Source organism: Leptidea sinapis, chromosome 16 (genome assembly GCF_905404315.1).
Source record: "Leptidea sinapis chromosome 16, ilLepSina1.1, whole genome shotgun sequence".
Lineage (NCBI taxonomy): Eukaryota > Metazoa > Arthropoda > Insecta > Lepidoptera > Pieridae > Leptidea > Leptidea sinapis.
Window position 1 is genome coordinate 3,699,404 of NC_066280.1, and position 72,089 is coordinate 3,771,492.

Sequence of the window (72,089 nt, forward strand, 5' to 3'; positions counted from 1 at the left end):
CTATCTATCAAGTTTGACCAAACTGCACTCCATGAAATAATCCCCATTAAAATCCGTTCATTAGTTTAGGAGTACATCGCGGACAAACGACGTGTCACGTAATTTATATATATATATATTAAGATAACACAATTTTTAATTCTGTTATTATCAACCACGTTCTATACATATAGACAAAACAAGTCGTGTAAAAACAAATCGGAAATATGGGACATACCATAAATGCCACAATGAACTTCGGGTACTATATCTTTACATTGCCGCATTTATTCCAGTTGTAGATAGTATTCTTGGTGAACAAGCAGCAATGTAAAACGTTTATTAAGTTCAGGTACACTATCTTGAATTTAGAACCCCATTCGGGTAGCGACAGTTAACACACGACTAAGCAAAAAAGTGTTCGTACATTGTCTTTAAGCACACTTTTACCGTTCCGCTATCAGACTGCGAATCACAGAACAAGTAAACGACATACGAATGATATGTCCTTATATTTACATTATAGAACGTCATTGGTGAATCTCAACCTTATTTTGCTCACCGCCCATTTTGAGAATATGTTTTTTTCTAGAGTATTTAGAGTATTTTTTTAAGCTATATTTTTTAATCTACTCACGCCCCATCTGCACCTACTCAATGCCCCACTAATTTTCTCTGGGTCTTCTACTGCCCCCCCGAAAGTCACAAACGCCCACAAGGGGGCGTTATTGCCCACGTTGAGAACCTATGATCTAGATAAAAACCAACAATCACAAAATTTAAGCTGCTGTGTGAGAACGTCTTTATGCGGTGGATAAGCTTAAAGATTAATAGCTTAGCATTTATTCCAACGAAATGCAGAGAAACGTTCTGTTTACGCAAAGCCGACTTAAGTTGCCTCAGCTTGAACAAATTATTGATTCTTTATAGCTCACTGGACTCTTTGATTGAAGAAAAATGTACGATGTAACAGTAACGAAAATGGGTTTCAGAACAAATCGATGTAACATACGGACATAAATAACACGCTTAAGTGATAAGACAGGTCTTTGATACATTATCAGCTAATTGTTTTTTATTCTGTAAATGCAACTCTAAATGTGTTAAGTAAGTAAATGAGTATAGCTGACTTATAGGTAGGTTTAACTGACAACCCAATAAGCAAAATAATAAAACCAATGATGATACCCACAAAACTAAGCACAACGATGAAATTAATCTTTTACCTTTAAATTGATCTAACGAAATGAGAACAGCTAATAGAAATGTCCAATCAAATTGTGAGTCAGACTATGTGCACATTAACAAACTTACTGACAAGGCAAAAAATAGTCTCACAACACTACTTGAAAGTGATGATAAACTAATAGAAAATGTTTTAGCATACCCAAATACAAATTTTACCACACCCCGTATATCCAGACGAAATAGCCCATTATGGCTCGGGTATAAATATACGAGAAAAAAAAAGCGTTATGCAAATGATTGATAAGTTGACAACAGTACAAGATGGACGATCTGGTCAAGATCGCCGGAGTAGGTTGGATGAGGGCAGCGCAGAATCGATAGTCGTGGGGATCTTTGGGGAAGGCTTTTGTCCAGCAATGGACGTCTTCCGGCTGAAATGATGATGATGATGCAGCTGACCCCTACAAAGACAAATAAATCCAATAAAAATTTATTATGCAAAAAATACAGTATTACATGTAAATTCTGCAAATGATATAATATTAAGAGAATAATTTAATTAATTTTTTTATCTAAATCCATGCTTTAAATCCTCTATTAAAGATTCTGAAACAGTTAACTTATAGCCAACATTGAAACACCCAATGTTCTAATAACGATTACATCATCCAAACGAGTGTTGTAATGTTGGATTGAATTTCATAACAACACTCTCTTTTTTTTTTCCAATCCCTTCACGCTCAAAGAGTTTTAACAGACAGCCACATTCTTATTGCTCGATGCGTGGTATCTGTGTGAATTTAAAAAAAAATAACATTTTCGTTTACGCGCGTTCCACACTACCAGAACGCCGTAAGAAAAGTAGGTTATTCGAATCCCCGCCATTTTTCTTCGATTTTTTTATTGTTTTGTTTACAAAAAATGAGCGATTCATTTTGCTCCATAAGAACGTAATATTCAAGTGAATTGTAATTATTGCACTATACAAAATGTAAATTACACTAAAATAAATAATTCTTTCATTAATACTTAGATTATTTGTATATAAGTAATGGATGATATTAGGTTACTACTAGGACTGGTTGTTTTAATGTTAGCAGTAAACTAACTGTTTCAGAATATTTAAGAGGATGCAACTGTTTATAATTCACATTCGTGTTTTAATACCCCTTACACAATAATTGCATAAATAACTATTGGTCCATTAAAGCATACGACCATAAATATTTTATACTCTTTGTAAATACGCTGATGAATACGTTGGCTTGCTTAGTGGTATTGAAAATATTATCTAAAAGACTCTTCCAAACGAAATAATATAGAATAAAAAAGTATTGATAATAAAAATAGAATTTAACAATCGTCTAAACACAAAACAATCAATTTGTTAATCGCAAAACGCAAGCTTGGTTTCTATTTTAGTTGAGAATTGTTCAATTTACGTAATACGTCTAAGTGATATGTCTTAATCCGGTTTCTGAAGACGTTTCTGGGGCGTCGAGATGAGACTGTTTCAAATTGTACGGAATCTTACAGCACCAGTAGATTAAATTGTGAGAGCTTAGTTCAGATGTTGTCGTTATAATTATGATACGACTTAACTTTGGTAAACTACTGTTTTCTGATACAATTAACGTCTTTTAGCTATATTTGACAAGAGTATCTTCAAGAAAATTGTCGATGCCTTAAAGAACGGCAAAGATCTTGTGATTTATCTGGTGCTGCAAAAGAGGATTGGCTGCAGTGACTACAATATTGTATTGCCCTAATATATATGTCGTAAGTATATTGTCAAAGCCATGATATTACAATTTCACTAGTGATATTATAATAAAACGGCAGATTGTCAATCGACTTCATTTCTAACATTTTAACGCCCTGGTTTAGTGACATTGTAATGTCACTGCAGATTATCCTCTGTTGCAATACCAGAGAAATTCCAAGATCTTTGCCGTTCTTTAAGGTATCCACATATTGAAGTTTGAAGATACTCTTGTCAAATAAACCTAAATTTGTAATTTGACAATATAGCTGCGACACATGCAAAGTTATAGGAATCCTTCGTAGTATGTCGTTCAAAGAATCCATTGTTAGTACTGTTAACGTTGAATTTAACCATTCATTTATGTAACCGCAATTCAATTCTACCTATTACATCCCATGACTAGATGGTACTACTACCTACTGGAATGTACAATAGTTTAAAAACACGCTATTAGTATTTATTGTAAATGTGTTGGTACTTAATTAAATGCCAAATAAATTGACATTCTACTGTAAACGAACCTGTGGTGGTTTATTATTAGTGTAGTACTGCATTCCATTCCCCTTCACCCCCTCCGGCTTCCTTCAACTTCAAGTACAATAAAGCTTCAGTTAATTCGTCTTCGTGTTTATTACGAAGTAATATTCCAACTTACGATTAATTTTATGTAGTTTAGGTTTAGGTTACGATCCTTCCAATTCTGTTGCGATAATTTATTACGATCGTGGCCCTAGTCAAGATTAATACTTGAGTTAATCATCTCGGTGGCTTGACCCTATATTTTCCTTAATTGCATTACTTTAGTAGTTAGCTACGGTCGGGTTTTGTTTGTCCTAATGACGTTTTACTGACCAATTGTTCATTATTATATTTCCTTGGGAAGATGATATTTGCTCGAGTTGTAATTTACATCACTTTCAGTAGATAATGGATACAGCTTTGCTAGAGTAATGGTTTGATTGCTGTTTTTGGAGAAAGTTTTGGTTAAGCTGTCAAGACGAAATTTTGTATACATTATTATTTCTTAAGAGCGTTCTATTGGTACGGGTGCCATAGATTGAGTAGTGATTTGGACTCAATATTTTTTTTTACAAAAAACCGCCATATGGTTTAAAATTGTATATTTTCCAAAATAAATAGTCCGTTTGCTTATTGTTTAGTAAGAATATGAAACAAAGTCCATTTAGAAGTCCGCAATCTATTTGTTTGATTATGCAAGTGTGACCATTTAATCCGAGCGAAGTATAAGCAGCAGAAGTCACTTACTATATTTTTATTAATCTTGCTTTCCCCGTGTGGTTAATTGATTAACAGTAGCGTTTGCCCTTCCCTAGGCTTCAGACTGTCATCATTAAATTCCTTCACACCGACTTTATACCCCCCCTTAGAATCTTATAGTGATCTTATTAATAGTGTTCATATATAATACTGAAGGCAATAATGTAGGTATAGTTAGATTATTATTTAGATTTTCCAAAGACTTGTGTAATAATTATAAGATCGGAAATATTAGAATGGTCGGTATGGTTTGACATCCACATTCTTACTTCAGTTCACTTTTTTTAACCGACTTCAAAAAAGGAGGAGGTTCTCAATTCGTCGGTATGTTCTTTGTTTCTTTTTTTATGTTTTTTACCTCAAAACTTTCGACTGGGTGAACCGATTTTGATAATTCTTTTTTTATTTGAAAGCTGGTGCTTCCCGTGTTGAAATTTGGTCCAGATCTGCCAATGACATCCATGAGAAAACTATAAAAGTCTTAAATTTGCTATACATACGAATAGCAAAGTGGATGATAAATTTATGAATAACTCAATATCGCGCCAACGGATTTCGATGATTCTTTTTTTTATTGGAAAGGATATACTTTAAAGATACTTTGGTGAGAGTTTGTTTAGTTTCTGATTACGGAATCCATGACAAAGTAATGGAACTCTTCAATTCTTAGGAGCAAATTAACGATACTTGGCCCAATCTTTTTTATGCTATCCGGATATTTAAGTCATCTACCATAACATAGTTATGGTCAAGTAATTGTCGTAGTCGAATATGATGATCAATGGAACTCCTTAACGACTTACAGTAAGGGTGCGAACTGTGGCAGATTTTTTAACTGTCTGTTATCAAATTGCAAAGCACTTACGTTAATTGCTGCATTGAAAAATTAAGTATATCTACACATATTTAAACAAATTTTTAGTTAGTGTACTTCAAATTCACTAAAAATCATAAAAATCAAAAAAAAATTAACAAAAAACAACCGACTACAAAAATACTATTCCGAAAACAATAGATATAATGTGCACTAAAAAGTATAAAAATAATTGCGTATATGTAATTCTAGTTACGATTGATGACACATTATATCTATTGTTTTGGAATAGTGTTTTTGAAGTCGGTTGTTTTTTTGTTAAATTTTTTTTTAATTGTAATCTTTAGTGTATTGAAAATATTATACTTAGATGATCTGTTTAAAGGTCCATATGTCAAATCTTTATTTATTTTCATTTTTATTTATTTTTAAATATTTTTTTTAAATTATACAATGCGCTGCACACAATATTAAAAATAATAAATATATTTTACAAATAACGAATTTGTAAATACTCTCTGGATAGTATATTTGTTCTCCTGTTCTATAAAAAAAGGCCAGCGATTCCTCTGGAGTTGCAAGAGTATTTAAGTAGCAAAAAAACCATGAATTTAGCAAACTGAAATTAAATTGAATACGTTTTTTTTTAAGATCATAGAAATATTTTAAAAACATAAAGACATCGTGCGCGATATTAATACAAAAAGGCTACAGTTTCAAATTAAATTCATTACGAGTTCTACACTGCTCTATGCTGAAACATCCGCAGCTGTTTTTAGCACTAATCCTCATGATTACAGACTAACTAACGAACTTCAAACAAAACTCGTGATGTGAAACGTAAGAGGCGCTCGCAGTATGTTCCAAGTATCTGACGACAAAGGTAAGGCTAATTAAACACAGAATGCTGACCAATGGCCAAATATTTAACTAGAACTCGGCTTTATAAAGTTTGATATTGTCGACTCACGATTTTTAGTATTTCCTACTTATACTCAGTAATTAAATGGTGCAAATATATATCTTATATATCTATTGGTGTTTCGAAATGGTAATGTAAGTATATATTTAAATCAGGATATATATTGTGGAAGTAAGGCAAGGTACCTTATTCGATGAGCTCTCTCCAGCTGATCTGAAAGTAGCGCATAGGTAAATTGCATTACACTTGAAATATGTAATTTTTTAAACAGCTCTATTGGAAGGCAGATTTCTCAGTGAAGACCAAGCAAGAAACTTTAAGGTTGCTATTTTCATTTCTCTATAATTCTAATAATCAACACAGGTTACGATATTAATATTATTAGTTATAAAGTTAATGCGGTGAATACCTAGCTCTTTATATACAGGGTGTCCCAAAGTTATGGGACATGAAGGGAAAGTACCTTAAATATCGAGATAGGCTATTTTACTGAAAGAAGACTTTATGTTATTTTTAAAAGTTAGTAATTCTGCATTCAAAGATTTTCTAAAAATTACTTGCCTCGTCTGGGAATCGAACCGACTTAAATGGCAAAAATTAACAGGCTTTTAAATGGAGGATTGTTTATGCGGTAAACAAACTTATAGAATAATAGCTCGACATTTATTCATACGAATTATAGATGAATACATGTACATACTGTTAACTCAAAGCTGACTTTCAATCGACTGGGCTTGAAAATCTTGTTTCTAGTATGTCTTATGCTTCCATTCCGTAGAGAAGCGTTGGCAGTATACTTAATGAATAATTATAAAGCAAATCTTTATAGTGACTAAATCTTATCTTTGCGATAGCTTCTTTAACCGAATTCTTTACAAGACGAATTTCACGAAAGGCGGCTTTCAACTGCAGTCAACGAAAATAATATGGCTAATGTTAAGCGGCTAACTGAAGAAAACTCGCGGATTACCTATGAGACAATTCGAGGACTATTAGGATTGGTATGAGCGAAATTCAGAAAATTTTACGCGAAAAATTGAAAGTTCGGAAATTTAGTTGTCGTTGACAGCGGAGCAGAAGCGGGCTCACGTGGAATGGTGCTCACAGATGCTAATGAAGTACAACGACGGACATTCTAATGTTGTTAATGACATTGTCTCAGGAGATGAAACGTGGATTTATTGTTTTGAACCCGAAAAAAAAACAGCAATTTTGTGAATGGGTATATGAAAATGAGAACAGGCCAACATAAGTGAGGCAGACGAGAAACGGTGGTAAAAAAATGATCGCATTTTTTTCTCAGCCACGGGTCCCATATGCATAATTCCACTTGAAGATCAAAAGAGTGTTAATACCGAGTGGTATTCTACCATTTGTTTACCCAGGGTGTTAAAAAAAGTTCACGTAAGACTTCCAAAAAGTCGCTGTCTCCTACGTCGCTTCTTCACACACGGCCAACAATACAAAGTGATTTTTAGCTTCCGAAAAAGTACAACTCGTCATCCATCCTGCACATAGCCCCAATCTAGCACCCTTTGATTTCTGTATTATCCCCAAAATCAAAGATTTGATGAGAGGTTTCACTTTTACCAATTCCGAAGGGGCAGTGATACCGTTCAATCAGCACGTAGAAAACATGCCATCAGACCTGTGGTCTTCCTGTTTTAAAAATGGTTCGATCGCATGAAACAATGTTTAATATAAAGGAGGGTATTTTGAAAAGTAATAAACATAATATTTTGGTTATAACATGATGTTTTGTTAAGTTTTAATTTTAGTTTTAAGTTAAAACTTTTAGGGTGACCTACTTATTTTTGCAAACTTTCGCATTTATAATATTAGCAGTCGCCCTCAGGCTATTAAATAATAAGTTTAATTGTACAATTTTAATTTGTAAACATATTGTTTTGATGAAAAAAAAGCCCGCTGAGTTTCATGCGCCCATTCTACTTAGGTCTGAGGCATTCGTTTTGGAATGGGTGGTAGTTTTTGACTTTCAATAAGTGATCCACATCCACATCCTATATTGAATAAAAATATTTGAATTTAAATGTGTAAAAATAATTTGCAATTTTTTATTTTTTGACTAAACAAAATAAACGCGACGACCATGGTGTCCATTGCGTGACGTCACATAATATCAAACATCTGTTAGTACCGCATAGAAGAGTATTTTGATATTTGTTATAATGTGACGTCATGTTTGGCCATGATGCCTGGTTGACTTCTGTAAAAAAATTCGAATCAGATAATAAGTATATTTAAGAATTTGGAATTCCAGTCTTAGTATTCTAAGTGAATCAAGTTAGAAGGTACTATACTAGATAGTATGCCATGCGTACATTATCATAAACGTACAGACATCTCCTTGACACTTCGCATAGCTTCTAATTAGAGGACGGCTTTCAGTCTGACGTGAACATTGCATTAGTCGCTCGTAATTGAACCAACGAATCTAATCTCGTGTCGTCTTTCTAAATTAAATGAGACTTTATCTCGGCGAACTGATAATTAGCTAATGTGAGAGAGAAACCATTTATACAATAATCAGATAAAATAAATGTTATTGAGAAATAGCAGTTAAGTGGAGTTGATTTGATTTTAACAGTATTAATTCAATTTTTTTATGAAAATAAGGGACGAGACGAACAGTACTTTCACCTGATGGTAATTGATACGCCCTGCCCATATTACAATGCAGTGCAGTGACAGGATTATTGAAAAACCCAAAAATTCTGAGTGGCTACAACTGCGCTCGTCACCTTGAGACATAAGTTGTCAAGTCTCATTTGCCCAGTAATTTCACTAGCTATGGCTTACTTACACATTACTGCTTCACGGCAGAAATAGGCGCCGTTGGGTACCCATAATCTAGACGGCATCCGGTGCAAACGAGCCTCCCACTGGTGAGAGATTGGTGGTCAAGATTCACTTTAAATTTGTGTAATATGCTGCTTGTTGTTGAAGCACGGACACTACTTTTTAAGACTAAGGTTATATAGAATAAGCGACTCTGATTATTTTAAATTCTAACATAAACGGAAAATAACGTTCAATGGACGCGGAACACACACCCATGATCGTCCCCCGTTTATTAGTACTATTTTCCAAAAATTGTCCGAATTTTGTTCTTTGTTCCCCTGAGAACCTGAGACTTGATTCATTAGTGTACTTTAGTAGATTAAGCACAGACAGATTAAAGCCTGATATCAATCTACCTATATAGTTCCCTCATCTTCATACACATATAGCTATAGAGTTTTCAGTGACATGTATTGTTCAAATTAGTATCGCACTCCCCCTGGAACTAAAACTTTTCAGCATAATTTTTTCCCTTTAGCCTTGTGTCCTACCCTGACAATGTGTGTGCTACATTTAATGATGATCGCTTGATTGATCACAGCGTGAAAGCGTAACCAACAAAATTCTAAGTAAAATATTTTTATTCAAAATAGGATGTGACATCACTTATTGAAAGTCAAAAAACTACCACCCATTCCAAAATGAATGCCTCAGATCTGAGAAGAATGGTCGCAACAAACTCAGCACGCTTTTTTTTTCATCGAATAAATTATATGTTTACAAAGTAATATTGTACAATTAAACTTATTATTAAATAGCCTGAGGGCGGTCACTCCATTCCCAATCTGTGGTATCATTATGAAAGTCATTTATGTTATAGTAACCTTTACCACACAAACGTTTTTTAATAATCCTTTTGAATAACGTAATACTTTTGTTTTGAACATTTTCTGGGATCTTGTTGTAAAAGCATATACATCGCCCCACAAAAGACTTACTAACTCGACTTAGCCGAGTAGTAAGCATCATAAGTTTATGTCTATTCCTGGTTTATGGTTTATTATGGTTATGACAGTTTCTGGCAAATTCACTTATGTGCCTATGAAAATACATTACATTATCAAGAATATATTGAGAAGCAACAGTCAAGATGTTAATTTCTTTGAATTTTGCTCTCAATGATTCTTTAGGACCTAGGTTATAAATAGCCCGAATAGGAAAAAAATCACATTCACACTAACTATGGTATTTGAATTCAAAGTACATTCATGACAAATAGCTTGAACTCTTAGATTGTTGACGTATCTAAGCTAGTACCAATATAATATTACTAGCTGACCCGGCAAACTTTGTTTTGTCATATAAATTGTATTGATCTTTTGCTTGCTAGTTGATAAGAGATGGCGCTAGTTGTATTCATTAGTAACAATCACACTTCTTTTATATTTTGTATAATTCACACTATAGTTTAATAAACTATAGCCTATTTGTTATTCTGGTGTGTAAGCTATATTATTGTAAAGTTTCATCAAAATCTATTCAGTAGATTTTGCGTTAAAGAAGTTCAAACATACATCCAGACATACAAACTTTCACATTTATAATATTAGTAGGATGATTATTATTATTTGAGTTATGCCTTGTAGGGTTTTTTGGTACAAGTTTCGTTTTTAGATACTAAGATTAGTAAGTAAGTAATTCGTAGTAAATTCGTTATTTTTATTTTACTAAATTGTTTTTAGTTTAGTAACCTTTAATTTAGTTTAAAAAAAAGTAACATTTATTAATGTTTATCTTGTTCGTATATGTTAAATTATGTATCTAGTTCATCAGTACATACATGTCCATTACTGATGGCAATATTCAAGCTTTTTTGACACACGGTATTAGTGATTACCTTTAGGTCTACCTCGTATAGTGATGTGGTTGTTAGGAAACTGGTTTGACCTGTAAAGAGTATGATATACATAACAGTACATATTATATAGTAGGCCTTAGACAGAAACCTAGTTTTTTAGATCTCAAATCCACTTTAATCCTCGTTGAAAGATCAAGCATTTCTTTCTATTTAGATATATAAGTTGTAACACTTATAAATGTTTATGTTATTCGTATATATTATGTATCTAGCTGGTAAGTCTTAATAAATAAATAAACACGTGTGTTGTAAGATCAAGTTCCGTGTAAACATTCAAATAAAATTTGGTAAAAAACTGTTATTTTGATATGACATACAGATATATATTTATATCAATTTCATTTAAAATATATATAGACACTTATATAAAGCAAAAAATTATATAAATTAATTGATTAAATACAAATCATATCATTTGTGCGTTGATCCACGTCAGGAATGCTGTCACTCTCGTAAACACGGATGGTGTCCCAGACTGACAGCTCTCCTCCAGACCGAACGATACAATGCCAATCTGTTGACCAAAGAGAATGTAAATATTACGTAATAAGAGGCGGGACTGCCTAAGTAAAAAAATTAATTCAGTTTAGTATGAAACGTGCAGTGATTTGTCATAAGTTTGAAATAGTAGTAAACAGTAATATGGGGTATGTTCCGATATGCACTGCGAGCACTGCACAGTGCTATCACTGTAGCAAAATTCGTTCCAGCGCAGCGGAGACCAATCCTTAATCTAAGGTCTAACTACAAATAACTTCCTTTCATAAGAAACTAAGATTGTTAACTTAGTAAATTAAAAAGAGGAAGAAGAAGTACTACTGACCAAAATAGTTTTATTGTTCCACGAGACTGCAAGAGGCCCACCAGAGTCCCCGTCGCAGGTGCCAACTTTGTTAGCTCCATCAGTACATACATGTCCATTACTGATGGCAATGTTGAAGCTTTTTTGACACACGGTATTAGTGATCACCTTAAGGTCTACCTTATATAGAGACGTGCTTGTTGGGAAACTGGTTTGACCTGTAAAGAGTATAATATACATAACAGTACGTCATAAGTACAATACAGCGACGAATCTAGAAACTTCACGAGTGTAACAGCTTAAAACACTGTTAAATTTGAAAACTACAGGATCTACAGTTGATAACGTGCTCAATATCAAAAAGTCGCCCTTAAAGTTACAAATTAAATTTGAAAACAAAATTTATGAACGATGCGGGACTCAAGCCCGCATGATGTAGATGAAGCCACAACCTGAGAGTTGAACAAGACATAAAAGATTTATCAACGATGCGTCTATCGAACGGTTGGCTTAGTGGAAAGAGCGTACGCACGGAACGCGAGATGCCGCAGGTTCGATTCCAGCATCGTTCATAAATTCTGTTTTCATATTTTATTTGTGTAATTAATCCCAGAAGTGAGGGTAGCTTTTGTAGTTTATATTTGCGTCAAGAATACTTTAAGCTTACGCAGTAATTTTATACCTACTTCTGGCGTGACGTGTTCGTTCTAGTAGGTGAACAGATAAATCTTTGCATTCAAGACCAAATTTATTTTTATTTTTAATAGGTTCTTCTCATTACCGTCTGAGAGTGATATTGAAAGAAGAGTGAATGCAGGAAACATGGTGAATGAAGCTTTGCACTCCTTTATGAACAGGCAGAAGGTGTCTAATAAGGCTCGTTTGGCTGTGCATGAGGGGGTGTTGGTTCCAACACTCATGTACGGAATTAAAAGTTGGGTATGGCAGAATAAATGCAGTTGAGATGAGAGCGTTGAGAAGTATGATAGGAGTTAAAATTAGTGACAGGATAAGAAATAGTGAGATAAGGAAACGTTGTGGTCTGAAAGAAGATGTTGTGACAAAAATTGAGAAAAGCATGCTGAGATGGTTTGAACATGTCGAGAGAATGAATGAAGAACGATTGACGAAGAAAGTGTATAAGGCCAGTGTGAATGAAAGTGTTAGAAGGGGAAGACCTAGGCGGACGTTTCAAGATCAAATCAGGGACGTCTTGGAAAAAGGCCAGGTCAAGAGTAACTGAAGAGCATGTATGAAAGGAATAATGAAAGTGGACAAAGCGAAACAAGTATGTAAGGATCGTAGCAAGTGGAAGGAAGTGGTCTCGGCCTACCCCTACGGGAAAGAGGCGGGATTATATGTATGTTCTCATTACAAGCATTAAATAAATTATAAACAAATTCAATTTTTAGCAAAGTTTATATCCCGCGTCGTATATTTTAATTACATTAAATTACATATGTATACTTTTACAGGACTGTTACTTCATGGTCTATAGGGCTCTGGCAATAGCCAAGTTTTTCTCAAATTTCATATATATATCCAATCTACTTTTATTCTTCTTGTGTGATGAACTTCAAATGATCAACACATCAGCTAGATGCATTTCTGACACAGTTTCCTTTCCTTTAATAACTGCTTATATTTTCAAAAATTTTTTTTCTTTTCCAAAATTTTTTCTTTTTAAGATTGTGACGGCCAAGTGTTTGATATTTTTATGCAGAAATATTCATATACAGCTTAAAATATAAAAATACAGGTTTAACAAATTATCGTAGTCTTAAACCCACGGCACAGGCAGAAATTTAGATCGAAATTACAGACTAAATTGTTATCACCAATGCAACGCTGTGAAGAGTGAATTGAGTAAAACCATACTGTTTTATGAATGTCAGCGAAAAATATATTTTGATAACATACTATCACTTGTTTTTCCATATCCTGTTGCTGTTGCTGTCGTGCCTGCAAAGTCCGTGTTGACGTCTGTTGCTGCGGGGATCTCTATTGCATTTATGTTGCCTGAAGAATAAAAATAAAAACTTGGATATACATTTTCCGCATGAATCCAGTTTAATATTGGATCTATTTCTCCACACGTAATATTCAAATTATTTGTAATTCAAAAAGGCTAAATTACCATTAGTGCTATTTTATTTAATAATTATATATGAAATATTAAAACACACTGTGGGTTACAGAGTTTAAAATTAAATAAATTCTATAAATGTTTCATCTGGCTGCAACAATTTTATAAACTAAGTTATTTACCTCATAACGATTCAATATTAAAATCATTTAGTTTTATATCTAAAATCCTAAATATTATTGTAATTAAATAATTTTTTCGTAAGTTTTTTTTTGTTTATTCTTCTGCATAGATATAGAAGTCTTAAAGTGCAGTATTCACGTTCTTGAACTTCGTCATTTTCTTTTACTTCAGTAGTTGCTACCAATCCAATTTTCAGGCAACTCAGGCCCTTGAAATCTAAGTACAATAAGCTCAAAACTCATAATAGATAATGCAGTATTTTTCTAACATTTTATAATTTAGAAAAATTACGTCCAATTAATTTGTGCAAATAGAGAGACTCAATGAAACTGTTATATTAAATAAATTCTGTTAAAATTTGATCTACTGTGGGTATTAACTAATACAACGAACAATAATTACTTACTATTGAAAGTCACAGTTGTTATTTTAACAATCGCAATATCGTTGGTAAGATCCTGAACATTCCACGCAGAATGAACCACTACATCCTTGCTCGTGATCCTCGTTCCGCCGGTGAATATCGTCAGTGATCCGAGTACCACCTCGAAGCTGGACGCCTGGTTCTCTCCATCCCACCAGCAATGAGCCGCCGTCAGTACACGAGTGTTTGATATCAGAGCTCCACCACAAATTGACTGCTGTTTACTTGTTAGTGTTGCTACGATGCCAGCCTTAAAATTGTTAGTGTTTGAGCAAATTAAGCGTAAAATATTGAGAGATACCAGAACAAAATCAGTATTATTTTCTGCATAAGTTTTACACAAATAATCTTGCCCCAAACTAGGCATAGCCTGTTGTACTATGGGTACAAGACAACGATATTTTTAATACGATATATTTACTTATACGTACAGAAATCCATATAAACATCCATGACCCGGAATCAAACATCCATATTCATCATATAAATGTTTGCACCGGGATTCGAACCCTGTCTGTTTACCACACGCGTATTAAATCTTAGTAAAGAAATTCCATTATCATTAACCGAAACCCTATTTTTTCCTCAAATAACTATAATTTGATATTCGATTCTATAAATATAAATAAGTAATACCTGATAGGGATACTGCGACAACGAAGTCACGACGTTTCCCCCAATTATTCTCGCGGCTAACTCTGATTGGTTCAAGCTCCATGCCCAAGGTATTCCCACGTTACTGTGATACCTATATCCATTAGGCACACAATCAACAGCCAACACAAATAAAAAAATCGATGCGATATTGAATAACATAATTAAACGCTATTGAATAAACCACTGCCGCGCCAATATTTATACAGCGTTGATAATTTATTTTTTAATACATTGATACTTTACGTATTCTTTTTGCAGATGAGGAGGAAAAACGAGTCGGACTTCATCAGAGCTGAAGACTAGCCGTCGTCTTGTCCCGATCTTAATCCGCTGGATCATGGTCAGTTTTAGAGAGTAAGGATTGCTCTGAACGCAAAAGAAGTATTTTCCCTTGCAAAGAGTGCGTGCTTCTATTGATAATTGGCCTCAACGTGTAACATCTTATCATTTGGGTATCTGACCTTGAGTTGTACATAGTATAGATATATATTTTTCATAATATTGGAAATACTTATATTAATACTAAAACGTGTAATATTAAAAAATGTAAAGACTACTATACTTATATTAATACTATAAATAAAACTATAATATATGACAGGTTGAGTAATTAGATATCCTACGTATGTTTTGGATTTACAGGCTAGTCACAAGATATTCTCATTGCCAGTCTCCTTTAGAGAGTCTAGCTGTTGGGTGCTGCGTAAGAGGATAGCAGTTGACTCTTCAGTTTTCTTAATGAAAACTTTACCATTCTTCACCCAACAGAATTTATAGTTCTCTGTTTTGCCAACATTCGAGCCTGATAATACAATTGCTTAGCATTAGGTGTTAAGAGCTCAGACATATATATTATGGAACCAGTCTTACCTATAGGAGTGCTATAGCATCTGCTTGAGTTTACTGTCTGTATGGGCCTTGTTGTATTTTTTAAAAGATGATAGGAACTTTTCTTTTTTGGTGCTGCTGTTAAATTCTGCAATTATATGCATTCTTTCCTTGTTTTTGTTGTGTAAACGGTGGGCAGTTCTTATGTCTCCATCATGGATACTCTCTTCAATTTTGGATCCAATGCTTTTAACGACTTGTAGTATATCTTCATCTGGAGTCACAGGAACGTTTCGTATTTCGACATGATTCAACCTCTGCAGCCTTTGAATGTTTTCCAACTGTCCCTGCATATATTGTATGATAGTGACGTTTTTTTTGTTTATCTTTTGTAGATCTTCTACTTTAGTGGCAAGTTCTTGAAATTTAATTTCATTTGCTGCATCCCGCGTCGCCATCTCCATCTTTAGTTCATCGAACTTGGAAGTAAATTGTTCTCGCATTTTTTAAATTGAGAATTCATATCTGCTGTAAGGGTCTCTATTGCTTCTAGGACGGGTTCAGCTTTCCTTTTGCGTGTAACGTGTATAGGTTTATCTTTAATTGAGACTGTCTCAGAGAGGTCACTTAGTGATGACGATTTTACCGGAGAACGAAGCATTATAATTGGTTTAATGTCACTTCTAGACTTCAGTATATCAACGGTATATCTTTGGTCGGCTTAAGCAAAGCGGCGGAACGCGTGCTCACAACTTAAAACACGTCTTCACCAAACAAGAACGGGGGGATTAATGATTTTTGTTTCAGTATTTCTTGATATTTGTTTCAGTATTTATTGCAAAACTAGGTATTTCTCTGTACACATTTAGGCTAACCGCTGTTTCCTAAGCATTTCAAAAAGAATTATATAACCACTGGCTTAAAATATACATAATTTCATATACTATATAAATAAACAGTCATATTGGTATCATATACTGACTAGCAGTCAGTAACTGGGACCCAAATTCCAGCACTGGTATTGATGGTACCAGTACTAAGCCCTTAAAATGCATAAAAAACCTTATAGCTCCGTTCTTGCTTCAATAAAGCTTTCGAGAAAGGACAATTCCCAGATTCGCTTAAGGTAGCTAAAGTCAGCCTCATTCTAAAATCGGGCTCCAAATTTGGTTCTGGCAACTATAGACCAATCTCTGTTCTCCCAGTACTATCTAAAGTAGTAGAAAAAATATTGCATAACCGTCTCAATCTTATATGGAATCAATACAATATATTACCGACCGCCAATTAGGTTTCAGACTAAAAAGGTACACTGTAGCTGCGACCGTTAATTTAGTAACAAAAGTGAGCAAAATATTGACAGTAAAAATATTGTGTTGGGCATATTTGTTGACTTAAAGAAGGCGTTTGACACAGTAAGTCATTCAATCCTTGAAAAACTTGCTAAACTTCAAAACATAGGATTAACCAGCAATGCATTTAAAGTCTTCCAATGGTACCTCACTTATCGACAACAGATTGTAAGAATTGGCGACTACAAAAATAAATCTATCCCTTTTGGTGTTCCACAAGGATCCATCCTGCGCCCCTACTCTTCTCAATTTATATAAACGTTAGATATAACTTTGTATGCAGATGAAACCTGTCTTTTCTATTACGGGGCATCTATCAAAGACATTACTCAACGTGCGCAAAGGGATCTCAATATTCTTTCCAATTGGTTATAATAAAATCTACTTATGAACTGAGACAAGTAAAGAACGGTGAACAAATTATTACATCATATTATGTTCTGTGACGATAAATTTATAATAAGAAAATAAATATATTTAAGCCTAACTGTTAGTGAGTAATATAGGAAAGGTATGGTCCAGCTAAGTGTAAGTAGGCCTATAATATGTAATGTTCTAAAATGTTATAAAATAAATAATAATTAAAATTAAAACAAACAATAATATTATTTTAGAACATATCATTCAATGCATACATTATATTTCGAACTTGTAGGAAGTTGCTTGGAAATATAAAACCTGAATCATGATGAAGACATAAATTAAATGTGCTTGAAGAAATACCTGACTAACTCTGAGCTCGTATGCAAGCCGTATATTTGCCCTCTTCCCGAGAAATCTAATCGAAGGGGATTTAAAACAGCTTTTGAGAAAGAATCTGCTTTTCACGCTGTAAAAAAGGAGTAAAGCCCTGGCATTTTAATTACATTCCAAGTGGAACTCAAGAAGGTGCTTACCAAGTACATAATAAAAAAAAGATTTTATTGATATATTTACCATTTATGAATGTTCACAAGCCAAGGTCACGCTTGGCAGATTATTCGTTTTTAAAAAAGTAAGTGAATATCTGACCCTGTCGCCAACCCTAACCCAAAGAGATGAGCTGAACAATAAAAACATCGAAAGAAATGTAATATTTTTAAAACATCTATAAAACATGGCAATAAATGTTTTATGCCGCAATGGATATAAAACATGGCTTGCTTTATGATAAAAATCAACAATTCTAATCTAATCTTTTCGCAATTATAAGATCGTAGTGATTTCTAGAATGAAACTGATAATATGACATCATAATGATTCTTTGTTATAAATTGGAGTAATATTTTAAAAATTTTCATTATTGATGGTTTTTACCAAAGTGTAATATGATGCAAAGGCGAATGGCAGGTTTCAGTGGAAGTCTCGTACACCAAAAAAAAGTCGTGTTGAAACATGAAATATTTACATTTAGTAGATCATTATATAAGAATATGTGGTATTAATTTTCTTTTTTTTATAAAGTTGGAAGTCATAAGTTAAGTTTGTTTTTTTAAGAAGTTTTGGGGTTATGTTACGACCCCGTTTGCTTGACTTTTAGAGATCAATACCTACACAAATAATTGAAACAAAATCATTCTAATATACACACGTACATACATATGTATATGTATAAATAAACGGTCAGATAAAAAAGCAAGAACCAAAATATATATATACGCGTCGAATGGAGAAGCTTCCTTGTGCGGTGTTTCCGGGACGATACGACATGGGTACCTTCAAAAAACGCGCGTACTTTAATGCCGGCAACGCTCTTCTGATTCCTCTGGTGTTGCAAGAGAATGTGGGTGGCGGTGATCACTTAACACCAGGTGACCCGTACGCTCGTTTGTCCTCCTATTACATAAAAAACAAACCTCTTTTGAAGTCTATTAAATGCTCCCTACTCCTCAACTAGCAACAGCGGTTTTCTTCGTGTGAAACCACAATTTTCTCATGTTCTAGGATACTTTAGAACTCCCACCAGGCAGTCTGCTACTACTACTTCATAATATACTACTTGCATATTTTGAATAACAAAAACAACTTTTCATTAAATGTTCTTTATTGAGACATATCTTATCTACATGTAGTATAGAAACGTATGGATAGCGGCGCTTTTTCAATCAACTACACTCTTAAAATAACGTCATCCAAGAAGTTAGCTGGTCGCGTCACTCCCTCATAGCGAGCATAGCCCAGGTACCAGATGATACTCATCACATGGGAGCAATACCCCACAGTTCTCAGCCCTACAATGCAGTTGCAATAATAACTTAATATTGCCACTTTTCTGCCACGATTACCTATTTCAGTTACAATAAAAACAAAGTATGTTTTTCCTGAAGAGTGGCGAGACTTTATATTTGTCCGAAGCAGCATTGGATTTATTCCCTGCAATCCAGGTATTTGGTCACGGCTCACTTCTAATGTGCAAAATACCGTGAAACCTCAAACGTTCACCGACATATGAACGCGTCTGCTTTATTTGATAGGTGCCACAAGCAAAAAGAATCAAGTCGGCCATAGTTTGAAGCAAATAATTGGAACTCTTCTGAGTGTAAGTATGTTGCGTCTGCGATTGTAATGGCTGGTTTTTGCTCTGACAGAAGATCAGGGTCCCCAAAAGTACCATCTGCAGCTATTGAATTTTTTGCTGCCACTTGCTCTCTGCCACACGCACGATCGGCATTTTTGCTGCAATAGTTCAGATTCGACTCCACAATCACAAGACAAAATAAGACTTATTAACACAACACAGCGTCCTTTCGCAAACTGTACAGTTTTTTGAACAAAGGAGCACAAACTCAACTCAACGTCGTTGGGAAAAGATGTAGTAATAAATAAGCCAATTTTACAAAAAACACACAGTACACGACATGAAACAGCTAGTAAATAGAGTTTCACGTTTTTGCAAATGTGAAATTCAAATACCCTGATTTTCACTTTGACATGACAGTTGTTCTTTTTTGGCTTGCAAGATTTAAAACAATCGATGGGCATCCCCGAGGTTAAAGGTTATAAAATAATTTAAATAATGGCGTTCCGTTTCTGTTTGTAAATTGAGTTTTATTTAATTATTTTCTTCCACCTTCTATAAAAAATATTTGAAAAACTGAAAAAAGAGCCAGTTGCGAAATACTAAAGTTGGGATACTATAAACCCAAAACATTCTTTTAATAGGGCGGTACACCAGATGCCGTTCTCATTTCTTCATTTAAAGTTAACTAAATAACAGTTACAATTTTGGTACTTCATAATTTCAATACTATTAATTGCTTTTTGTATTGTCCTCTTACTGTCCATTAATATCGTGCACGTGTATAATCTACGAAATAATATAGATATAATAATATTGAGGTCGCTTCGTTGTGTGTCTTCTAAATCATCACGGGGAGTATTTCGAAGAGCTGTTTCACCTGATTCCTGCCACCGAATTCCACCTTCGCATGACACGCCACAAGTTATCATCCCCACTATCTGGATGTGTGGCAGTCCTCCACAGTGCGGTTTTCAAGGAGCATTCTTACAAGTACTACAAAGCTGTGGAATGAGTTTTGAATTCGAGGTTAGAATTAAAATGTCCACACCGAATAGCAAATATTCATGAGTATTTTCCTCACTTCCTTTTGAGACATTGTATTGATAAACGTATTTTTCTATAACAAAGTAGAACGAACCTAGGTTTAAATTTGCCCCTTAATAGAATTAAACGATCTAATAACAAAATACAGGCTAGCACTATCGATATTTTCCGATACAACGAAATGTCCAAGTTTACTTTGTTTTTATTTCATTTTTAAAACTGAAATTCTATTGTTGATAATTTTTTTCTTTGTTAATTTGATTCCCGACTCGTGGTCACACCAGTGTGACTACGAGTAATTTTTTTTCCTCGTCGTCACACCAAGTTTTTTACTACACCCTGTTGATAATTGATATTATAAGTGATGTGTCAATTTCTATTCTCATGATCTTGACATTCTCGATAGTTTAGATAACGAATGACTATGGACGGAAAATGTTTTTTTTTCCTCGTCTTCACACCACGGGTTTTACTGCACCTTAATTAAAGTAGTATTTCCGTAAAATGGCCTAAAGCTATATAATTATTAATAAGTTATTAATAATCAATTTATCATTTTAAATTTTATCTATTTCCTTGGGCTTTTTTCAATGTCAATGTCCAGGTCCTCTTTTAAGCCATTTAATAGTTTATTATCTGTCACACAATTATTGTTAATTATATTGTTTAATGAGGAGTGCCTGCAATGAAACTTTCGTGTTTGAGCCAGTATTTCTTCATGTACGTTAAAAAGTCTTTTACTCTGCCAACCGAGGCACCCAAACCTTTGGAATAGCAAAATCGATTAGTATAAATGTTAAGTTACACAGACGAATTGTTGGTTTATGCCTCGCAGCTCCAGAATTTGTCACTGAACGATGGGATTACATAAAAATTAAGTCAAAGATTTGAGTGCCTCGGTTGGCTAAGTAAAAGATTTTTCAACGTAGATACATGAAGAAATACTGGCTCAAACATGAAACTGTCATTGCAGGCAGTTTTTTTTTATGGAATAGGAGGACAAACGAGCGTACGGGTCACCTGGTGTTAAGTGATCACCGCCGCCCACACTCTTTTGCAACACCAGAGGAATCACAGGAGCGGTGCCGGCCTTTAAGGAAGGTGTACGCGCTTTTCTTGAAGGTACACATGTCGTATCGTCCCGGAAACACCACACAAGGAAGCTCATTCCACAGCTTCGTAGTGCGAGGAAGAAAGCTCCTTGAAATCCGCACTGTGGAGGACCGCCACACATCCAGATGGTGGGGATGATATCGTAACTAAAGAGGACGTGGACATTGACATTGAAAAAAGGCCCAAAGAAATAGAGAAATTTTAAAAAGATAAACTGATTATTAATACGCAAACGAAACTTATTAATAATTATATATCTTTAGACCATTTTACGGAAATACTAATTTAATTAAGGTGCAGTAAAAGCCGTGGTGTGAAGACGAGAAAAAAAAAACATTTTCTGTCCATAGTCATTCGTTATCTAAGCTATCGAGAATGTCGAGATCATGAGAATAGAAATTGACACATCATTATATAAGTTAACAATATCCTGACTTAAATGTTAATGTATTAATTTTGCACAATTTAAATTTTAATTTTAATATTTTGGGTATCTAATACTTAAGTACTTGTGGCTGTTGCCTATAAGTGCAGTATATAATATATAATTAATCAGTGAACTTTAAGGGCATAAAAGGCATTTATTTTCTCAAAATTGATTCCTTAAGAATTACCTTTGATGCCATTTCTAATATACTAGATACTACTACCGCTTCTTGAAACAAATGGCGCTCTGAGAGAGAATGCGGCGCAAGAAACTCACCTTTGCCAATAAATTATCTTGGAGCTGATAATAAATAAAAAAACAACATGTAAAAAATATATTGAAACCGAGAGGAACCGCACTATTCGTTTTTAATAAGAACATAATATTAATGCACAGGAAAAGATGAGGAAAGACTTCACGAGCGATACGCACTAATGTCGTGATATTCGATAACCTTGGCATAGAGCAGCGTCTACCACCATTTCATATGTCATCTAGTGTACCAGGGCAAATTGTAAGGGTGCATGTGGTGTACTGACATCTAGTCTTAACAGAGTATGTGTTAACTATCATTGTCACTGTCACGACATCGACAGTGACATTAACCGTATGACGTTGAGTGCTATTTAAGGAATGCACAGTACAGCGGAAGGCCAGTTCTAGTCGGCTATTGGTTGCGTGTGGACGTGTCCGGGTGTAGTACTACATAGTGAAGATTAGTTGTTTCACTCGTGAGCAAACAAGGAACATTACAGTGCAAATTACCAGAGAGTCTTCTATGAGTTGACCCCTAACGCACTAAACAAAAATTGTTTTAACATACCATGAGCTTCCTACAAGACGAACACAAAGTTCTGTAACGAATAGTTACTAAGTATATAGCTATCGGAATTGAACTAAAACCAAAAAAAAATCTAGTATATTTTTTAAGCTTGCATTAAAAATAAAGACAGCCATTGCTAGATATATAAAACCAGTTTAAAAGAACCAGATTCGGGAAACGAAAATTCCAACTTTTAGCTTAGTATAAACATTTAAATTAAAACTGTGGTCTATTTTGGGTCTATTAGATTTTTGCATAAAAATTACATTTTTATTATTATCTGTCCCACTGAAAACGAGATCTGGTAAAGTTTTCAAAGGTCGGGTTAACTAAAATAATAATTAGAATGTAACTTTTACACAAAAATAACAATGTAAAAACACAGTTACAACTACATGCGTTTTAATCCTTTTTAAGTGTTTTATTTAAATGTGTAACAGTCGCGTTAATCAAAGAAAATACTAATATGAATATATTGAAATCCCAATAACGAACCCTTCTAATAAAAATGAAAGCTACAGCTTGATAGATACAGTTGGAAATAGAAATCATTCAGGCTCAGTTGGTCTGACGTAAGAACCTTAATTACGACGTAGAGCCAAGGGCAATTACCTTTTGTATCTATCGAGCGCGGTAAAGGCAGTAATGATACAGTTCAGTTCGGCGACAGTTCATACATGTATAAATAGTTTATATTACACTTATAATATTTTTTTTATGGAATAGGAGGACAAACGAGCGTACGGTTCACCTGGTGTTAAGTGATCACCGCCGCCCACATTCTTTTGCAACACCAGAGGAATCACAAGAGCGTTGCCGGCCCTTAAGGAAGATATACGCGCTTTTTTTGAAGGTACCTAAAAAAGAAAGTACCTAAGAAAGCTCCTTGAAAACCGCACTGTGGAAGACCGCCACACATCCAGATGGTGGGGATGATATCCTAACTTGTGGCGTGTCGTGCGAAGGTGGAATTCGGCGGCAGGAATCAGGTTAAACAGCTCTTCGGATCACTCTTCGTATAATATAGTATTAGATAAACGATCGGTCCGGACCATTTTTAAAATAAAAGTTATATATTTTTATTCTCCTTCTTATTTTATATAAAAAATATTCTCGAAATCAGAAAGAAACTACGTTTAACTACGTTTACCAGGCGATGAGGCAGGTTACTAATTATTGACTGAGATAAAGGTTTGTAATTAGTAAAAATATGTTGAACCATATCCTGAAAATAGTACAAAATATGTATTTGAAATGTCGTTTTTGTTTAGTATTTAAATTTTCTTAACAACTCACGCAAATAAAAAGGGAGAAAGTTAAGTTAGTTATTATGAATTAATGTGATGCTCCAACAACGAAATTCTGTTAACTGTCTCTAAAAATGTCTATAATAATGATATTTACAAAAGATTGATAGACGTTTATATTGATAAAAATAAAAAATTATTTTTTGTCACCAATAAGTAACTGTAATTCTTTCAATTTAATTTTTGGAACTTGTTATTAGTATTAATTTAATTTAAATTTAATTTTTTTTCTTTATTTCAATGGTATTTTCTATGGGTTGGTTATGCCCAAAATAAATGATTATTGTTATATTATTTCTTTTGTTTTTTTAATATTATTAAGAATACACTAAAGCTGCTAGTGGGCCGAATTGATTATTCTAGCCAACGGTAAAGGCTCATAATAAACAATGTCCTGTCATTCCCACCACCATACAGACAACATCACCTTATTGCGATTTAACCAGGCTTTTGCCACTGATTGTGCAGATATCCGATCTTTGACCACGACCATTTTAGAACATTCTTGTCCAACGCAATCTAGTTTTCATCATCCAGTTAACAATCTCTTCAACAACGGTAAAATTTTACTAGTTTATTAATTAATAATAATTAAGAATTTTCATAGAGATATTTCTTATCTTTTTTCATTTCAAAACAAACAGATCAATACAAGAGAGTTTTCATCATCAAGTTATTAATCTCTTCAAAAACGGTAAAATTTTACTAGTTAATGAATTTATAATAATTGAGAATTTTCATAGAGGTATATCACTATAAATTTTAACTTTTGTACGACTTGTATTTGTGTACATGCTGTAACTGCCTATAAATATAATTATGTGTATCCCTAGCACCTAAGACTTGTTTAATGTTAATGTATCACATGTAATTCTGTTGGTAGTTCGTAAATAAATAAATAAATTACACCTATCACACACAACGTAACATATTTTTAAGAGTTTCCGAGGGGGCACAATTTGTATTTAAGTTTAGTAAGAAAATGTGTATTAAGTACTAGTTCTACCATAAACACCGCAACCGGTCGAAATCAATTGTAAAATGCGTATTTCAAAGTAATAAATATCTAACACAATAGTTCCCTTTCAAATTATGAGACCTTTGTATAACGTTTCAATATAATTAACAAATAAATTGGAACAACTAAAATTGGCTTCATCTCATCTTTAACACGAAGGGCGGCTTTATCAGATTATAAAATTCACGGTTGTAAATTTTTCGAAGCTGTTATCAAAAGAGTTTTGTCCCTAAAATATAATAGTTTTATTTTACCGAACCGTATGAATATTCTGGAAATATTTCAATTTTAGAACTCACGTGTTAGGGATGTCTTATCAGACAAATGATTTTGAATAAATGAATGAAAACTATATTAATAGCAAAAACAATCGATACAAAATAATATAAGTAAAAAAGAGTTACAGAGACTAGAGAAAATTAATTAAAAACTAATAAGACAAAAAAGATATAAAAGCAAAAATAACATATATAAAAAATATACATGCTCAATATTATAGTGATGTTATAGGTAAAAGTCTACTTATGTAATTAATTTAAAATTAGTGATTAAATTAGTTAGTTATTAATTATTATTATTATTATTAATTTTATTATTAATTCAAAACTAATTAAGGATGTTATTAATTTAAAAGTACTATTAAAACGAGCTCACTCAGCGTCTACTGCGTTGGTATATCCCAACACATCGCTGATCTTCCGCGGCCCCCTGGTGAGCCATGGAATAACTACTATTGTTAAATAACATTTTTATCTTTTTAAGCCGTTAATATTTTCTTAAGGATAATCATTTTATTTTGGAACTACTGTCCAGAATAGAGGTTAATAAATATTGAAATAATAGTAATTTCAGCAACAGAAACAAACAAAAATTTCGATCCCATTAAGTATAATTAATATATAAAATTCAATAACTAAAATTTTAGAGGTATAAAAAATAGATGACGACTGATTCTCAGACCTACCGAATATATCGTGCATAAAATTTATCGTACTAAAATAATTATTTCGACTGGCATCTTGTAACCCTATTTCATATCTGTGGATGGAACAGAATAATATAAAAATCGCGATACAAAAATAGGTTTTGATTGTAGAGAGGTAAAAATTTGAAGTTGAATGTATTTTCCAATGCTGAATCATAATAAAATAATAATAGAAAAATTGTCAAATAAATTGTTTTTCATAAAAACTTAAGTTTCTCATAAAGACACCGTCAGTCGAGTTCCGGTAGAAGAATATTAGGATGATTTAGCCAAGTTGATATTCTACAATCGTCAAAAATAATAGAAACCTAATCAAATATATGGTAATAACGTCACAATAACGTTAAGTCACGTGGTCAAAACGAACGAATAGAAAATTGGTAGCCAAGTTTACATCGTTCAAAATGAAAGAATAGAAATGTAATCGATTCTACAATGTTGATTGCTACCACAGACTATAATCATTACATCTTATATTAAATCGTAGCCAAGTTACAATTTTGACAACCTAGCGTTCGCCGAGACCCACTAGAAAGCGATAAAAAAATGGCATCATTGACGTTTATTTGATCCAGCTGTGTTGAGACGGAGAAGTTTTTTGTTTAATAGTTGTTATGGTAATATATGTTGGATTGTATTTACAATTTCGCATTTAAAATGCATATGTTACCGGCAATCTGTATAATCCGTTATAGTATACAATACCTAGGCAATGTATAGAATACCCAAAATGTGTAGGTTATGTATGAAATTTTATTTATTTTATACTTTGTCTAGGTATATCTATACAGATCCGAATTCGCAGCCGGTATTTTATGCAAAAGACAAGATCAAAAGTTAGATGATAAGAGTTCCGTATCAGAACGTGAGCAATCTGTGTTTGTTCCGAAGAGACAACAGATGCTCATTCGAGTAAAATGTGCAATAGACCTATTAAGCTATTTGTGCTTCTCCGGAAAAAAATATTGCAGAAGCTTTTAGGTCTAAAATTGCTTGCCCCTTATGTGCAAAAATCGCCTTATAGAAAACCGCAAATTGAACTGAAAATTCATAGAGCAAGCTCAAAAAATGCTTAAAACTTCTGTAAAAAAACCCTCCCTAAGTGTTGGGTACTACTGTACGGTTTTCTGTTCCAGAAGGCGATAGAGGTCGGGGTGATGCTCGCAATATACTAGCTATAGCATTGCAAAAAACCGATGATAATCTTTATCAACTTGGCACCAAACAAGATATTGTCCAGACATTGTATTCAAGACAACAGTTTATAGTTTGTCATCAAGAATTACTTAAAAAGGAAGACGTCCCTAGTCTAGAAACGACACGCCGTACAGTTGCGACTTTGCAATCTATGGGGACAGGTTAGAGATTTGTCATATGTAGTTGCAAAATATACTGTAATAGTAAAAGAGTTCTTGTCTTAAAAGTAAGAATTTGTGCAATTCGAATGTCATAACAGTTCCTCATGTAAGAATAGATAATTTAATTTTTGTCTTTTGCCTTTAAATCACTCGCAGCAAAAAATAACTTTGCTCACTTATTTAACATTTTGATTAGGCAGTAGACGTACTTATTCTTTTTACAGAATAATTTTGTATCCTAAGTTCTTTTTACTTATAATTTATGTAAACAAATAACATTATGTTAAAAGTAAAAAAAAAAGTACTTTCCATAATAAAAACTTATAAGAAGAACTCTAATTTGTCATTTTTATACAGTTGATTTTAATTAATAAAACATGTTTCATTTGCCCGCCAATTTATAGGTAGTTTAATATTAATAAATAAATGACTTAAATCAGTTTATATTACACATTGCCGTTGGAACAGCCGGTATTCTGTACAATCCCTAGGACTTGTATTTATTACCTAGGTAAAGTATGTAATGGATATTCATAATATTTCACACATTGCCTGGACAACCCAGGTAATATATTCATTGCCTAGGTATTGTATACAATGCCTGAATTATACAGACTGCCGGTAACACATACATGACTTTAGGTTTGATGTTTGGAAGTACGCTCACCATAGACTAAAATATAGATGTTTTCTAAAGATATTTGAAAATGAGCGATTGCCGCAGTCGTGTCAACTTGGCTACCAACTTAATGTTTTCTACAATCGCTTACGCCGTTGACATTTGTAGAAAGTCAATCGATACAAAGCGTATGTCACTTGGCTAGGCCTGCAGATACGTTAAATTTTATCAAAATAATTAATCTGCCCATTACATTGCAGTGCCGCTTAGGATTCTTGCAAAACACAAAAAATCTGAGTGGCACTACAATTGCGCTCGTCACCTTGAGACATAAGATGTTGACTCTCTTTGGCCCAGTAATTTTACTAGCTACGGCGCATTTTAGACCGAAACACAATAATGCTTACACATTACTGCTTCACGGCAGATATAAGCGCCGTTGTAGTACCCATAATCGGCTTCAATCATTTATATTTTATTGTAAATAGTTCCACAGATCAGTTTTTAATACAAATCAGTTCCAAATTGATCAGTTCATTATTTCAAACATGTTCTTGAAAATTAGTGTTGTCTTGTTATTCGATAAATAATTATTATAAGTATCGACCATTTACTTATAAATTGGAAATTTTCCATTTCGTATAATTTTCATTATCTTTTTGATTATGTTAAGATATAAGATAATGAGTTTTCCGAGTACTATTATATGCTTAACAATCAAATGATTCGCTTTTACAAAAATACTGCCTTACGTATCGTTCTATGTACAAAAGTACAATGCCCCGTTATAAAATATTATCAGGTTATTTTTACATACTCCTAAATTTGGATAAGTTTTAAATAGCATCAGGAATTCTTAAAAAAATTAATCGAGTTGGCGATTATCTCTCATATCGTTCCAACTAAAACGTGTAAAAACAGTAGTAAGTACTGAAATATTAAATTATTATGCAGTCAAATCTTATAATAATAATCCATAATAAAGCACAACCAAAATTATTTTTTGATTAAGGCTTGGTTTTAGATATAATAGTAGGTACTAACGACATCACAGTTTACAGAAAGCGCGTTTAGGAGTATGCTACTGAAAATTGAGTAACATGTAAAACTTTCACCATCTGGATATAAAATTATTTGACATTTATACAACTTAAGGGAATGTGATAAATATGATTGATGAAATAATCATTTGCCAGAAGGAAAAAAATAGTGTTTATGGTATATCGATATTATGTAGTCCTTCCCTACAACGACGCGGCGCTCTCAAAGTAGGATATAGCTCGGAGCGCTACAAGATCCCGCGGTATTCCAATTATTCCTTGTGAGTATTGTGGTATGCCCTTTATATGAAATATTACATACCGTCGTATATGAAACAATGTATGCCGACGTTGGAACGATTTAAGCTAACATTTAAAGAGCCATGGTATTAAAACAACTCATTCTGTTCGACTGGTATATTGTCGATCTTAAGCCAGATCTCTCGAATCTTTTTATAAATATTTATTAAATTATGTGAATTATCACTTCACTTTGACTTGGGATAGTATTAAAAAATAAACACCAAAATTTCGAAACATCCGTGGGCAATCAGATATAACAAGTCGAAAATTAGTGCTTTTTTATTTAAAAGGTATGTATTTTCTCAAAAATGATTCCGTAAGATTTTTTTTGATGCCATTTCTAATATTCAAAAGTGCATTTAGGCCTGTGCCTTGAAAGTAGCATTATATATAATATGTTATAAAATTTAAATATAAAAATGTAAAATGTAATAATTTATGTACCTCTGGAACGTTGGTACGTTGGAATGTTTTGTAATGATAGTGTGTATTTTGATAAAATAAATAAATAAATATTACCACGGGAGTGATAAATAACGTTAGTAAATAAACAAATCATATCGAAGATATAAAATCACTTACTGAAAAAAACTTATTAAAATCGTACAACACAATTTATTATTTAATAGCGAGGGTGGTCGCTCCATTCCCATGTATCCCTATGGTATCATTAATAAATTCATTTATGTTATAGTAACCTTAACACACAAACGTTTTTTAACAATTCTATTGAATTTCGTAATACATTTGTTTTGAACATTTTCTGGGGTCTTGTTATCAAAATACATAACTTATCAAAATATATTACACTGTTGACATGTGTCAATCATAGCGATAAAATCATTAATGCGTAAGTTCTATTATATTCAAAATAGTAATATCCATGCAAATCTAGTGTGCATTTGAAGCGAACTCCGTCGTCTAAAGTGGACAAGAGTGTCATGCATTCACGTACAAAGGGGTTCCATTATTGGATATCGAGATGTAAATTGTCTGAATGCATGAGCAAATTTTTCGATTGCTTGAAGCTGTCAGGAATTTTATGAAATATAAAAGCATCATCATAGAAGTGCACGTGTATATACATACTGCATAGTTTAAAACAGTGCATGTAATATACAGGATGTCCCAAAGTTATGGGACATGAAGGGAAACTTTGGGAACACCCTGTATATGTATATCTTTATCTATATATATAAAATGAATTGCTGTTCGTTAGTCTCGCTAAAACTCGAGAACGGCTGGACCGATTTAGCTAATGTTGATCTTGAATTATTTGTGGAAGTCCAGAGAAAGTTTAAAAGGTGAATAAATATGAAAATTCTCGGAATTAAATAAAAACAACGATTTTGATTTTTCTTTGATGTGTCGTTCAGAAATCAAATTAAAATAATAGTGTAAAATGAAAAACTGATTAGAATTTTTATACCTTTCTAACATTCTCAGGAGGTAAAAAATAAACTTAATTTTAGGTAACTATAGTAGGTAGATTAACTACAGTTGTCAACTTATCTTTCAGATTACTTTTATGTAGATTGATAAATCTTAAGTTTTGTCAAAAAATAAAATTTCAGAACCTAACCGCACCAACAAAAAAAATTGTTTATCAGCAGAAAGCTTTGCATTGATCAACAGACTGTATCATAACTGTGTGTGTCTCATCAATATCAAATTGAAACCTTATGAATAGCCAGTATTTCAGGAAAACTCTGTTTTGAAAGTAAGCAATATCATATGTAAATAATCGAAAATAATTATAAAATTTCATTCGTACAGAGATTTTTTTATTTGTTTAAATAAAAAAAGGATTCCTTTTGTTTGTTTTAAGTTTATTTTATACAAAAGATTAGGTCTTTCATTTATCGATTAAGGCAGTACGAAGTCTGCCGGGTCAGCTAGTATATATATATAAATGAATTGCTGTTCGTTAGTCTCGCTTAAACTCGAGAACGGCTCGACCAACTTGGCTAATTTTGGTCTGGAATTATTTGTGGAAGTCCAGAGAAGGTTTAAAAGGCGAATAAATATGAAAATGCTCGGAATTAAATAAAAAAAAACAATTTCATTTTCCTTTGATGTATCCCCCGTCGTCGTTCAGAAATCAAAATGAAAGAATAGCTTAAAATGAATAACTAATTGGAATTTTTATATCTCTCCAACTTTCTCTCCTGAGAAAAGGTAAAAAAGAAACATAATTTTAGCTTTTATTTCTCTAACATTTTCTAATACCAAAGAGAATGTTTAATTTTTCTGATCTTTTGTTATAGTGACACCGTAACAGAGTTAAGGCGCCAACAGTGCCACGTCAACCATCCTACCTGCTACATGAAAAGGGTATGACAGGCAGAATTAGCAGGATCCTAAAACGAGCTTCAGTTAATACCATTTTCAAGCCACACAAGAAGATACATCAATTCTTGAGACCAGTAAAGTGTAATATTCCACTGCAAGACAATTGGACTGTTACTGTAGCCTGTCTTACGTCGTCGCCGTTGACATCACTCTAAGTCAGCTGTACGTGAACACATAACAGACCGTCCTAACCACTACATCCGGTTCGACCAACCACAAGTTTTGGTAAAAGAGAATAGATTTCTGCCAAGACTGGTACGTGAAGCCATTGAAATTAAAAAAAACACCCAAATTTCAATAGAGAAGACGGTCTAAAATTTTCTAACACCTTGGTTCCAATAATTTCTAAATTAAAACCCACAACTACACATACCAAAAAAAGGACACTGTCAGTTAAGATTGCCAAAAACCATTTGACTATAGCAAATACTACCTCCGAGGCAATAAATCGCGCTAAACTTCATAATGACAACTTTGGCAACGAGATCTGGAAATGTCTTGAAACGTCGGGTTACCTACAATAAAAATGTAACCCTTACGCAAAAATCTAATGTAAAAACACAGCTAAAATTATACCCCATTTAATCCTTTGTTTTATTTAGTGTTTTATTTAAATGTGTAACATTCGCGTTAATTAAAGAAAATACCAAATGAAATCTCACCAATACTATGTCACGCGAAGGTCAGATGATTATAGTGATGTGACTGATAAAAAGCTATGAGCTCCTAGTATCACTAATCTTTTATCGTGGTAAAAGTATGGCTTTTTACCCAAAAATAGATAAATAGATAGCAATAGACAATATTTCAGGAGCACTGAAATTTTTTCACGTCAGGGGTGTGAAGTCTAGAATTGTCGAGGTTTATGATTACTACATGAAGAAGGGATTGATATTTCTCTCAACAATCAAAAGAAACAACTTTATTATTGTATAACAAAAACCTTGGTAATTTTGGCCAGAAATGTTCACACATGATAAATTAGATTCACGAAGAGTTCATTTGGATGTTTTAATTATCGAAATTCAAAGATAACAGATAGTTAATGAAACACAAACATTGATGCTTCGATATTTCACAGTGGTATTAATTATTCTAAATTATTCGTAGGTACATTGAGACTTGAATCAAACCAACAGACTCGTGTATTAATCATTATGGATTGGAAGCCAAGCACGACCGCTAATTAATAGTAATATTATTTCATTCCTACGTATTTTTGTTAGAAAACAATGATTTGCAATTTTGCGGTGATAATTATCTCTTTTCTCCTTATTTTGTGAAATACAAAAAATAAGAAACGAAGGCCCAAAAAAAAATAACGCACTTTGGGAGTGCCGGCAGAAGTGAAAACATGAACATCACATTTGTGCATTTTAAAATATTTTAGAATGGTTGGGGAATAATTTCGCACGAATTTCTTTATTTATCAATATAATTACTGGCATTTATGTGGTTAAATACTATATTAATTGTTTGCGCTATCGTACACAAAAATGACAGTTAATATTACATAAAAACTTTAACACTTCAGAACTATTACAATTATTTTACTTTATAAGGTTTATCTCTAAGAAAAATCGACTTTCATCCATAATTTTAAGGACTGTCTTACGAATTTTCGATTAGGTCAAGTGTCCTGACGCGAGTTTAACATTTTATATCCATGTCAAGAAAAGTGCTCAACGCCGCTAAAGAAGTATTCAATTAAAAATTGGAAGGATGAGATTTCTGGTTGGAAAAGTAAGTCGAGGGACACAGTGTCGTGGAAAGATTTAGGGAAAGCCTTTGCCAAAGCGCAAAATGATGTAATAGTTGTGTTGTGTAAATAATATTCCGAAAAATAGGACTTATTTTACGATTACTTCGTTCAACGTTTTTTTTCTTTGGAGCATATTGAGGTAACATTTATAAATTTACTTTTCTCAGTCTTACAGCCTTAAATTCACTTTTCTCTTTTGAAATTTTTGAAACGACTGCTTAGAAATACAGGCTTACAGTTCAACTACTGACCAACGGTACCCCAAACGTAAAAAGCAAGCGATCCGTTGCAAAGTTATGGTGAAACAGTTTTTGAACACGTCTCGTAGAAAATATTTCAAATGAAGCAAAGCATTCCATTTTTTTATCGGGCATTAAAAAAATCGGGCATTATAAAACTGTACCGAACTTATTTATCATCATCATCAGCTGGAAGACGTCCACTGCTAGACAAATACCTCCCCCAAAGATTTCCACGACGATCGGTCCTGCGCTGCCCTCATCCAAAGTATTCCGGCGATCTTGACCAGATCGTCGGTCTATCTTGTGAAGGGCCTACCAACACTGCGTCTTCCGGTACGTGGTCGCGATTCGAGAACTATCGTCGAACTATGTGCCCTGCCCACTGCCACCTCCGTTTCGCAATCATTTGGACTATATCGGTAACTTTGGTTCTCCTACGGGTCTCCTCATTTCTGATTCGATCTCGCATTAATTCATTTTTAATTCGAACATATTTATACAACAATTATAACTCCCTGTCTATCCGTACGTATCTTGGTCTGATCTCTTATAATAATTCGGCGATTGTAGTACTCGGAACACTTAATTATTTAATTGATTAATTATTATTCGTAATCTACAATTCTTTCTTCAATGACTTCTTGAAACCATTCAATCGTCATTGATCTATGAAAATCCATTGGACATATTTTATCCATGGTCAAAGAATGTCAGAAAAAGTATTGTGGATATCTTGAGTGACGAAACCAAAACGAAAAACACAAATGTCTGATATCAACTTCATAATAATTGTATTAGATTGTTAATGACATATTAATATTTATTTTTTATAATTTCACACTTAACACTTTATAATTATTTACATTGTATAGTTTCTAGAATAACCAACCTAGAATTAGTATGTAAGTGCAAATCAATTGTTAACGTTAAGTTGAGTTTTTGTTGATACATTATTTGATTTATTTAAATAAATAAATAAAATAAATAACGAAAACCTGTACTTTTTTTTAGAACTGATAAATATATTTTCAGATTTATTAGAGACGTTGATGAAATATAATATCTTTAAATGTTTATTGTCATTTATATGATCACAAAGATATAATTTGATTCGGGATATTATCTCAAATGGATTATTTAATTGATTTGAGATTATTGATAGTTATTTTTATTATAATATATAATACAATCCAATTATTTTTGTAACAATTCTAAGTATTTATTTATTTAAATATTTGGGCAACTAACAAATTACACTCTTTACATGCTTAAACTTAAAATATAATAATAATATTGATAAGAGTTAATTCACTTATAAGCTACCACAGCATTCATAATTTTACTACGCTTATAGGACAGTAATTTTAACAATTTATAAACTAAAATCTAAAAATTACTATATTTTTAGATTTCATATAATTTAAAATAAAAATAAATATGAAAACAAGGTTTCAAACTCATGTGTGTAAATTAAGTATTTTCTTTTAATATTAAGCAAGCGGAATGAATAAATCAATGTTATGCGATTTGGCCAGTGAGTGATATTATGACCTAAAGAGCCTAGAAATAGTTGCGTTTTGACCTAGTAGACCAGGGTCGATAATTTTTGAAACCAAAAAAAAATACAGTAGGATGAAACCCATTGGTAAAGGACGAGAATATAACAAAAATTAAGGGAAAAATAAGTTACGGGCGATCTGAGGTCGGGAAGTGGAAAAGGGGGGGGGGGGGGTGTTTTAGGGTAAAAAACGGTTTATCTCGATTTCTGGCTAAACTACAAGTCTTATGGCAAAAATTTAATTGGCAAAGTTGTAGGTAATAAACAAATAAAGCCCCCAAACTTTTTGAAAAAAGCTTATATTTTGACGTCAGAATTTTCGATTGAAACTTAGGGTGCTTTTTGATACTAAGTTAAAATAAGGCGAAAAAATAAATATTTTAAATCAAATAAATTACAGTGTATTTGAGACATAAAAAGGTAAGTTTTCACCAAATTTCGTAAAAAAAGTTTTTTTTGAAAAAGATATAAATAAAAAACAAAAACTTGGTTTTTTGAATTTTTCACCTAAATTTTGAGGTTATATGAAAAAAGTGTAATTACAAAAGTTGTAGATATCTTTATTACCTACAACTTTGCCAATTAACTTTTTGCCATAGGGCTTGTAGTTTTGCCGGAAATCGAGATAAACCGTTTTTTACCCTAAAACACGCCCCCTTTTCCACTTCCCGACCTCAGATCGCCCGTAATATATTTTTCCCTTAATTTTTGTTATATTCTCGTCCTTTACCAATGGGTTTCATCCTAATATTATTTTGTTTCACTTTTTATCATTTTCAAAGGTTTCGGCACTGGTCTACAGATTAGTCCTAGATTGTGGTACTACAAACAACGAATAGGCATTTTTTCTTATTAATTTTAATTTCATTATAATAATTAAATTAATATATATGTGAATCAACAAAATATTCCAAATGTCTCATTTAAAATTCTTAGTATTTTTAAATTATTAAAATGTAAATATATCTAAGGTAGAAAGCATCAAAACTCATTTTTATTATATCAAACACAGAGGCAATATTGCGTAAGATTGTCTGCTCAAAAAATATATATTATTAGGAACAGGAAGAGCTACCATTACTTCTATCTTAATAGCCTAAAACTTTTGTGGTCAAAAATATTCACATTTTTCTCCGGGGATAAGGTTATTAATAATCTGGCGTGGTCCTATCTCAATGGTCGCAGTTTCCGAAATGTATAAACGAGATGACGCCATATTTGTTACTCTGGCGTTCAAAATGGCGGAGGTATGTCGGATATATCTATGCTTTTATCATAACACTTTTTTCGACGATTTCGTACATTTTATGTAAAAAATGGAGATTTATATAAACAGGTATCTTTTCCATTACCGTGAGTTTAGTTTCTATATTTTTAACTAAACTTTCAAATTCTCTGGCATATCTCCATCATTGGCTTCCATAATTCATCCATTGAATGAATATATGTCGCTACGCGTTGCCAAAACTAGCTTGGCTTGGTGGTTTAACTAATGGAGTGACCTACAAATAATAACAACCCGTTTAAGTTTGGGCAGACTTTGTCTTCAAATTGTTGACTTCGCTTTAATACAATTAAGACGACTCACGAAATAAATTGCTCATATCTTTGATGGCTTTCCTTTCATTTGGTAGCTACAGGCCATCTTCACTAGCTACTTGTGAAAGAGTAATGTTGACGTTTTAAAAATAATTACTTATCTTTTGTCTGCATACATCCATCACTCAGAATATGATTCAGAATTGTGAAGTTATTAAAACTTCTCACCATATTGTATGCATTAGTGAATTTTTAACTGTTTTCGGATTATGTCATTTATTCTTATTTTCTTCAGCTTTCCACTACGATTTAAATTTTATAGCGAAAAATTTGAATTCGGGAATGTATTGGTTTTACCCCGTTTTCGAAAATCGAGTTTTCATCGATGTTTTAAGGTCCTAGGAAGGTTCCCTGACTATTCCCGCGAAGGTATCCGTAGGTTTGTACATATGTGTGTGTGTGTGTGTGCGTGTGTGTGTGTATTGATGTATATAAACCTCTTATAACTTTTGAACGGCTCGATCTCGATTTTTTTCATCGCGGTTGGCGCTATTCGAAAAGGCTTAACCAAACTTAGATTTTGAGTACAATTCGGACAGATTCGGACCGGTACATAGAAATATCAAAAAAACTAGGAAGAAATATTCTTTCATATGTGGTTTTTTTGGAATAACTTTTAAACGGCTTTACCGATCGATTTCAAAAACAAATCAGTTCTTAGCATAAGAATCCCAAAAGAAAAATCTGAATAAATCATCTTTCAAGCTTGTTTTTCCTGTCGCATTCCATTTTGAATTCACACGGATTATACCTGATGGACTTGCCATTAATTCCAAGAAAATAACACCATTTATTTGGAAGTTCAATTCAAACTAACAGTTTATACCTTAAGAAATATTTGAACTATCCAAAGATCAGATGAAGGTATATACAATGCTATGCAACAGATATTCATATATCAACCACATGTTCACATCCTTATAAAACTATGCAAACATTCGCAGATATATGATAGCAAGCTCAAAGTAATATCTTGTTACAGTCCCGTATCCCTGATATAATATGCTCTCATTTTTCTCACGATCCTAAAGCTGAAGTTATTCAAACGTCTTAAATTTTCTAGGAGAATTACTTGTTCCACGTTTTAAAGCCACACGAGTCATGATGACTTGTAGTTACATTATTAAAATCGCAGCTAGAGTTAACATAAAGAAAGACTGAATGTAATACTATTATATAACATTAAATCATATGTAATAATTTTAACCCTGAAAACGTTGTAAGACTTTCGTGGGCATAAATAAATAATATATTTTTTTCACGCGTTTCAGTTCTTTAACAGCCTAGTGAAATTGCTGGGCAAATGAGACTTAACATCTTATGTCTCAAGGTGAGGAGCGCAATTGAAATGCCGCTTAGAATTTTTTGTTTTTTTTTTAAGAATCTTGTGCGGAACTGCATTGTAATGGGCATGGCGTATCAATTACCATTAGCTAAACGTCCGGCTCATCTTGCCCTTTATTTTCATAAAAAAAACTTACAAATGTTTGACAAGACGCACTCCTACAGTCGCAGGTCTAAAGAAGTCCACTAAGAGGACATCGGAGTGTGATTAGTCGCGCGAGCCTTGCGCTTGCTGCATTGAGATTAGCTCATTATTATATAATGTGGTCTCGGACTGCTGATCCTGACTTTAGACTTTCGTCAAGTCCAGGAAGAGATCTCAAAAATCTTTAATTAGAAGACCATTTTTATGCTTACAATTAACGTCACGCAGACTTTAATATAACAAGGTACCATGACTGTTCCAAAGTGTGGGAGTTATAAGTGCGTGAAGTAGCATCTTATCTCCATCGGCAGCATATATTGGCAGATCTTGGAATAGAAGATTTTTCATTATTTGTCATACTTAAATAACTAATGAAGCGTTGGTTTGGTCTTGTAAAAAGGATAGAACAAAAAACAGAATGAACATGGATGAAAATATTGGCAAAACTCATAACTTAGTAAAGGTCATACATTCCAAGATCGGGGAGTCAAATATTAAGAATGTACTAAAAAATGGAAAAAGAAGAAGAAGTTTGATGGTATACAAATGCCAGAGAAATTTATCAGTCCGTATTTACTGCGTCCCCTCTGCGACACTAGCATTAGGTTTATTGGTATTATGATAGTTTTAGTTACAAAACTGCATCGTGGTCCCGATTTTTCTTTTAATTGTTGTATAAGTAAAAATTTGATTGGAGGGTTCATGTACTCACAAGTATCTATATTCATAGAGCTGTGATAATTGAAATGATGAAATGGAAGTCTAAATGTGTTTGCAGACAGATTTTATGCAAATCTTGTAATGCCAAAACAAAAAGCATATCATAATCTCAAGAGAACAATTACTTTCTACATCTCGCAGCGTAAAACTCTTTGCATGTTTTAAAGAATGTAAAATAAAAATCCAACTTACATCCGGCGCAGACGGGCAAAGATCTCATAAACGGTAACTGCGCTAAAGAAATTTGTCAACATTTTAAGATTTAAGACGTAAATAATTTTGAAACGTTTGAAATATGTATATTATGTGAAAATGTTCTGCGACTGTGTATATATTAAATAAAATAAATATTTTTAAGCTATTTTAAATTGAGCTTTTGTAGTTTCTTTTTAGGGTCCATTTTTACCTCTTGCCTACAGGCGTAAGTATTTTAGCAAAGCCATGCTCCTATGACCTACACTTCATATTCCCTGAATCTAATATTAAAATCATCCACATCATCTATGGATATGTAGAATTCCAGAGCTATCTTTGAGCTGATAATAACAATGATAATAATTACAAGAGCTGACAATAATAATGAGACAAGAGCTGTCTCTGTCACATTATTATTGTTATTTTAGTGACGCATCTATTGTTCATCTTCTAGCTACGCTATCACCGCTACCATATTTATGTTCTCCTGGTATCTATGGAGTAATTACGTCGTATGAATGACGTCAAAATATGTTAAGGTATAATTGCGTCATACATAAGACAGTGTCTTCTACAACTATGAGTGCCTGGTACCAAAACATTTTATGAAATTATCTTACGAATTTTCGATCAGGACACATGGCCTGACACGAGTTTAACATTTTAAGAAGAAGAAGATAAGTGCTCAGCGCTGCTAAAGAAGTTTTCACTTCAAAAAAAGTGCGTACACCTTCCTTAAAAGCTGGCAACACTCCTATGATTCCTTTGTTGTCAGGAGAATGCGGGCAACGGTGATCATTATTCTAGCAACTGATTTTGGTCAATATTGTAAATCCAATTAGTCACGATAATGAGCCAAACACAATGTTTGGTAGCAAATAATGAAGTAATAGATGATTACTTAGCATTAGGCGATGCTCTAGTTGATGTAAAATATATTAAGGCACAGATACTTTGTACGTCATTCCTTTATAAAGCTTGCTTGCATTGATTTTATCGTTTTTGTCGATCGTCTAAAAGCTTTATAAGATCAGCTTCAGGAAGGACAGCTGTAAAGTGAACAAATAGCGTACTTTTATCTTTAAAGAGATTGCCTGTACGTAACTGTGGTCGGTACTTGGTTCAAGGAATTATCTTTTTTCCATTTGCGCGAATTAAAACCTTGTTCTACGTAATTGCATTGTTCTGGGTATCTTATTGTCTGTGAGGTTTTCTCTTTTTATTCTAAATTGAATATCTAATTGTATTAAACGTGAATTAATAAACCATTTATACTTATATTGCATTTCATCTTGTATATTACTATGATCTGCATTGTTATTGGTTATATAGATTGTAATACAATTATCCAAATTGTGTAAATTTTTTAACGAGTAATACATAGTATTCAGTCTTATCTTTTAATTTATAATTATTTAGACGTAACTGTTATTCACGTATTTATTCACTAATCATGAATCTTAAATATATATTATTTCAACAGTGGGAGGCTCCTTTGCATATGCCGGATAGATTATGAATACCACAGCGGCACCTATTTGTACCGTGAAGCAGTAATGTGTGTAACTGTGTTTGGTCTGAAAGGCGCCGTAGCCTAGTGAAATTACTTAAAACGAGACTTAACATTTATGTCTCAACGAGACAAGCGCAATTGTAGTGCCGCTCAGAATTTTTGGGTTTTTCAAGAATCTTGAGAAGCACTGCATTGCGATGGGCAGGGTGTATCAACTACCATCAGCTGAACGCCGTGCTCATACCGTCACTTATTATCATAAAAAAATAATGGTAACGTAAGAATTCTTTTTTCGAAACCAGAAATGTAGTTGGAATTAAACATTACCACATACATCAGAAAACCATTGAAGAGTTTTCCATTTCTTCCACATTAACATCTGCCCAATCGTGGAGTCAAGAATTTAGACTTAAATAATTCTGTTGCTTTCACTTTTCTTGTCCGCAATAAGATATGTCAATGTGGTAAATAGTACAAGTAATGAGTGATAGTTTGTACGTAAATATCTAGTGGTGATAGAAACTATTATTTATTATAATATTGTATCTTATTTATATATATATATATATATATTTCTTGTGTGCGTGTGTATGTCACTGAACTCCTCCTAGACGGCTGGACCGATTTTGATGAAATTTTTTGTGTGAGTTCAAGGGGATTCGAGGATGGTTTAGTTTCACAATTGAACTACCTCCCAAACGGCTGGACCGATTTTGATGATTTTTATTTGTTTCAGTGAATTTGAGATTGGTTTAGACTCTCAATTCCGTCCATATAGTAAAATTCTCCTGCTCATGTGTATGTTAGCCCGTCCCTGGCTAAGCTGCCACATAGCGCGTGGCGCACATCCCCGTCTTAAGCCGCCGCGCGTTACCGACGCCAAATTCAACGGGCTCGTGTTACAATAAAATTTATTGCTTTTGAAGTGTTTCGGCTTGTTTATAAAAACGAACGTCAATGATTTTGTTATTAAAAAATCTAGCGCTTTCTTGGATTACATAAACAATAGATACTGCGTAATTTAAATAAATTTCTTTTAAAGTAGGGCTGTCATGCATTTTTTATGATTTTTTTAGATTTACCTTTCGATTATTACTAACGAATGTAGTAATTTTTTATAACTAAAACATACTTCAAAGTTACTAATTAGTAATAGAATAGTTACTAAAACATCATAGATAATACAAAAAAGAATTTTGAAATCGACTGCTACAGATAATTTTTACGGCTGGCCGCATTTTGACGGCTTGTCGTATTTTACACAGATAAATTTTTAAAATTAAATATTCTTACTTTTATAGTCTGTTAAATTACCTTTCTTGTGGTTTAGTGAACTCCTCCTAACGGCCGGACCGATTTTTCAAATTTAAGACGTGTGTACAGGACAACGTCTGTTGGGTAAATTATAAAATACTATCATCCTTTCGCATTAATACATCCATGTAATGCATGCTCCATTACTAACCAACAAAAATGGTTTAAAATAATATTATTGAATGCATGAACAATGAAATTGTCATATTTTATTGCATGGTATGTAGCAGCTTTAGCAGCGGTATTACAAGGCGTTCTGCATTCGGGAAATATGAGATCACAGAGTTGTTCGTCGCATTTCATCGTGATCTGCTATTCTGGAAACTACGATAAACTCAAATAAGCATATTCTCTAATTTGGTTAAATTTTACTTGTAATATTTTATGCAATTATAATGGCTTTTCATACTACCTTTAATAATTTGATAAAAACAAAAATGTTATCATAAAGTCAAAAATAAACTTTATTCAATTAGGCTTATACTAAGCGCTTCTAAATTGTCACTACAAATATTTCTTTTAATTACTGAATTTACCATATGTTAGTAAAAATTTGAGTTTGTGAGAAGAACATGCAAGAAACTCAACGGCCACTCTTTTCAATCAAATAGAGTATCTTACAATGGCTGTAGCATACATAACAAATTAGTTTGTAATGTGCTGTATCCAATATATGAGTCGTATTTAAATAATATAAATTATTTCATAAAAAGTGATAAATGATTAACTGTATAAATATAAATTATCGTATATTGGATGCATCAACCTTTAGAGCTTGAATTCCTGTTTGTATAAAGATGCTTCGTGAACATGATGGTCGTGATAACTGTCACAATTAGAAATTGCATCCAACAAATAAATGATTTATTAACTATAACAGGGCGACCTGGTGACACCCGTTCACGAGTTGACGCATAGACCAGCCATCGTTCCCCTCGTACATATTCGAGGAAAGGAGACGACCCGGCACACGACGCCACCACAAGCAATGACATTCAGTAAGCGAACCATGTTATAGTATATCAAAATAAGTATCAAAGCTTAATTGAAACACTTGAATATAATGGTAGCTAATTTGTTTACTCGTAAAAAACAAGTGCTTACGATTGTGAATTTATAAAATTCGGATAGTAAGTATAATTAGTAGTCTCTGTTGAAAAAATGATGACCAAGGCAAATGAAAATATAAATGAAGGTTAGTTTTTCTTCTTTTTAAGGTCGTTGAAGAAATCGAGTTGAATACATCATGTTTGATTTAAATCTAATTCGAAAGATGAATGTATATTAAACAGCATTATTGCCGTTTATTTTTAATACGATTCAGAACTTCTTGTTTGCGAGTGACCAAATTGGCTTCCTATTACATTCATCACTTTCTTGAGTATTTTTTTTTATGGAATAGGAGGACAAACGAGCGTACGGGTCACCTGTTGTTAAGTGATCACCGCCGCCCACAATCTCTTGCAACACCAGAGAAATCACAGTTTAGTATGCGTCTTGTTAATTTTTTTATTAGTCGTAAAAATTAATTGAAAATGCGTTTGCTTATAATGTCGCACGTTCTAGAATAGTCCCCGCACATGTTCGCGTATAAATCCAATTCGTTTGTCATTCCACCCACTTCCAAATAAACCCTACATCCGCAAGAATGATAAAGCCTTTTATTTCAAACTCATGCACTATTCATATCTAGTTTAAGTTTTGTAAGCGACGAGAATGTGTATACTTAGTTCCATTTTCTGTTAAAACTAGGTTGTTTTAATATAATTAAATGAGGTGAATTAAAAAAAAACTATTAGATAAAAATTAAAGTAAAAAACTAGATACCGCAGGTGTAGTCGTAAAGTATGGCAACTAATAAATACTACGCCCCAGTGAGCGTACTCGAGCCAGACTCGAACAATCTGTGACGTTGACGTGCCACACGTTCTGTTAAACTTTGCTAATAATTGTACCTAAAATGCCGGGTTGCGTAGTAAAACTTTGTAAAAATAATACTAGAAGAAATAAGAAAAACATGGGAACACATATTATCATCAGTAAGTAACTTGTATTTTATTAATTTCAATGAAAAATAACACGAAGCGTTTATATGTATAGCCGAGTGGTTAGCGATCCTACCTACTAAGCTAGAGGTCCCGGGTTCGAATCCCGGTAGGTGCAAGCATTTATATGATGAATATGGATGTTTGTTTCCGAGTCATGGATGTTTAAATGTATTTATGTATGTTTATATGAATTTATGTATGTTTAAGTAAGTATATTGTATTAAATATATCATTGTCTTGTAACTCATAACACAGGCTATATATGCTTAACTTGGGGCAAGATAATTTGTGTAAAAAGTGTGTCAATATTATTATATTATATGTTTTGAAATTTGAAAAAAATTAAAAGATGCCTTTGAGTGTCAAGATGCCAGGCACACAAGCATCTTTACAAATAGTCAATACAGACCCCAATTTGAAATTTGCAGTAATAAAAAGCTTCTTGGTAGTGCAGTATCTAGTGTGAGTCCAGCGGAGACCAATCCGTAATCTAAGGGATAGATGAATAAATAGTAATAATATTTATAGAGAAATATAATATGTGTAAGTGTGTATGTAATTGTTCGATATTAAGTATGGACTGTAGATTACTTACTGCTCCTCACCACACAGCATCCACCGGTGCACGGCACTACAGGAACCCACGTGGTTCAACACTCGAGGGGCGGCCAAGAACGTCTCGGACGGCACCTTCTCGTACGGCGGTCGAAGCGGAAGAGAGCTTGTGTAGGCTTATGAGCTGCGCCCACACACGCATACGTCACGCGATTGTCGCGACTAGCGCTACCGTTTGCTACCGGTTTCAACTTAGGGTTGAAGTACAGTAGCGATAGATGGCACCTTAGCAAGTTCGATCTCCACAGTTGTAATTATCTGGCACTTTACAACACAATACAATGCAAAGACCGAACAGTAATTATTATAGAATTTTCAGCTTAGAAATAAAATTTATTATAAATTATAAATTATAAAGTACGTGAAGCTGTTTAGAAGCTTTCTCTATTTTTATTTTCATTTTTTTATTTATCCATGTACGTCCAATTGCTATTGGATGCATATAACCATAAAACCGTATGGTATTAAATATTATTTTCAATTCATTTACTTGATTTATAGTGAAAAACACGCGGTAAGGAAAATACTAGTGAAATTATTTTTTTCTCGTTTAAATATATTGTGTCCATGTTGGATAGCAAGGCTGATCCGATGACCGAGATAGCTGCCAGCGATTGGGTTTCCAGTAGCCTTATTGAGGCGTGAAGATAGTATTTTGAACATTCACCGCGCCTCTGAGCCCCACGGGCCAAGTGTCTCGACACCAAACTGCACAAAGATGTATGACTCACTAAGACCAACATATGTGCCAAATATAGTAGTATTCATAAAAATATTTGTATTTTTTTTTAATGTATAACATTCAAAAGTCTCTATAATGGTCTAATAGAAATAAATTTTTGAATTTATTACACAAAACTTCATCATACTGTGTATATACTTTTATAAAAATGATTTAAGTTTTCTTTAGTGTTAATTCCACCAATATTTGTTTTTAAACAATTCAACTCAAGCCAGTTAGTTGAGTCTCGTGCCAGATTTTGGCGAGACAACACGTCCTCAGGATGCCTCTTGTAGAGGCGAAACACGTGTCGAATATCTTAAAAACAAATATTGGCGGAATTAACACTAAAGAAAACTTAAATCATTTGTATAATTATGGATTACCGCGAAGTAACGCGAAGTAACTTCAAAAAATTTTGATTTGTATACCCTTAACTAATCCTTCCAAAAAAATAAAATAGTATGTTAAATATGTTTATATAATGTCATATAACATATAAGCAGAAAATATTGTTCCAAAAACCTACCATCCGCTCTACATGAGCATCATTCATAACTATTTCATATAAATCGTTTTATATAGATACATTTATATGATAAACATTATGTTTATATGACATACTACTCACAAACACATAATTTTCCATAAGTTCGATCATAAAGCCTCACATAACTTCAGCAGAACAAAACACAATCAGCAAAATCATTCAATATAACACATCTGTTTCAAACTATTGTGCTTAAAGAAATAAAATTTGTTCTTGATAATCGACAATGGACTTTTATGAACAACTATATGAAATAATTATGAGTCTTAGCATTCTTTTTTATTTGTTATATTTTTAAAGTGATAACCCTCACTTCTAGGATTTGAAAACAAAATTTTATGAACGATGCGGGACTTAAACGGTAAGCTCAGTTGGAAGAGCACTCGCACGGAACGCGAGAGGTCATGGTTTCGAGTCCCGCATCGTTCATGAATTTTGGTTTTCCTCTTTTATTAATAATAATAATATTACAATATTGACACACTTTTACACAAATTAATTTGCCCCAAACTAGGCATAGCCTGTTACTATGGGTACAAGACAACGATATATTTAATACAATATACTTACTCAAACATACATAAATACATATAAACATCCATGACTCGGAAACAAACATCCATATTCATCATATAAATGAGTGCACCTACCGGGATTCGAACCCGGGACCTCTAGCTTAGAAGTCAGGGTCACTAACCATTCGGCTATATGGGCCGTTTATTTGTAAACTTACTTTATTCTTAATAATGCTGTGTACATAGGGCACATTAGCATTTTAGAAACTGATAATGGTAATGTAAGCACTAGGAAAAAAAGAAACCTGTTATTCCTACTATTTGGTTTTTTCGATAAATATAAGGGACGAGACGAGCAGGACATTCAGCTGATGGTAATTGATATGCCCTGCCTATAATAATCCAGTGCTGCTCAGGATTCTTGAAAAACCCAAAAAAAAAAAACTGAGCTGCACTACAACTGCGCTCGTCAACTTGAGACATAAGATGTTAAGTCTCATTTGCCCACAAATTTCACTGGCTACGGTGCCATTTAGACCGAAACACAGTAATTTTAAGTGAAGTTAGTAATTATTTTGTTTGGCGATGTAAATGACAACATGAAAATGTACAAAATAAATATGTTAATAAAAAAAAAATTATATTAAAAGTATTTTAGCTGTAAAGGAACTAATAACACAGATGACTTTCTTTTTAAATACCTTACCTGGAGAATGAAGCGAACGCTCTCAGAGTATTTTATTAAGAAATTTAATCCAACGAAATTTTATTTAAAAAAATAACTAAATAAATAATTTATAAATAACCGTAAACGTGAATTAAATTGAATATTTATGAATTGTTTTACTGAATAAATAACACTTCAGTCTTCAATACAAATTATTTTGCTTAAATTATTATTATTCTTTGTAAAACAAAGTAAACAGAATATTATTTTAGAACATCATTAGTATTCAACGATGTTGGATCGAGCTGCCAAAAGAGACGCTTTATAAGATGGATCCGTTCACTTCCTATTTCGCTTTGACCCTTGTCGTACTAAGGTAATATATAACTATCGTATTACGTATGCATCATAGATATTAAAAAAAAAACATACCAAACCACACAGAAATAGAAAATAAATAATATGAATTTCCTTTTTTTTATGTACTTAAGGGACGAGACGAGCAAGAAGTACAGGTCAGATGGTAATTGTACGCCCTAACCATAACAATGCAGTGCCGCTCAGGATTCTTGAAAAGCCCCAAAAATTCTGAGCGGCATTACAATTGCGCTCGTCACCTTGAGACATAAGATGTTAAGTCTCATTCGTCCAGTAATTTCACTAGCTACGGCGCCCTTTAGACCAAAACACAGTAATGCTTACACATTACTGTTTCACGGCAGAAAAAGGCGCCGTTGTGGTATCCATAATCTAGCCGGCATCCTGTGCAAAGGCGCCTCCCACTGGTAAAACTTTTTACTGATAAACTTATAATGTTATTTTTATTAATTATACCTTCGCGATCCGATTCCTCTAAGATTTAATTCTGTTGATTTCCCAGCGATTTAGGCGCGCGAATTTGCACGTGAAAATGTATTTAAACGTACATGTAAGTGTGAGAGATATGCCAGTGAAATCTACATCTACCAGAGAACCTTTGCTCTTCGAGATTTGGTGCAAGTATATTCCTAGAACAATCGTTACATTCCAAATAGATTAGGGCGGTAAGATCAGCTAAATCCATTTTATTTGAATTTCAGGTAAAAAAGTTAATAATTTCGCAAAATCTTCAATTAAGTTTCTACGTACGTAGAAGTTGTATTAAATCTCATTAATTTTTAATAGAATAAAGAAATGAAATGAAAATATATTCTTTTCCACAAAATTATAATTTTACATCAAATATTTATCCGTTACTGAGTAGTAAAACACTAATAAGAAACCTATCGCAAATATCACTAAGGGAAAAATTTAAGGAAATAAAAGTTTTGACTTTGACATCGCAATACATATATGAAAACCTTGTTTATGTAAAAAAAAATATAAATTCGTTTAAAAAAATTAGCGATACTCATAATGTCAATACTAGAAATAGGGATAGGCTTGCTGTTCATGTAAGTCGACTCCAAAAAGTCACAAATTCATTCAGAGGTCTGTGTATACGTTTTTATAATGGTTTTTATAAGGTCCCTATTGACATTCAGAACTTTAACCTTTAAATGAATGTAAATCAGTGCTAAAGAAAAAGTTGTATACAAAAGGGTACTATAAAATATCTGAATATCTGGATCTAAAGAACCCTTGGGACTGAGCTGCTGGGCTGTTACATGTCTGTCTTAGTTTGATAAATGTCATTATAGTTATATAATTTAAATATTAATATTGTTTCTGTTTTTAAATTAATTTTAATAATCATTATCATGAGTTATGTAATTTGAAACAAAATTGTAAGTAGAGGCATTTAGTAAGTATTGCATAATATGTAGATGAACTTGAATTGTTTTGTTATTCAGTAGATTTCTCGTGACAGGTATCGTCATGCTCGCTTAAATGCCTCTGCTTGTGGCGGCGACGTGGGGCGGTTCATTCCCTTTCCTAAAATATGGTCGAGGGAGGCGATGGCTGGTCCATGCGTCATGCTCGTGAACGGGTGCTGCTCGTGGGGGCTGGATGATCTTGTTACTGGAGGTCTGCTTGATGTGTTTTTTTATTATTATTATTTCCTATAAAGTTAAAATTATCATATATTTTATTTTATGAAATGCTCACATAATGCCTCTATTTATTTACGTTATGTGTGGATTGATGCATCTACTATACTCAATAACTCTTGTGTTTATATGTATTAATTTACTTTGTTTTTTCTTTTTTTGACTTGCTCATGTAATAAGCCTTTAAGTTTTTGACATTTGAGTATTTTTGTTGCGTCACTTTGCATACATTGTAATTGAAATGATTTTTAAAACAACTAAATTGTAAATCTTGACTTTAAAGAGTGGCAATGAGTTTCTTGCTACTTCTTCTCATTAGCTCAACCCTTTACGAAGTACCGGTAAATTCAATAAGAAACAATATTTTTATATTTTTTTTGACATTCATAAGTGTCATTTCTGTGACCTACATGAATAAAGTGTTTTTGAATTTGAATAAAAATTTGAATCAATGTTTCTGTTCCGCTTTATGTATTATTTGAGTTATTATAAAGTTGAAAATTATATATCAAACAATCATAATTGCAGAACATCACTTAATGAAAAATAGTGAAAATTGATTGCTTTTCATTAGGTGAGCCGCTTGCTCGTTTGCAAGGAGTAAAATAATAAATTTAAGAAATTATATAGCGTTTCTAGACTACTTTTTGACTTTAACTTTTGATTAAATTTTATATAAGAAAATGTTATGTTGGATGTTAGGGTTAAAAGGAACGTTGAATATTTTGTTGTTGAATTTAGAGAGTATAGTTATAATAAGTTTGCAAATTATTCATTGAATTTGCTTTGTAGATTCGTACGAGCTGATAAGTCGGCCATTGTTGCCGGACTAGTCGGTACATCTCTATCAGATGACAATGTTGACGGATTCTACATAGGCGAAGTTCTAATTTAGTTAAAATATTGTTTTTTACGTTTCAATAAACAAATTTTCATTCAAAATCGGGGCGCAGTCAAATAGAGAAATTTATTTTACCTATTATATTACAAGTGAGTCTCGGAAAACGTTGTTTTGCCATATTAATTAAGTACTCGCGCCCGCTCATTGTATGAATTGTCATAATATGAAATGAAATGTTATTGACTGAATTATTTGTATTGCGAATATATCTAGGTATTTCGAAGTAAAAAAATATAAGATTTCGATAAGTTATCAGCTAAATTATATACTTAAACCTTCTCCGACATCAAAACGCTGCATCTTATGGTATAAGTATTGTTCAGATCGGCTTAGTAGTTGTAATTAATTAAATTGTAATTATTATCTGAATGCAATGTTTCTGCTTCGACTACGAAACTACTTGCCTCACACAGCAGAGATAGTTAATGCCGATAATTCCTGAACCGATATTACTTATGGACATTCAAGCTTAGATTTGTGCACTAAAGACCGGCAACGCATCTTTGTACTGCTGCATGGTGTTGCAGATTGCTCCCATATTTATTGCTGCTGTCTCTTACTCTCATGAAGATAGCGTTTACCTTTAACATTAAAAAGACCTTCACTCAGTGAGCCAAAAATGATTTAAAACTCATAACTGTCCTAATCTTAAACGTTAATAAGAACTAATCTAAATTTGCATGTGTATTTACACGCCCCGATCATTAAGATGGAAACATTTAACAATTTTAAATAATATCTAATTCACATAAATTTAACAAAACAAACAATTGATCCACATAAATTTAATAAGGTGTTGAATAATGAAATGTTTGATTTACAAATTAAATTAAGAGCAGCGATCAACAATCCGTTTAATTTCCTGACTTTGATGTTGTTCTCATTAGAAGCAGCTTGGAATATGTTACTTAAACTAATTGGTTTTGTCTTATTAAATTGGTATTTACAACCATTTGGTTTGATTGAAATGAAAAGAGAAGCGAAATGCTTCTGTAAATATACATGTATGATCTATTAATGGATTTTGGAAGAGAAGAAGAGTTTCGCCATGCCTTGGCCATGAAAGAGCTGGACGGTATTTGACGTTAATTCCCTGCTGTTGTGGAAGGCTGCTGGTGGACAGAAATACTAGTACGACGTTAAAGGAGTGCAGTGCAGTTGGGTAGCTGTCAAAAGCCTAAAGCGGAGATGATTTTTTTTATTATTGTTATTAACCCAATATCACATGAATAGTAAACTAATTATTATGCGATGGCCAAGTGCCAATTACATATTCACACTCATACCAGTAGGAGGATTCTTTGCACAGGATGCCAGCTAGATTATGGGTACCACAACGGTGCTTATTTCTGCTGTGAAGCAGTTATGTGTAAGAAATTACAGGACAAACGAGACTTAAAATCTTATGTCTGAAGGAGACGAGCGCAATTATTGTAGTGCCGCTAAGAATTTGGTATTTTTTTTTAAGAATCCTGGAAGAGATAATTCTCCTTCACATGTTTTGTTAGTACGAATAATAACCTGGCTGGTCAGATCTTTTTTCTGATACAAACAGAAAAAGTTGGAGTGCATTGCATTATACATTATAATAGTTGTTTGAAAAGATCAATGGTTTCAACTATTGGATTAAAATTCTTCGTAATGGCAAAGATCCAAAGTGCTTGTAAAATATAACTAAAGGAATTCAGCAAATATATTATATCATAGGTGTAACATTGGTTTCTAGGATTAAGGTGTTTTTTTACTTGCATTTTGCATACAAATAAAATCGTACTAAAACTACTAACCTAATTTATTAAAATGTTCAAATCAAATGGCGATGGTATTGGGATGTATATGTAATTTCATTTTCGATTTTACATATTAACCGACTTCAAATAGGAGGAGGTGCTCAGTTCGTTCGGTATTATTTTTTATGTATGTACACCGATTACTCTGAGATTTATAATCTGATTTACGTAATTCTTTTTCGAAACGTATCAAATAACTATAATTTAAATTAATACACCTCTCATGCAAACTTTTAATATCAATAAAATACTATAATAATTTTTATGTACTACCTATTGATAGGTTTTAAGTCGGTGCCAGTTAGTTAGACTAGTTTTTCTTTTTATAATAAATTTAACAAAATACAACCCTTAAAAATATACCTTACTTAAAAAATATAATCGCTTCTTAAGCGGAGAAATCGGATGGATACACACAACAAAACTAAAACTTAAACATTCTAAATACCTAAGATTTAAGTCGGGCTAATCTCGAAGTTTTCATCATGTCGTGTTTTATAATTATTAAAATTTTAGACACTTTCATGTTTCTTTAATTATTAAAACAAGGGACGAGGCGAGAAGCACGTTTAGCTGATGGTAATTGATACGACCCGCCCATTACAATGCAGTGCCCAAAAAAACCCAAAAATTCTGAGAGGCACACAACTGTGCTCGTCACCTTGAGACGTAAGATGCTAAGTCTCATTTGCGCAATATTTTTAATAGCTACGGCGCCCTTCAGATCGAAACGCAGTTATATTATACACATTACTGCTACATGGCAGAAATTGGCGCCGTTGTGGCATTCATAATCTAGCCGGCATCCTGTGCAAAGGGAGCCTCCCACTGGTGTTTTATAAACCACTTTCTAGTTGCACATGGATGGTGTTGACACGTATAAAGTACTTACTAAAGAGACAGAGTCCGCAAAATGTAGGGGCCATGGAGAGCTACGAAGGGTTATTACGTGACGTGGGAGTAACTTGGACCCCTCATCATTATTGATGAAGGTGCTAATTGCTACTTGATTCTCGTAGCACGTATGCGTTTAGGTTATTATAACGGTTTGTAAACGTATAGATATGTAGACGGAGTGATAAATTTTATTATTTATCATTCTTTATCTACACCTATGCTTTAAATCCTCTATTAAAGATTCTAAAAGAGTTAGCATATCGCCAACATTAAAACAGCCAATGTCCTAATAACCATTACATCATCCAAAGGAGTGTTGTAATGAAATTCAGTACAACATTATATCATCCGTTTTAATAATAATACTTCTTTGGATGATATTATTATGGTTACTAGGACTGGCTTTTTTAATGTTAGCAGTAATCTAACTGTTTTAGAATCCTTTATAGAGGATTCATATTATGGGTGTTGATAAAGTATTATATGCAACTGTTGATAATTAGGTATTAAAACACTCATGTGATACTATTATAAACCCACATTCGTGTTTTAGTACCCCATATTACACAACAGTTTCATAAATAACTATTTTAATGTCAACATAATTATGAAAAAGATTTCTTGTAAACATTAAAAGAGCTTAGAAAGAGAGAACAAAGCAAACATAATTTTATAACGAGGCGGTACTCTAACGGTTGGCTCAGTTGGTTAGAGCACCGGCACGGAACGCCGGAGGTCGTAGGTTCGAGTCCCGCATCGTTCATAAAATTTTGTTTTTCAAATTTTATTTGTGTATTAATCCTAGAAGTGAGGGTTATCACTTTAAAAACATTTTAATGTGATCTATGGGTAAAGTATGCCTTTCAAACTGTAGTAGTTAGATGTGCATTATTTTATGAAACTGCAATCTGTGTCTAGATAAAGCCTCTTGCTATTAAGCAACGCCAGAACAGCCCCAAAACAGGCCAGGCTTATTACTTTAGTGTGTATGACAAGCTACGTCTTACACTTGCGATACGTATGCCACTTTGTTTTTGTGTGCAGGAGTTTCTTAAAAGAGAGATTAGCAGTTCGATGCAAATTTTTTCGACGTGTTAACAGCTGTTATAGTCTATGTAGGTGTATAAATTATCTAAGAGGAAGACATACCTTCTATGCTAAATACCTTCCTCTCAGAAATATATTGATGTCAGACCTTGTGCATTACTCGTCCATTGATAAGTACGTTTCATAGAAATCAGTCTACAGTAATAGATAGTGGAACTTTTCATTTTAGCCTTCTTAGTATTGGTGGCTCTCTTATTAAGTGCCTTAAGCACATCAAGGGGGTGTGAAATTCTTGTTTGTTTTAATTTTGATGTCATGGTGCAAAGTATTATTGGTAATATATGATCATATATCGGTTCGATACTCACCCGCCACGTACCAACATGTTTTTGGTTTATAATGTAAAATGATTCAATAATAAAACACGTCCACTCCTTGTGGTATGAATCGTCAATATCAAATATTTCATAAAATAATTTTGGTAGGTATGTCTCAGTCAGGGGTAGACCCCAGAATTGTGTCAAATGGTTTTCTCTTAATAACTCCATTGAACGCTCGCCTCAAAGACGGGAATTAACACTTAAGAGTTTACACATGTAAATTGTATCCCAGATAATTAAATTATGTTACGAGTTGAGGTTTGTTGTGACATTGGGCCTTCTAATGGAATTATTTAGTTGTACTCTTTGTAATTTAGTTTATACGTATTAGTAGTAGGGCTTCGAATTTGTCTACAACTATAATAAAACTAAGACTTATAAACTTATCAACAACTGCCATAGGAAATTTCCTCCTCTTTTTGAATCTTTTTTCAAATTTGAAAAATCTTTATTAGTTTATGAAATATTTGAAAAAAACTGAACCCCCTTTTTTACTTAATTGTTAATAACTTTTGTAATTTTTGCAAGCGGAACTTCATTTCTTTTTCGAATACCATCTAAATGCCATTCCGAATCGAATGACACCCCGATCATAATTTTCGGAGACTGCTGAAAAAAGTTGACCAAAAAAGTTACTTGTTGACCAGACTATTAACATGACGTGGAAAAGGGTAGCCCTGATTTAATCCCTACTAATATTATAAGTGTTTGTTTGTTACGCTTTCACGCCTAAACCGCTGAACCGGTTTTGACGAAATTGAGTACATTGATAGATAAGAACTTGGGAAAGAACTATTTTTTATCGCGAATAAAAGGCTTGGCGAGGTTGAAATGAGGGTGAAAGTTTGTATGAAAGTTCGTCATTATCGAAGAGGACCATGAAACTTTATATTTAGGCTAGTTGGCTTAGGCTAAATAAATAAATATTGGTTCTAGCGTTTTTAAAATTTATAACTGTGTGGGTATGAAAAAGGGTGATGTAAGTTTAATAGCATGTGTTAAACCACAGCAGTTTCTATGTGTATTATTTGCAAAGTGAGTATATAAAAAAATAAACAATGCTGCCCAAAATAACTATTGCACGCGGATGAAGTCGCAGGTAAAAGCTAGTAGTTATATATTTTAAAGTGTGACATAAATAATATCTTAAACTAAAAGTGTTGCGTTAGGTTTAAGCTGCGTATCGATTATGCGCTCCAAAAAGGCGAACATTGAACACAAATGAATACCATTTTGGAACGCACGCCATGTGTTGGTTTGAGCGCGCGAACTCGGTCCATTCCGAATAGTGTTGGTTTTTTAGCGCGCATCGGTCGTAGAGCGCTTACGGCCGTTTTCAATACCCTATCTATCCTTAGTTTAACTTACGGATACATTTGTGTCACCGTTTAATGATAAGATCTTATCTATCCATAGTTATGTCATTGGACATATCGGGTATATTGGGACAGCTTCAGATTATTGACAGCTATTTACTGACATATATATTACGGGCGTTCCCAATATACAATCTACAGATAGAGATAAATTACTACCTTCTACTGTCAGTAAATAGCTGTCAATAATCTGAAGCTGTCCCAATATACCCGATAAGTCATTCTTATTGCCTTATGTTGGGACGCGTGAATTGCAATTTCCATACAAACTTTATATCGCTGGTAAGCTGTACGTCGCCCCATTGACAGACAGCGTGTACGGATAAGGTGAGTTACTGTCGAAAAGTTTATTGGGACAGAAAATTCAAAGATAGTTAAGATTTTTATCTCAAGTAAGAGATTGACTGAATAATGGGAGCGGCCGTAAGTTAGCGTAAAAGGATAGATTTGTCTACGTCTAGTAAGTTAAACGATAGATAGTTTATTGAAAACGGCCGTTAGTTGATATGCTTAAAACGTTTGGAACGCGTTCCGCGGAGCGCTCTCTCGGCGCGGTCATTCATGGCGCGCTCTCCAGGAGCGCTCAATCGATACACAGCTATAGTTTGGTTTTTTAGTCTTGCTTATCACAGACAAGTTTAATTCAGTCTTTTCATCAGTTAAGCTTTGTCAATTTGTATTTTCTGTGTGCAAATGCTTGATGTGTTGTTAAAAATACCAAATTTACTGTTTGTCAATAAAATTTGAGGAATTCTCTCACTTTCACATAAGTCCGATAGGCAACACAAGATTTTATTATTCTAAAATCAATCTGCAAGGGGAAATAATATGATGGTAATAGGTTTATTTCCTCTGAGATCAGATGTAACAAATAAAGAAAGTTAACACGACTTTAGAAATTTCTTCGTTTCGTAAAATCAATTGAATTGCCGGCTGCTGTTTTCCCGAATCGATACGACATAGGGACCTTCACGAAAAGAGCATACTCTCACCCACGAGAATCTAAAAAAATAATATCTAGAGAATTTAAAAATTCAAAGATATTCATATTATGACCATGTACCATGACGACCTGTATAGCCGAGTGGTTAGCGATCCTACCTATTAAGCTAGAGGTCCCGGGTTCGAATACCGGTAGGTGCAAGCATTTATATGATGAATATGGATGTTTGTTTCCGAGTCATGGATGTTTAAATGTATTAATGTATGTTTATATGAATTTATGTATGTTTAAGTAAGTATATTGTATTAAATATATCATTGTCTTGTAACCCATAACACAGGCTATATGCTTAACTTGGGGTAAGATAATTTGTGTAAAAAGTTTATCAATATATTTTATATTATCTACGGCCAATATATTTATAGCAATCTCCTTTTTTTTTATGAAAATAAGGGACAAGACGAGCAGGACGTTCAGCTGATGGTTATTGATACGCCCTGCCCATTACAATGCAGTGCCGCTCAGGATTCTTGAAACCCCCAAAAATTCTGAGCGACACTACAACTGCGCTCGTCACCTTGAGACAAGATGTTAAGTCTCATTTGCCCAGTAATTTCACTAGCTACGGCGCCCTTCAGACCGAAACACAGTAATGCTTACACATTACTGTTTCACGGCAGAAATAGGCGCCGTTGTGGTACCCATAATCTAGCCGGCATCCTGTGCAAAGGAGCCTCCCACTGGTAAAATTGCAATTGGCATATTTAGTCTCCTGCACGTACATAAACATTATAATTTATACAGTAAAATAAGCGACGAACATAAATAACTACAAGCTTATAGTGCCCCCTACTCTGTAAAATAAACAATTATTTTGCATGCAATCGTATTAAATTTTACAATAAATTACCAAAAAGTGTATCTGAATTATCAATAAATAAATTTAAATCATTTATTAAATGCAGAATTGATTTGAAGACCGACAGAGCATTCCTTGATCCCGGATGTCCTTGCGTGGCCGCCTCACAACTCCCTATCACGTTAGCCTCTTGCCCGTTTGCCCTTCTTTTATAATATTATAAAAAAAAATGATCGTTTATTAAATTATATAACTTTCCTTAATCATCAGTCTTGCTATTGTAAGCCTCTTGATCGTATAACGATAAAAATGAAAAAGTATATTTAGATAAATCACGTGACAAATAGTGATTTCTTAGCTTATTTCTCTCTTATTTAAACTTATGCATTACTCAGTGATATTAAATTTTGTCTTATAATTTTATATTTAGTATAAATTATCCCAGAAGTCTGAGATATCACCTTAAAAACAACAAATTGCTTAGATTTGAAAGAGCGACATCTGAAGTCAATTTCCTAATATGCAATTAGTGGGATTGAGCAGGTTATCAACTATAAAGATGGTGATGATTCTGTAGATGGAGCCACTACCTGAGAGTTGAACAAAACATACCAAAATTTACGATGCTGTGGCATTCGAACGGTAGTCTTAGTTGGTAAGAGCCCTCGGACGGTACGACGACAGGTCGCGGGTTCATAAATTTTGGTTACGAATTTACTTTGTATAATTTATCCCACGGGCCAAGTGTCTCGACACCAAACGGCACTAAGATGTACTTGGCCCGTGGGGCCCAGAGGCACGGGTAATGTTCAAAATACTATCTTCACGCCTCAATAAGGCTACTGGAAACCCAAGCGCTGGCAGCTATTTCGGTCAACGGATCAGCCTTGCCATCCAACGCGGTAATGCTGCCAGTATTCTTAGTACGCTTCCACGTAATGATAGTATTAATATTATATAGTCATAGTATTGTAAATATAGTTATAAGATTTGTTTTGTTTGAATAATAATAACATATTTATCCCAGAATTGAGGGATATCACTTTAAAAATAACAAATTAGAAATAATACAAATTATAGAAACATACAAAAAGAGAAAATAAATGTTATGTTAGAACACGTTATTTTTCAGTTGGATGAGGATAGACTGATCAAGTCACCCTTTCCACGTGAAGGGAGGTAATATCAAAACAAAGCCTTTGTTTCAATTTCGGCCATCACCAATAAATTGTCGGAATTCTGCCCATTACGTATTCTGGGTTGACGTATCATGCAAACTTGTAAATCACAATAAATCGACATCTATACCGATTTGTGTGTTTTTTCCTTTTCATTTTATGAATGATTGATTATAAAATCGTTTCGGATTGTTTTAACCCACGTCCGGCTAATAAAATATATTTTCACAATCAAAATGAATACTCTTTTATATAAACAAACACATTTTTCAATGTTTTTACAAAATAATTAATACATTCAGAATACGTAACAGAATTTTGTGAACTCTCTGTTAAGGCTCGTAGTGTCGATTCGGTTAGGACGTTTAGCTGATATTAATTGATACGCCCTGCCCATTACAATGCAGTGCCGCTCAGGATTCTAGTAAAAACCTAAAAATTCTGAGCGGCACTACAATTGCGATCGTCACCTTGAGACATAAGATGTTAAGTCTCATTTGCCCAGTAATTTAACTTATTACGGCGCCCTTCAGACCGAAACACAGTAATGCTTACACATTACTGCTTCATGGCAGAAATAGGCGCCCTTGTGGTACCCATAATCTAGCCGGCATCTTGTGCAAAGGAGCCTCCCACTGGTTACCTGTTGGATCAAAATGTTCAAAAGAACTTGGTCAGCAATCTATTGATAGCTCGCCGTTTTTTCTATTTCGGAATATTTTTGATAAATGAAAAAATACTACCAAAGTGAAATTTCAATTCATATCACAACAAAGCCATACACACATACATTTATTTAGTAGGTACAATCGTACGTACCATACATATAATGTACAAACTTGTAATAAAATCTCTTTGCGTGTATTATCTCTATCTGGATGGTGATGATCACATTAAAAGGGGTTACATTTAAAAAAAAAGAAACAAATTTGTCAAATCGTGCTTACAGTTATTCGCTGTTCTTTCTTTAAAAATGTGTGAGTAAATCTAATGAAGAAATTCGATGTATTTTAAAATGTTATATAAAAAAGGGAAATTTCAATAAATACAAAAATATAAGTGATGCCATAGAAGCTTGTGACATTTGTAGACCTGATGCTGTGTCAGTGAGAGTAGGAGAAATTTCATTTAACAGTTTGCTCTATTCGCGATGAAAAAGTGGAACTGAAAAACTGATAATTGACCACAACGATCGATATTTGGATGCCATTCGAGCTCATCAGTTGACTTTTTTCATTTCACTTATTTAACGAGAAGTAATAAAACTGAACCGTATTTAAATAAATAAATAATTGGTGATGAAAAGTGGATAATGAAACGTCTTGGCCAAACGTCGGCTAGACTTCACAAATGATACATATGAAAGCAACAAGTTGAGAGAATGCGACCGGAATTTATCAATAGAAACGGTGTGATCTTATGGTTGTCACAATAACTCAGCAAAATTTTGAAGAATATGTTTGGGAGGTGTTACTGCATCCCCCTTATAACCCTGACCGGTCTATTCATAATCTTTGAGCCTGAGTCGGGTAAACATAAAGAGAGGACTGCAAAAAGTACTCCTCACATTTTATGAAGTGATTACTTCTTTAGCATTGTTGTGATTTGAAAATCGATGAAACGAAAAAATGAATAAGACACAAAAATTCATGCAATTTATCATGAGAGAAAATGAGATAAGTAAATAAATATAAAATATATTGACACATTTATACACAAATTATCTTGCCCCAAACTAGACATAGCCTGTACTATGGGTATAAATAAGACAACGATATATTTAATACAATATACTTACTTAAACATACATAAATATATATAAACATCCATAACTCGGAAACAATCATAGGTAGCATTGTAAAGGTTTTTTGGTACCAGGCGATCATAGTTGAAGAAAAGATTGTCTTAATATATTTGACGTCATGCGCACGACGCAACGTAGTTACTACATAGACACCAGGAGAACATTTAGAGGTGATAGTAGTCTTTCATACGAGTAGCGGTTGAAATCATGTGTCATCGTAGCAACATGTACCAGGACTTCATACGCACTTTAGAGGTTCATGCACAATGAAGGTGAAACCTTCCCAAAACTTCTACAGCAACGGGAAAATTATATCACCACCTTACAATATGCAAAAAGTAATGGCACATATATTCTCTAATTTAATGTTAATAAATTGCGAGGAGACTCTTACGTCTAACTAATATTTGGCAATCAAATTTGATGGAAAGAGATTCTGGTCAGTTACAAATTATATACAAACTATGTAAGAGTATAATGAAAGGCATTAAAATATTTTGCCTTCTGCATTCAAATTGAAAAATTTGCGAAATTATATTCAACTAAGCGGGTGTATTGAGGTCCTCGGCTGCATCTTGTGCCTATAAATTACACGATAAACTATTACTAAATAAATAAAGTAACTCTAATTATTATTTTTTTAGAAAGCCCTTTTGAATTGGAAATAAGTTTAAATTTGAAATCTGTGCAAAAATCCTCTGAATATGTATCTCAAGCACCTCAATAACGTTCCTTAAGGTTCCTTAATGCATTTTAGGAACTTTTGGAAACTTGAAAAGTTAAATCTTGACTTAACACCAGGACCAGGATAAAATGGGTGTCAGCTACATCTGCATCGAATAAAGAGTGGTAAATTTATTTCAATTCATTGCGCAACCCACTGGAACACTTAATTTTTTACAGGAAAAAAAGTAGCCTATGTTTTAAAACAGGTTCAGTCATTACCATACAGAATCATATTAAAATCTATACAGTCGTTTGGGCGTGAAGTAGTAAGAGACAAATAAATTTCACAATTATATTTATACTTATATTTATGAAAGCTGAACAGTAGCTGAACGTCGAAAAATCTTTAAATTATTTCACACTTAACAACAGCAATTTGCGAAATTGAATCAATAATTGACAGACACGCTGTTCAACGTCTCAAGTGTAGTTAAGCACGGATTGATGCAATTATTACATACACAGCGACACGGCAGCAAGTTGCGCGCGAAATTAAAACGTCATGACCATTAAGCCACTTTACGAGTTGAGGATTGTTCCAACTTTTCCCATCTCGAGCCACTCGGAATTATTGCCACGGAAAATTCTCGAAACTATAATTAAGTTCTATTTTTGCTGTTCCGTTTCGGACATTGTATTGCAGACCATTACATAACTATTATTTCAATGTTTGAAAAGGGTAATCAGGTTTGTCTCATAATATATGTGGCGGTCCTCCACAGTGCGATTTTCAAGGAGCATTCTTCCACGTACTACAAAGCTGTGGAATGAACTTCCTTGTGCGGTGTTTCCGGGACGATACGACATGGGTACCTTCAAAAAAAGCGTGTACACTTTCTTAAAGGCCGGTAACGCTCCTGTGATTCCTCTGGTGTAGCAAGAGAATGTGGGCGGCGGTGATCACTTAATACCAGGCGACCCGTACGTTCGTTTCCATAAAAAAATATATATCGGTGGATATTGAGAGACCACTATTTTCCAAGCTTTATTTAACAATAGTGGTTTCAAATTGTTAGAGTACGTAGATCAGTTGCCTCGTTAACTATTGCATTACAAATCTCGCGATTAATTTTTAACTCGATTACGACTATTCGATCAGATTGACATTCGTTAGCTTGAGGACGTCCCAATATTATTGGTGTATGTCCGTCTAATTTCAGATTAGATTTAAATTGGTTTAACTAACGATCTGACGGACACATTATTGACTGTAAAGTTTCTCTGTTTTATAGGATGATATTTAATATACATACATAGATGCTTATTCAAAGAATCACTTTATTATTTATCTAATATTACTTTGTTGTTGTAACATAATATTTTCCATAATATAACAACTGCATGTCACGTTTTAAGAATGTTTTTAAATACTTTTTATTTTAAATACACGAAGTACTGAATTACGAGAAGGTTTTCTTTAAATTCTGGTTTAATTAAATTAAAAGTACTTTTTGGGAAAACTACGGTAAAAATAAATAAGCAATTGATAAGCTATTTTTCAGCATAAGTTTTATTTAAATGTAATAAGTCAGTAACGAGCCACCTCTACTTCGTATACAGCCTATCTGGAACACTTGCGATGAGGTGAATTACTGTACTTTTCTTTGTTTCTTTTTTTATTAGTGGCAGTTGAGAAAACATTGTAGAATTTAATGGAAAGAAGAATCGTAGCTTATATCTAATTATTCATCACTGGATATGAATATGCCCATGTGATCGTTATGGTGAGTATGGGAAAGTACCCTCTCCATTGTCATATATTCCTTCTCTAGTAGGAAATATTTATTGCAGGTTACTCTAGTGTAGGGTTGCCCAAACTACATTCACCAGTGATCTGGCCCTTATATTCCTCTCATCCCTGCGTAATGTGGCATGAATGGATGTGTCAGCTGGGCAGCGAAGTTGCAAGTTACTTAGCTCAGTTAGTACATATTTAAGATATCTTTACCGTGTCAACCATGACTTGCATAATGTGAATCTGGTCTGGAAGCTCATTAAAGTCAAGGTAATATGTATGGTTTGCCAAGGTGTGAGCCATCACGTGTTACGATATACATATTAGTTACATTAGGTATAAGTAAATGCAGGGTGTGTTCTGCAACTTCCCGTCTTTGATGGCATTACTCCTGCCTACCCAATGCTACAAGGAACCCCATTAGATGTTGCTGCTGACCTATGGTATATCTGTATTCAGTCACCACCAGAAGTTCAAGAATGACATGAGCGAATATGCCTTCAGCCCTCATACAAGATCTGCAAAGAGGGCTGTGTCTTCAATAAAAGGCATTTATTTTCTCAAAATTCATTTCTTTAGAATTCTTTTTGATTTCTATCACTTAGACACTTATAATCACTTATAACCCCGCGCGTTGGAACAGGACGTCAACTTATCATATTAACCTCCAGTGCTTAAAAGGTGCCACCATATTAATGTTTAATCCAACTAGATTCCGCACTACCCAAGAACAATAGCTTTTTTATTACTGAACTACAAGATGCTTGTGTGCGTGGCGTCTTGACACTCAATAGCATTTTTCAAATTTTGCAACATACGCTTCGTGTTATTTTACATTGAAATTAATAAAATACAAAACTTACTGATGATATGTGGTCCCAGTGTTTTTATTATTTCTTTTAGTATTATTCTTAAAGAGATTTACTATCCAACCTGGCATTTTACTTTCACAACGTCACACAACTCGAACAATTACGAGACTGGCTCGAGTACGCACACTTGTGCGTAGTATTAGTTTCCGCACTTTGCGACTACGCCCGCTGTATCTTGTTGGAGCGCAGCGGAGATCAATCCTTAATCTACTGTTTTAAGCACTATGTTTCAAACACACGTATGGTCTCTTTGGAATTTAAATTTCCGCTCGCCAATCAATCGGAAATTGGGAGTTCATCGAGCTTACCCAGGAGAGTTAAGATTCAACGTTCTAAGTCATCTCAGTATAATTCAAGTAGTTTTGATGAACTTCATAAGTCCTTGATTTAATCTAACTGTATATTATACGAACTGTTCCATTCGGAACATAATGATGACAGGTAAGAATCACCGAAGTAACTTTTTTTTTTTGAAAATAAGGGACGAGACGAGCAGGACGTTCAGCTGCTGGTAATTGATACGCCTTGCCCATTACAATGCAGTGCCGCTCAGGATTCTTGAAAAACCCAAAAATTCTGAACGGCACTACAATTGCACTCGTCACCTTGAGACATAAGATGTTAAGTTTCATTTGCCCAGTAATTTCACTAGTTACGGCGTCCTTCAGACCGAAACACACATATATAAAATGTTTACACATTACTGATTCACGGCAGAAATAGGCACCATTGTGGTAACCATACATTAGTCGGCATCCTGTGTAAATGTGAGCCTCCCAGTGGTAACTTATGGTTTCATTTTATGATTCAAATCAAGGAGATTACTTATATTTATTTGAATTTTTGTAAAAATATAATTTTAAAATACAGTCACCCGCCAAGTGAAACACCAACAGAACGAATAACATCATATCGATGAAGGTAAATACGATTTCAATATTTAGTTAGTACAGTTTAATAATAAGTGTTTACAAACACAGATTATTGTTTACAAGTGGCGTCACGAGCAGACGCCATGATATAGGCTAGTGTTTTACCGCGAATTTCGTTTTACATAAAATGTTTTAGTTTCACAAAAAAAAAAAATTTTTTTGCAGATTTCGGATATTTTATGGAAACAAATCAACTATTCCTAACATTATCGTTTATAGTTTTTTAAATTCAGTTAGCATGTCTATATATTTCGAAAACGTAAAAAAAATGTATATGTAGTACCTAGTGTAGTTAAAGATTTTTGTAGGACGGTCAAGGTTCAAATAAAAGGCATAAAAAGGCATTTATTTTCTCAAAATTAATTCCTTTAGAATTCTTTTTGATGTCATTTCTAATAACTATTAGATACTACTACCGCTTCGGAAACAAATGGCGCTAAAATCTGAGAGAGAAGAAGCGGCGCAAGAAACTCTCCCAGCATTATTTTTTTGCGCTCTTTTCAATGAAAATATACAATATTGTACAATCATTTCTATCGCTATAAAATAATCACAATCTAGTCCCAGGCTGTCTGATCATTTAGATATTCAGCCGTGGAGTAATAGGATTTACGACAGAGCCATTTATTTATAAAACATTTAAATTTATTTATAGGTAATGCCTGAACAGTGGCTGGGACTTTATTATAGAAGTGTATACATTTACTCTTAAAGCTATTATGTATCTTATGAAGCCTACTAGAATTAGTATCAAGCAATCCCTTATTTCTAGTGTTCAAGTTTGTTTGAGTCGACATAATAATGAAAATCACTATTAAGAGCAAAAAGGTTATATAATAAAAATTTTTGTGAACATATATTAAATTTTCATAAATGTACTGACAATGAACAGTCATAATATTTATTTCTTTAAATTTTTCTTTGAGAGACTGTCTATAACCAAGCTGATATATAGCACGAACAGCTCCCTTTTGCAGAGCAAACACTATATCAATGTCAGCAGCATGACCCCATAGTAAAATACCGTACGACATCAATACATTTGACATACCTGTTATGATAATACTTTTGATAGATTTGATGATAGATTTCTTAAAATATGTGTTTATTTATGTAATGGACTATAGGAATGGAAATAAAATTCGGACAAATTTAGGGATATTTATAGTTAGTGCGGTAATACACAGTGATAGATGATGATAAATAGAGATAACAAGTAAGAAACTTGATGATTTAGAAAAATATTTCCATTTTTCCCTTTCGGAATAGGCTCTAAAATGTTTATAAGGCAGCTGTTAAGCTTACGAGCATCAAACACAGCGAGTAACCTCGTAACAGTTGGCAGAAGCAAACAAATTGCTGCAGTTGTAATACGACAAAATAAAATGAAAGGTCTGGAGGCTTCCAAACGGCTGGGGGAAAAGTTGGACACGTTTTATAGATTTTTATAATCGCTCAATGTTGGACTTAATCCAGTTGTAAGGGTGTGGTCTAAGTAGCTATTTAGTTTTTAAATTATAATTAAATTTTGTTAAGTTCTTAAAGTGATAACCCTCATATCTGGGTTTAATTACACAAATAAAACTGAAAGCATACAATATTTTATAAAGGATACGTCTCTCGAACGGTTGGCTCAGTTGTAAACAGAGCGCTCGCATGGAACGCGAGAGGGTCGCGGGTTCGAGTCCCGCATCGTTCATAAAATTTTATTTTCAGTTTAATTTGTGTATAAGTAATTAAAATACCAACAATTTACTAATGTAAGGAGTACACATTATACTTCATATAAGCGCTGGCAGCTATTTCGGTCAACGGATCAGCCTTGCTATCCAACGCGGTAATGCTGCCAGTATTCTTGGTACGCTTCCACGTAATGATAGTTTTAATTTTATGTAGTCGTAGTATTGTAAATATAGTTATAAGATTTGTTTTGATTAAATTTCTACCTTCGTATAATTTGTACAGCTAAATCTTAATATTTTCATTTTGAATATCATCGTTTGTGGCACTGTGCTAGGACGAGTCCTTCTCTTCCCATTATGATGAAAGGAGCGATGACTGGCCCTTGCATCATGCATACTTCATGAACGGGTACTGGGTGTGGTGAATGCACTTGCTCCTACATTAGCATTATAAAAATTAGCAGGTTTATATTTTTTTTTAATATAATATGATAAAAAAAATCTTGATCAGGTGTTTACTTTCCCACTCGGGAACCAGAGCTTAAATTTGGCTCCTTAGATCGCGCATAAAGTAGTATTGAAATTTATGATACAACTTTACGTTATATTTTTTATTTATATTCATTGGAATATAAATAAAACATCAGGTCCATCATCTCTTCGCAGCACTCCCCGTGATAAACGCGGTGAAAGACTATGAATGAAGCGAAGTCCCTACGAAACGCCAAGTGATTTAACACAGTAAATTTGAGCTGCTCTGCGTTGAGCGCGGTCGATGGTTCCCATGGATGAATGGTTCGAGTTGATACTGGGGTGTGCCAGACCAGAGATGGCGGCAATACTGCGGCTATAGTATAGCGCCTATACTGCGCCGCATAGTGGCCAGACCTGCGCTTTGTAGAGAACTATAATGTGGGCCAGCTGGAAGTATAACCGTCCTCTATTTATTACATCCAGCTTCTTCGAAACCAATTTGACTTTGCCTTCCACATGACCACGGGACTGGCAATCGCTCAAGATTTCGATATCCAGTATTTCAATACTAGACGAGGCATTAAAGTAGGTGTTGCCCAAGAGCGGTGATACGACAAATGAGGTATTTTTAGGGTAAACGTACACACTTGAGTCTACTTAAATTAGATAAGGTGTATGTTACCCCATTCAGCGACCTTCTCTAGAGGGGAATAGATATAAGACACCAGTTTTTTTCCGACATTAGTCGATGGACGATTTCCCGAGAAAAACCTGCATGACCCGTGTATACGGCATCTCCAGTACTGCAGCATAGCAATGCTTGTTGGAGAAGTCCAAAAAATCATTGATATGCAGAACAAACAAACAGCCTTGGAGAACTCCAGGCATTCACGTGCTACAGGTTCGAGTAATAGCCGTCAACAACGGCCCGTTTGCTGCGCTCAGTGATAAAGCTGGTGGTCGATTTGCATAAACTCTCGGGAAGCCCAAATGATAGAAGTTTTGAGAGAAGCGCCTTGCGCCATCACGATCAAATGCTTCTCCAGACTCACTAACTGCCAGGCCTTCTCCCTTGCTTGCAATAGTCACCGCCCATCTATGTGTTAGGTATATATACCAGAAGAAAGCCTGCCGACCGACCATGGCGAATATAATTGTAATTGAGCATATAAAGTATGAAATTGCCGATTTGTACAGAAAAATAGTTTTTTTTTTAATTTAACATTTTAATTTAATCAAAATAATTACTATTATTATCTACACATTGCTGCCATCTAATTGGTAGGTCATTTATGCCTTTGCAACTGTGTCTATCTACTGTACTGTGTGAAAGCATTTTGTACTGCCTCAGGAGAAGTAAACTTTTTATCACGTAGAAAATTGTCCAAATCTCGAAAAAAATGGTAGTCCGCTGGAGCAAGGTCTGGCGAATACGGAGGATGACGAATGGTTTCTAATCCAGACCCTGTCGAGTTAAAACGGTTACTCGTTCTGTTCTCGCGTTACCATGGAGCAATAATGGTGAAGATCGATTCATGTGTCGGGGTTGTTTCACTGCTAGTTTTGCTATCATTGTTCAGATTTCAGCACAGTAGACATCTGTCGTTATTGCATAACCAGATTAAAGAAAGGTATAGTGAATAACACTATGCTGAGACCACCAAAGAGTTACCATAACCTTTTTTGAGAAACAGACTTAAAAGCTGGTACCTTATTCCACAAAGTAGTTATGTAGTCTACAAGAGGACAGCAATCTACGAGTACATAGCTGAGTTCTAACTCCTAACTAAGTTTCCCTGTGTTTAGGATATTAGTACTCCCAGTCCCCAGACGCCGTAATAGGCTTTAGTAGATTATTTAGGTATTGTACATAAGCACTATAAGAACATAAGCATAAACACACACAGACACACACATATTTATAAATAATATATTGTTATTTTCTAGTGAATTTCTTGCTTTAGTACACTTCAATAAGGTTTTACAGGTTGTGATCCTGAAATCTAGGTGGGAGAGCCTGGTGATCTCCAATACATTGTCAACGTGCTTCAGGCACCATCTCCCAACAAATACCAACTGGTTACAAATGTAACACTATTTGGTAATTGAAATAGGAAATTGATTAAAATATTAATTTCGGGTTTTGTGAGTTGTGTTATTATTCATCGCATTTCACGTGAATATTCCATTTCACAAGCGACCATAACATATGACATAGAGTTAAAAACGTAATGTCAAGTAAGCTGCAGAATGCGTCAACCACTTAGATTAATATTCTAGAAGGCGCCTGAATACGGCCTCCATGATTAGATATATATTGTAGCTTCTCATAGTTTGGCAACAATACACTTGATTATGGATTACGAATTGAGATGACGTCTAGAATATGGACCTTAGCATGAAATTAATACATTTATAGCATTCATACCTCAATTTATGACTATGTATACACTGTTTAGCCTTTATGGTTGAATTAGTTCGTCATCAATGAAGGGTCTAATGTCACTTAAATTAGTCTTACACTGTCAAGACTTTGTTTCTTAGGGATACATAGAGATTACGAGCTGCCTTATCTTTGATGATAATCTTATTATAAAATATTATTGTTTTACATTATGATGTTTATCACACTTGAAAATTATGTAACCACGGCCCTATTTCTCTTCAATAACGTATTTCTAGTTACGGATGCATTGCTGTCACCATTTAATGACAAGATCTTATCTATCCATAGTTATGTCCAATATACACTGGCCTTCAATATCACACTTTTCAAATTTGGATAACGTTTTAAGTTCACAAGATATACTTTCGAAATAAAAAGGACTCCAAAGAGAATTTAATTTTGTACATAAAAACTTTATAGTCGGTAACCTTCTTTTAAGAATTGGCTGAAAAAAAACTTCAAAAACAAAACCATTCCTTTTTCAAAGTGGATGTTTCCGAATTACAATTTTACCATTCACATTTTTATTTCTGTTTTTAATTTTTTTCAAGATCGATGGGTCTTATTTTAAAAATTTATGCTAAAAAGCACATAACATTTATTTATCATCATAAATATATTTACTTTTAAATCATAAATGTATTTACTTTTTACATGTTATTTAATTTTTACTAATTGCCTCCTCGAGCTCTGATTACAGCTTCGAGCCGGTTTGGCATACTGAACACTAGGTTTCGGAGCCGATGTTGGGGAATATTCTCCCATTCTTCTACCAGGGCCTGCTTTAGTACCCTGAGGGTAGTAGGTGGTGGTCTGCGATTTCTGACTAGCCTCCCAAGCTCATCCCAGGCGTGTTGAATCGGGTTGAGATCAGGACTTCTTGATGGCCATGCCATCACGCTGATGCCGACCTCCTGAATATACTCTTGTACGATATGAGCCGTGTGTGGCCGGGCATTATCATGCATCAGCATCGATCCATCACCCATATTTGCTAAATACGGCCCTGCATACTCATTGATAATCTCTGGAGCATATCTTTGCCCAGTTAGGGTGCCATTTTCTATGGCTACTAGCTCTGTGCGACCTTCTGAAGATATGCCAGCCCATACATGTACACTGCCTCCACCGTATTGGACTCTTTCTGAGATGCAGGCTTGAAGGTATCGCTCACCAGGTCGCCTGTAAACACTTCGCCTTCCATCAGAAGTGTAAAGGTAGAATCGAGACTCATCTGCAAACAAAATTCTTGACCATTCTTCTTCATCCCACTGCATGTGTTCACGGGCGTATCGCAGTCTCGCTACTCGATGCTGTCTCTCCAGTTTTGGGCCACTCGCTGGTCTTCGGGATTTCAAATTTGCTTCAGCAAGTCTTCTTCTCACTGTACTGTCACTAATGTAGTCCCTCCGGGTCTGAAGTAGCTGTTGCTGGACTTCAACTGCATTTTGGTGGCGATTTCTTAACACAGTGGAAATAATATAACGATCTTCTCGGGCACTAGTACACCTGGGTCTGCTATTACAAGGTCTCCTCAGATGGTGTCCAGTCTCTTCGTACCTTCGCTTTACCTTCTGGACCGTTCGTACCGTCACACCCACCATTCTTGCAGTGCGACGCATACTGATGCCTAGTTCCAGAAACGCCATGATCCGAGCACATTCTTCAACTGAAAGAGGCATGATAAATAAATGTTATGTGCTTTTTAGCATAAATTTTTAAAACAAGACCCATCGATCTTGAAAAAAATTTAAAACAGAAGAAAAATGTGAATGGTAAAATTGTAAATCGGAAACGTCCACTTTGAAAAAGGAATGGTTTTGTTTTTGAAGTTTTTTTTCAGCCAATTCTTAAAAGAAGGTTACCGACTATAAAGTTTTTATGTACAAAATTAAATTCTCTTTGGAGTCCTTTTTATTTCGAAAGTATATCTTGTGAACTTAAAACGTTATCCCAATTTTAAAAGTGTGATACTTACTTTTGAAGGCCAGTGTAGTTATAGTCCAATGCTTTATGGCGATAGGTTATATATATATTTGTTTTTTATGGAGTAGGAGGACAAACGAGCGTACGGGTCACCTGTTGTTAAGTGATCACCGCCGCCCATACTCTCTTGCAACACCAGAGGAATCACAGGAGCGTTGCCGGCCTGTTTATAGAAATGTAAGTAAGCGTAAAACGATAGATTTGTCTTACCTCTAGTAAGTTAAACTATGGATAGATAGGTTATTGAAAACGGCTGTAAATTGATATTTGTCAGTAACATAATATATCTGCTGAAAATATTATGTCGAGAGAAAATTGTCAATCGATAAGTGACCACGACCACTATGGGTATTATTTTCTATAGAGATGCTTTTAAGCTTATTGTAAACATGACGAGCATTTTTGGTACAATTTTCAGTAGCTTATGTTGGGAAACGGGATATTTTTTTTAAGCAAAAATTTTTTTTCTTCTAATATATGCAATCAGTTCCCAAACTATGGGTATCTAGATGTATTGGATATCTAGAATTTTTTGAGAAGGGTGGTCCGTCGACCTTTCTTTTCATTACTTCAAGTCCAATTCAACAATGCTATTTCGCTTGAGTCTCTTTGGATGGTTTATAGTTAGTAATCCAC

General features: G+C 33.8%; 1 protein-coding gene across 1 annotated transcript; it reads right to left on the reverse strand.

The window, feature by feature from the left end:
- Positions 1 to 10,964: 10,964 nt before the first annotated feature.
- LOC126968833 (brachyurin-like) lies at positions 10,965 to 14,993 on the reverse strand. The gene is made up of 5 exons (XM_050813984.1): positions 14,798 to 14,993; positions 14,144 to 14,411; positions 13,389 to 13,487; positions 11,490 to 11,686; positions 10,965 to 11,180 (listed from the first exon to the last, which is right to left on the reverse strand). Exons 1-5 carry the CDS (start codon positions 14,975 to 14,977, stop codon positions 11,073 to 11,075), a joined length of 852 nt encoding a protein of 283 aa, XP_050669941.1. The 5' UTR covers positions 14,978 to 14,993; the 3' UTR covers positions 10,965 to 11,072.
- Positions 14,994 to 72,089: the final 57,096 nt, after the last annotated feature.

Excerpts from the sequence above, each read along its gene's own strand:
- LOC126968833 (XM_050813984.1), bottom strand. The coding sequence starts at position 14,977 with ATGTTATTCAATATCGCATCGATTTTTTTATTTGTGTTGGCTGTTGAT. Across the intron at positions 14,412-14,797 it reads TGTCGCAGTATCCCTATCAG|GCTGGCATCGTAGCAACACT; the intron begins GTATTACTTATT and ends AACAATTTTAAG. Across the intron at positions 11,687-13,388 it reads ATATGGAAAAACAAGTGATA|GTCAAACCAGTTTCCCAACA; the intron begins GTATGTTATCAA and ends TACTCTTTACAG.